General features: G+C 45.1%; 1 protein-coding gene across 4 annotated transcripts; it reads left to right on the forward strand.

Moving 5' to 3' along the window:
* Nucleotides 1-6530: 6530 nt before the first annotated feature.
* On the forward strand, nucleotides 6531-48112 carry KHDRBS1 (KH RNA binding domain containing, signal transduction associated 1). 4 transcript variants are annotated; one of them, XR_015308400.1, is made up of 12 exons: nucleotides 6651-6984; nucleotides 7717-7844; nucleotides 7956-8072; nucleotides 8191-8337; nucleotides 8828-8869; nucleotides 10167-10312; nucleotides 10454-10664; nucleotides 11109-11176; nucleotides 11494-11567; nucleotides 20585-20756; nucleotides 23281-23338; nucleotides 47931-48112. XR_015308400.1 is itself a non-coding variant. In XM_086955656.1 (10 exons), exons 1-10 carry the CDS (start codon nucleotides 6792-6794, stop codon nucleotides 20677-20679), a joined length of 1221 nt encoding a protein of 406 aa, XP_086811782.1. In that variant the 5' UTR covers nucleotides 6651-6791; the 3' UTR covers nucleotides 20680-21902. The 4 variants fall into 4 exon arrangements, 2 of the variants coding, with proteins under 2 accessions (XP_086811783.1, XP_086811782.1); XR_015308401.1 differs by lacking the exon at nucleotides 8828-8869 and having other exon boundaries at nucleotides 6634-6984; XM_086955656.1 differs by lacking the exons at nucleotides 23281-23338; nucleotides 47931-48112 and having other exon boundaries at nucleotides 20585-21902.
* Nucleotides 48113-72089: the final 23977 nt, after the last annotated feature.

Raw genomic sequence — 72089 nt, forward strand, 5'->3', positions numbered from 1 at the left:
AGAACAAGTACAGGAGAGTTAGTGGCAGCGTACGCAGTAACCACTGAAACTGAAGTCAAAGAAACACACCGTATTGACACACTGTCCGCTCAAGCAGCAGAGCTCATCGCTCTGACCCGAGCCTGTATACTAGCCAAGAACAGAAATGTTAACATATACACTGATTCTCGTTATGCTTTCGGAGTTGTACACGACTTCGGAATGTTATGGCAAGAACGAGGTTTCTTGACTTCCCACAGAGCCAAGATTCAACACGGCCTCCTCATTCAAGCATTGTTAGAAGCAATACATCTGCCTTCGGGCATATCCATCATGAAGTGTAAAGCACATACTAAAGTTACAGACTCTGTTTCCCAGGGTAATGACCTGGCAGATCAAACAGCAAAGCATACAGCATTGACTCACACCCAGACAACTGATGTGACAAAGATTATAGTACCGACACATTGTATGGCTGTTAAGGATCCCACACTAGATGTAATCGATATTCAGACACATGCCACTCCAGATGAAATCAAGAAATGGACTGAACTAGGAGGGATCCAGACAGATCAGGGATGGATGACGAAGGGAAAATCTACATGGTTTCTCCCCGACTCTATGGTTCAAGTCATAATAAATACTGCACATAGTCCCGCTCACCTAGGAGAAAAAGCCATGTTAGACAGCTTACAGAATCTCTGGTACAACAAACATTTACGAGCAGCAGCAAAACAGAAAGTGCGTACTTGCATGATCTGTTGTCAGTTCAATCCAGGTAAAAGCGTCCCTGTAGAGCAAGGTGGATTTCATCCTCCCGATCACCCTTTTGAAGTCCTCCAGATGGATTATATCCAGATGGACCGATGTCGAGGATTTAAGTATGTCCTCGTAGTTGTTTGTGCACTTTCCCGTTGGACAGAAGCATATCCAGTCCCAGACTACACTGCTCCGACCACTGCCAGGCAGCTGGTTCGAGAATTCTTCCCACGGTACGGTTTGCCTCGTATCGTGTACTCAGATAACGGGCAGCCTTTCTCGTCCGAGCTCATGAAGCAGGTTTCACTCCTACTAGGATATCAGTGGAAATTCCATTGCGTCCGACATCCTGAGGCAGCTGGCCTTGTAGAAAGGCATAATCAGACATTAAAGACCCGTCTTGCTAAAGTTTGTAAAGAGAAAGGGGTCGACTGGATAGTCGCCCTGCCAGTTGCATTATTCTACATGAGGATGGTTCCTCATTCGAGATCAGGGCTATCCCCGTATGAGGTGGTTTTTGGCAGGCCACCAAATATGTGGGGGACGCCCATGCCTAAGAAAATAACTGATGTTGACTGTAACATGCTGACAGATTACCTTGCCTCCTTGATGTCTGCACTCCAATCATGTTGTTCACAGGTTGCTGCAGCCTTTCCCGACAACACTGATGTAAAGCCACACGATGTCCGTCCAGGGGACACGGTGTTGATCCGCAACTTCGATAGGAGGAGTCCGTTGGAGCCCCGCTGGCAGGAGCCGAAGCTCGTCCTTCTGACCACGAGGACCGCTATCAAGGTTGAAGGCCGCAAGGGGTGGATCCACACGAGTCATATAAAAAAATGCAACGAACTTTTACCCGAAACTGACTCGTCCACCCCCTCAAAGGACTGCCTAGAATCTAGTGACTTTAAAGTACCCAAAAGAGAGAAAACTCTGCAAGAAGAGTACAGAACTAAATTACGATCTAGCAAGTCAGACAGTTTAATTGTTTAAGTCCTCCCCTAGGTGAATCGGTTAAATTAGTTTCTGACATGTATCCCCTAGATCGAGATAGAGAGAGAGAGAGACAATTCAAGAAACGTGCATATTGTAAATCACTCCGTAGTCACTGTATAGTGACATTATTGATTTTGTTTTTTCTGAGCCTTCTGATTATTGCTGCTAGTATACTGCTGCCTGTATATTACCCTATCTTCAAACCTACACAATCTGCTTACAATGTCTCTGCCGAACATTCTTTTAGTGAATTACCATTACATGAGTTATCTTACAGACTCGCGCTGCGCAACAATACATTCATTAGTATGTTACATCACTCCCATCAGACTAACAATGCTACCAACTGTTGGATATGTGGCCGACTCCCTCCCTACCAGAAATACAAGGGAGTTCTGCCTCTTTTTTCCGTACCCGTTCACTCACAATGGCTCCTGTGGTGCATGGTTCAGATTAATTAATTCTTTAGATTCTGACATTGCTATTTTTGAAGGAAATTGGGTTTGGGGAAACCTGAACTTAGTTCTGCTTAACGCCTGCTACCCTGACAATAAGGGACTTCCAACTAGGACAGGAACTGATCTAGAAAATGAAGTATATGGATTAGGTAATTACACAATTAACCTCATGATTCTTACTGTTGAATCCGAAGCTGCCCCAGTTCTCCCAGCTATGTCAGTATTACCAGTCACTGGTGATTTATGTCTCAGAAAGAAGGGTTCAGTACACTTAGGTCATAGTAAATGTACCACTGTGGTCGAATTCAGTGATCAGGGCAGGTCTACATTTAGAGCTACTCGTCATTCCTACTTTGTTTGTGGCCATACCGCATACATACGCTTACCTCTAGATTGGGATGGTACCTGTTACATTGCCTTCCTTCTGCCCCCTGTTTTCCTAGCTCCTCCTGATTATCACAGAAATACAAATCTAGTAAACAGTAGACTCAGAAGAGATCTCCCGATTGTCGACTATACTGAAACGGCATGGGAGCAATATACAGACTTTAATAAAGGTTTCTTCCCCTACTTAGGTGCTGTTTTTAATAGTAAACTGATACGCAAATTAACTAGAACCCTCGAAGCAGTAGTGAATGAAACTACCTCCGCTCTAGGCAACTTAACAGAAGAGCAGTCCGCCATGCGGGTTGTTGTTCTTCAGAATCGTCTCGTTATTGACGTCATCTTGGCAGATAGAGGCGGAGCTTGTAAGGTCATCGGGTCAAGTTGCTGTGTTTTCATTCCAGAAAACGCGCCAACTGTATATAAAGCTATTACACGTCTTCATAAAATTGCAAGTTTGATACATCAGAATCCAGGCACCTGGACTTGGTCCGGTTGGTTCTGGACAACATTGACTGCTTGGGGATGGAAGATCCTATCCTTCCTAGGCATTGCCCTTGTCATAGTATTCAGTTGTTGCTTATGTTTACAATGTGGGCCAGCGATTTGCGGTCTGTGCGCCACGTCATGTATTCCGCATTCCAGTTTTCATGCAAAACGCGAAAAGAAGAAAGAAGAGCAAATGATATTACGTGAACAGACTGATCGGTTCATGAGGATCGATATATCATGAAGGGTCCGTAGGGAACAAGGAGGGAATGAGGAAATATAAATTTTATGGTCAAGAAATGTTCCCTAACGTGTACCCCACCGTTTCCATGTACGAACTTAAAGTGTATGTAACTTCCCTCCTGTGCCAGCTATGAAGACGCAAACACATTTGCGTCCAACGTTAACATGTCCTCTTTCAGACCCACCCTGAACGGGTTGGATAGTCCGTTTCTAAGTATGCCTTGCCAATGTCTTTTGTGGTGTACTTTACACGTTTTCCAGCCCAGGCGAAGTAGGCCCTGAATTCTGCCATCGAGCCTTTTTCTGCCTTCAGATTCTGAAATGCCTCAGCCTGAGCCGGGCTCTGTACCTGTGACCTCTGCCTTACTCCTGCGCGGCTCACGGCGCTCAGCTCAGCCTGTTGCCTGCCAAGACTGTATTCAACCTTCGAATTATCTGTTCCGCTCCTCAAAAATACATTCCTGCCTACTAGTTTAAGTAAACATCCTTCCAGCTGCAGAGCAAAGGGCCCGGCCTCACTGTCTCCGTCCAAGTAATTCATAGTCTCTGTTACCATGGTAGGCCCATGCCCCCTCGCATCTCATGCAGACACTTAGACGCTTATACACGCACTCACAGTCAGTATAGAATAGCTTCTGTCCGAGAGACCTTTTCCTTCTAGATAATATGGTTCCCAAACATCAGATACCAGACATGATATAGGAACGAGTTGATCTGACATGCCAGACTTCTGTCTCTTTCCTCTAGTGTAAATGTCAAGTCCCCTGCACCCTCCAACTTTACGTCAATTTCACGTCATGCAGCTGCGCGCGCATCCTAGCTAACGATTCCTGCTGACTCTGCACTATTCTGTCATAAAGCCACCCACTTCTGACACTTACATGTGACGTTTCTAGAACACACCTCTGTGCACGCCTTAGTTCACGCCTTCTGCTTACGTATTGCCAACACGTGTGTATCTTTATCTTGTCTCTCTCAGCTGTTACGCCTTCTGCATTGACTTCTATTGTGTATATTAAGTATAAAAGTAATGTAATGTCAATAAAGTATGCTCTATCCCTTCCTGCACCCCAGTGGTGGCAGGAACCCGATATCCAGTACCTGACCCATTCCTTTTTAAGGAATAAAACCCCTAAGAACTCTAACACCACGGACTCTGCCTCTTTCTTTCCGATTGAGTTATTTTTGTTTAAGTACTTACCTGCATAGAAATGAAGACGGTAAATCAAATATTTACCACAGACCACTTACCCCAATTATTCACATATACAAAACACAAGCCAGGGCAGGGGTTACACATGGGGGTGAGTTGTGGGGTTACACTCAGCATTCTAAGCTACAGTCCACTGAGAATAAATTTTTGAGACAGGTAGCTGCCCTCCCCCAGAGCACCCCATTACTACCACTTAGATTAGACCTAGGAATTAAACCCATATCAGAAGAGTTAGGACTCAAACCCCTGAAATTTTGGAGGCGTTTGTGGTGCAGCCCAGACCTGGTTACTTATAGAGAGGAACTACAGGAATTTCTGGAACTGCGGAATATAAAGAGGATTCCTTGGCTGACTTATGTCAAGGGAAATCTCGAGGAAATGGGTTTCCCGGAACTATGGACCGATCCTTCTAACTCATGTACCAAGATCCCAAAAAAGGTACTCGCGGGTGCCTACTATGCCATGATGCTCACTAGAGCCTCTAATGACACTCGAGAGGGGTCCCTGACAAGTTTATTCCTGAAAATGAAAGACACCTATTCCCTCGAAAAAACATTAGATGATATTGCCCCTGCACTAACAAGGAAATTGTTTTTACAATGGCGCTATGGATGCCTTCCTCTAGCTTCGTTTACAGCGTCCTGGACATCATGCTCCACCGTACCATCTTGCCCAATGTGTGCACACCCGAAGGAGGACGACATGCACGCGGTCTTCTTCTGCAAGGGCTACGAGCGGAGCAGGAAATATTGGTTAGTTCCGATGCTTAGGAACTTGGGATTTAGATCTTACCAAACCGCATATAGAGTCTTAAAATCAGACCTCTCTCCTCCTGTAGTTTTTGCACTTTCAAAATTTTTAACTTCGCTGTGGTTCACCCGAAGCCGAATGATGAAAAGACTGGTATAATGGACACTTTCAGCGGTTCTTTCCCCTGTTTTACTCAATATTTAAACTAATTTTCTTAAAGTTGGATCACACCGTGTTTAATAACTTTTAATTGTACATATTGTTCTGTATCTTTTATGATCTGTGATCGAAATAAAGATTTTTGAAAATGAAAAAATGAATATCAGGCCAACTTCTCACACTTCCCTCGCTATCTGGCGAATAAACTCAAACTGTCTGGAAGCTCAAGACCTTCTCGGAATAAAAAAAAAAGTTCCTTCTTGAACTCCCCTCCTTCAAAAGAGAAAAATTGTTGGCACAATCTTTCTCAGGTAATGCGGTGAGAACCTGGAACTCGCTTCCTCCTTCGCTCCGTGCCATCACCTCCATCCAGATCTTCAAAGCGGACCTCAAATCTCTTTTATTCCAAAGACACTTTCAGACCTAATTCCCTCCTACACAGACCCCACCAGGAGTTCTTTAGTCATTGTAAATTTGTCACATATGTTTATATTGTTGCTTGTACATCCTGTGCTTGCTGCGTTTGAAATTGTGTCCCTGTTGCCTGTGTTGTTTTGATTCTATGGCCTGTTATTGTGCGCCAGGAAGTTCTTTTGTCACTGTAAAATTTGTCATATTTATTCTTACTTTTGCTTGTACAGTCTGTTCATGCTGAGCTTGAGATTGTGTGCCTTTTGCCTGCGTTGCTTCAACTCTATGGCATGCTATTTTGTTTGTTCTATTCCTGCAACAGTTCTCTCATGTAACGTAACTGGTTCTATTGTACTGTGCTCTGACACCTTCGGGTAAAGTCCGCGCTTTATAAAAATGCATTAAATAAAATAAATACATAATTTGAGAGTTGTGAGTTTGTACTGTTTTTTGGGCTGACACTGGTCCGCATTGGGCTTATATTGGGTTTGTACTTGAGCAGCTTGGGACGGGTCTAAAAATCTGGCCACACTGACAGCAGCCATCTTCATGCATCGCCTGCGACATGCGCGCACCCGCGTTGTTTAGTCGTGCAATTTGCACCGAACAAAGACCTTTCACGTGCGCTGCGGCCTGAGGGGCGCGTCACAAAACGTCATCAGATTTGAGGACAAGACACTCCTCTTTCCATATGCACTTGCGCAGCCAGTAGGTTCTGCCCTGTCTTAAGCGTGCGTCTTTGTCTGCCCGTGGTGCGGTGGGGCGGGGCAAGGGGGCGTTATACCAGCCGTTGGCCGTAACGTCACTTCCTGTTCTCACCCCTGTGTATTAGAAGCGGCGCAGCAGGTTTGCGGTTCTTTCTCGGTCTTCAACCAACGGTGCGCGTTTCGTGACTGCGCAATCCCTGCTGGCCCATTTTCGTCTGCCCTTTCTCTCCACACTCTGCAACTATGCAGGCCCCAAGGAGCATGCTCGGTCGAGGTTCTCGCCGCGGTGGTTTCAAAGGCTCCCGCGGAGGTCGTTCTGAGCCGCCTTCCGCCCCTCCAACCCAAGAGCCCGAAAGCAAGTACCTGCCTCAGCTGTTGGCCGAAAAGGACAGTCTGGATCCGAGCTTTACGCACGCTATGAAACTCCTGAGCACTGGTACGGCATGATTAAATTGCATACATTCGGGAGTGTGGAATTTAGTGTAGGCGATGGTTTGGGTATGTCTGAATTAAGCTTGGCTGAGGTAGGTGGTAGAACGGGTTGCAGCGGCAAAGAGTCGCTGATCTCCAGTGACGCAGAATATAAGGTTAGGAGGATTGCAATTAGCTGTGGGGAACGGACATGTTTTAATTAAATCGTGAGCGGCAGTTAATATCCCCCACTTGCAGGCTGATCGACAATCGCGGGGTTTTGTTCCCATGTGGATTGCGAGCATTTAAAGCTCCAGGTATTGAATATGATGGATTACATATGGGCAAAAGTGTTTCCATTTTCCGGAGTGAAATGGCGTCTTGGTCTGTCTTGTTGCGATATTTCAATTTTGCGACCGACTTTTCTTCTCTGAGCAAGCTTTGCCCCGCCCAACATCAGCAAATCCTTTTTTTTCAAAATGGCCACTGCAAGCGGCTTTGTTTCAAAATGGTGTCCTCGGACTGCATGCGCCTATGCGCAGCAGAAGGGGTACAGTTCAGCTGGCAGCCGTCGCGATGGGGCCTCCTGAGACTGCATGTATTAACCCAGTGACCGTAGTTGTCCAGTTCGTGTATCCGTATACCGTTTTATTCCATCATCTTGTGGGCACTCTCCAGTTTCGTTAATATCGATTAAATTGTATATATTTAGTGTAAAGTCATTTTTGCCTAAACGTTTGTTCTTTTTAAATTAAAGAAATTGAAAAAGTCCAAAAGGGAGATAAAAAGGACGACGATGAGGCGGACACGTACCTTGATTTGTTTTCCCACAAGAACATGAAGCTAAAGGAGCGCATTCTTATTCCAGTTAAACAGTACCCAAAGGTAAATAGCATTGAACTGGCGTATTGCGCGACACCAAATTAAATTACACAGAGAATTTGCGCAGCGCTATGTTCTTTGTCCACTTAACGGCGGCTATTCATTTTTTTTCAGTTTAATTTTGTTGGGAAAATCCTGGGGCCGCAGGGCAATACTATTAAAAGACTACAAGAAGAGACGGGAGCCAAAATTTCCGTACTGGGAAAGGGTTCTATGAGGGACAAAGGAAAGGTAAGATTTATCTCGAGTCAACCAACTCTAGTTTCATTTCCAAAGGAAGCCTTTTTGTTTCATGTGTCGGACGCATGGTTGTAGGTTTAGACAACGTGTCTATTTTTCCTATTTTCAGGAGGAGGACTTGCGAAAAGGCGGCGATCCAAAATATGCCCATCTGAACATGGATCTGCACGTGTTCATCGAGGTCTTCGGACCCCCGTGTGAGGCGTACACGCGCATGTCGCACGCAATGGAAGAGGTTAAGAAGTTCCTAGTGCCGGTATGTATCATTTTAAGCCTACAAACAGCTCGACCTTACTACTTAATTCCGTGCGCACTTTCAAGTTGATTTCTTTTTTTTTTTCATATTGTGACTTCCCTTTTTTTTTTTTTTTTTTTAATCCCTTCTGTTCATGAATGCCATGGGGCTTTTGTAAGTGCTGAATGCTAGTGTACATTTTTAGTTGCAGTTCCTAGAGTAGGCTTCTCGTGATCTGCCTGTGTATTGTATATGTGCCTGAACCCAGGAGTGGGTCGGGGTGATGTGACTGATTGCAGGTAACCTGTGTAATCCAACGTTGTGGAAGTATTTGTATCCTGTTGTAGGGTCGTTCCTAGTGAATGGCAGTATCAGTAGAAGTAGCTATTGGGGCGGTGAATCTGAAAGTACAGTAAAATGGGGTGGAGGGCGGGACGTGGCTCAGGTAGTTATGTTACTGAGCTGGGCTCCTCCAGCAGGAGGGCAATAGTAATATCTCGCCTTGTTCTAGGACGGGATGGTCCAGTGGAGAGGGTTGTCACGGAGCTCCCATGTAAGTATACACAAACACAGACGAAACACTGCCTCTTAATTATCGGCATATTGAGCCTCCGCGTCCATTTTCGTACATAATTTTGGCACGATGGTCCTAGGGCCCTTTTAAAATGACTTGGGTCATTGCTCTCCGTGGGTCCACCCAGCCAAACCTACTTTTCGTGGGAGCTGCTCGTGAGTGGGGGCCCAAGGCCTCGGCATACTGGGAAGCAGTGTCTCATTTGACCGTGTCGCTGTGGGCACCACTCTAAGGCAACACTTGGTGTCGCTGTTGCAAGTGATATCCATTTGAACCCTCATCCGTACTCCATATCACTCCAAATTCGAGCCCTCTCGCTGTGCGCTGCATTGCCCGTGTGGGTTTATGGTCTACCTTGGGACCGAATACAAATAATTCTACGACTCGTCTGGTATGGCAGCCTTTTTTGCCATTTTGCTCCCCCCATAAGCTCCTTATACCCACGTGCTTGAAAATTCGTGGCTCATGTTGGATATGCTAGTCCCCTTGAGCTTGATTAGTGCTTGTATGTCCAACAATCCAACCGTGGGGATAGCACTGGTAGAGTGGCGAGGACATTAGATTAAGTTCGTCAACGGGGGCTCCGCGTTAGCGGGCTTTGCAATACGAAGTTTACTGCTTTTTTAAAGTTGCGTGTGCATCACGGTTTGCACAACTGCATCGTTTGCACTGTTTATATTTAGGTGAAAAGAGGATGTACAATGGCATGATACCCGGCATGTTGTGTTTTAAATATCTAAAGCGCGTTTACTTAGAATTTTGGCGGCTGTTGGTCTACATTTTGATGGATCTGTACCGTAATCTTATGGGAGTGGGTCCAAGATCTTAGAGCAGCCGAACCGATGTAGCATAAGTGAGCAAGAACTGCTGTCAAGATACCTTTTCAATATCTAATGCCAAATTGGAATGTCATGGTTCATATTTTGTGGCCCGAGTACACTCGGCATTAATTTATGGGTGTAAGGACTCTCTTGTAAAAACGGCTCGTTAATAAGTGATAAACCTGACACACAAAATTGCGCACCGTATTGTGCCCCTTAGCACTGCCTCTTTGTACCAGTGCTCGCCCTGGAGCGCGTCGTCGTGCTGCAGGGGTACATTCGAGTTAATATTGCACCATGTTTTGGAGTTAAGATTGTCTTGGGTGGAATGCAGACTTAATTGGGAAGGAGCTTTAAATGTGTCCTTTGTTGGCATGAACTGAGGGGGCTGTGTTGCAGTGACTTATTTTCTAGCTTCTACATGGCTGCTTGAAGGGTTTATTTTTTCTCATCAGGATATGATGGATGACATCTGCCAGGACCAGTTTTTGGAGCTGTCTTACCTGAATGGAGCCCCACCAGAGGCTTCGCGTGGTCGTGGTGGTCCACCTGCCCGTGGAAGAGGAGCCCTCCCTCCCCCACCGCCTGCACCCGTTGCGAGGTAATCTGTCTTTTCTCACTTTAATGTTGGAAGCTCTACAAGTTAGTAGCTTGTGGCTGATGCTATGTTTCGATTTGTGATATAAATAAACAGAGGCTGGTCTTAATGTGTTTTTGTTGTGTTTTTGTTTTTATCTTTTAGGGGCCGCGGTGTTCCACCACCGCGTGGAGCTATGGGACCCCGCGGGGCGCCACCAGGTAGAGGAGGTCCACTCCCAAGAGGTGGTAGCGCTGGTCGGGGTGTCCCCCCTTCACCTTCTGGGAGAGGCATGCCTTCAACCCGTTCCAGACCACCAGGAATCCAGAGGATACCGCTCCCACCACCGCCAGCCGCAGAACCCTACAACGATTATGTGAGTGCTTTGCACGGGCAACTTTTTTTTTGTGTGGCATGCTTATTCAGTGTTTTTATCCCTACAAGTCGTGTCATCACTGTTGCATAGTCTGGATACAATAATTGGAAGGGAATGGGATCAGAGGCGGTTCTGGTTTATTGTGACAATTCATGTTTCCTAAGTAACCTTATAACCGTGGGCAGACTTAAAATAGCTGGTGCAACTTAGTCAGTCTGTATTGTACATTTGTTAATACAAGGCCGTGTTATCTGTATTCTGGGGCACAACGCTCGTCCCGACGTTAGGCAGCTATTGCTCACTGAACCTCCTGGTGCTTATCCTGCAAGTAGGAAGGCCTAGGTCCATTAATGTATTAGTAGAAGTAGAAATGACTTTATCCCTCCAGTGCCCGCACACTTCCTGGCTGTGTTAGCTTGCATCTCACTGTCCTTTCCATTACAGGGCTATGAGGATACCTATGCTGAGCAGAGTTACGAGGGGTACGAAGGCTACTACAGCCAGGGTCAAGGGTGAGTGAACTCGCAGGGCTTGAGTCCCGTACTCCATGCTGTATTCATACCTTCCCTCGCCTCTCGATGAACATGTCCAGGGATTTAGAAAGTCGTACCCGCCACAACCTTGTATACAAGCGCATTTTATAGTTTGCTGCTTGTGCTTCAGTCAGTTTTAAGACTTGAATAAGTTGTACAAAAGTGAACAAGCTTTTATGCCGTAAGTAGGGACACCAGTTAAATGTTGGATGTAAATGTTTGTGTTACTGAATGTGTTTCCCTTTTGCCTTATCTGTGTAAACTAAAATCTGACTAGTCCCCTTTCTTGCTCGTAGAGATACAGCAGAATACTATGACTACGCTCACGGTGAGACACCAGAATCCTACGACAGCTACGGTAGGCCAGAAGGTAGGCATTTGTGGTTGTTTTTCTTGGTTTTTATTTTTTGTGCATTGTTTGGTTTCAACCGGTTATGTATGAGACGAGGTTTTTGTGTCTAGTTGCACATGGCTGGTGGGAATGTGTAACCCTATAGTACAAACATCAAACTAAGGTACAGGTCACGGGGCCACAATCCTTTTTGTAGGCACATGGAGATAAGTTATTTGACCGGCGCCGAGACTAACCCAGTCCACCAATTCCAAAATCAGCCGCTCTGGCCCTTAAGCAGACTCCTGGTGTATACACGTTTTCCATAGGATGTCCAGTGCCAGGATCAGCAGAAAGCGTCCATAGCCGTCCACTTTTTTTTAAAGGTTTGAACTGAACTCACACCTAATCTATACGGCAACTCTCGTGGAGAAAGTGGACACTAATGGTCTAGGCTTCAGCTGTAAGCAAATTCACTCATACCAGAGCCGGCAATTTGTTTAACCAGAATTATGAATTAGCCTAATATGTATCATGTCAGCTATCATATGTCGGCTAAGATATGCCAACAGTAGGTGGATTTTCCGATGGTTGTTTTATTTTGTATGTCACCCGAGTATCGAGCGCCTGGAAGGGCTGCTACCATCCTGCCCTGATCCGCTCACGTCCAAAGGATTTGTTTATCATGGTGTGCGAGTGCTGCTCGGTTTGTATCCTGTTCAAAGTCGCCTCAGTAAGTCTCGCCCCTCCCAGCACCTCCCGTACGTATCGTTCCCAGACTGCTCGATGAATATCCCCTAAATAACATCCATACTTTGAAAATAGAATGCAAGCAGTAACATCAGTTCCATAACAATTAAAGTGGTTAATGTCGACTCTGGGTGTCCCCAGAGATGTAATAATAGGCCAGCATTTGCAATCCAAAAGGTCTTGCATTTATGCAAGTTTGAGCTATTGACCATTCAAATGACTGCCTTTTATTTTTGTTTTCGTTTTTAAAACAAAAGGCCTTGCCATTTGCAATGTCAATAGTACAAACTCCTATAAATGCGAGACCTATTGCATTGCCTGAGTTGACATTAAACACAGTAATTGTTATAGAACTGATGTTACTGTGTGCATTCTATTTCTAAAGTATGGATGGTATTTGGGGGATATTCATCGAGCAGTGGGGCACGATAAGGGGGGTGCTTGGAGGGGGGGGGGCTTCTTAGGCGACTTTAAACAGGATACACTTGCTGAGGCGTCTTTGAACAGGATACAAACCGAGCAGCACTCTCACACCGTGATAAACAAATCCTTTGTACATGAACGGATCAGAGCAGGATGGTAGCAGCCCTTCCAGGCGTTTAGTACTCCGGTGACATACAAAATAAAACGACATTCGTAAAAATTCACCTACCGTTGGCATATCTTTGCAGACATATAATATATATGGGGCTAATTCATAATTCAGGTAATGCAAATTGCTGACTTTGGTATCGGTTAATTTGCTTCTAGCTGAAGCTTGAACCATTAGTTGTCATCTTTGTCCACCTTCTCTAGGAGAGTTTCCATATAGATAAGGCATGGGTTCAGTTCAAACCTTAAAAAGTGGATGACTATGGGCTCTTTCTGCTGATCATGGCACTGGACCATTCCATTGAGTTTCTATGCGTGCTGCTTTATGCAGATGCTGTACTTATTTCTAGGACAGCAAATGGTCTCCAGAAACTTTTAAATTCCTTCTTTAACTTCATGGAGTCCCGTGGCCTAAGCATAAATGACTCTTAAGTCCTATGTCATGAAAACAGGACAGGGTTCTCAGAAAACTAACCTTTTTTGTATAAATGGGGAAAAACTCCCTATCACTAATACTTTTTCATACCTTGGGGTCCTTTTAGATCATAAATTATCCTGGGGCCCGCTGTTATGAAAAAGAAGGGTGAGGTAACACGTGTTAATGCGGCCATACTTCGCTTTGCGAAAAAAATTGGCAATAGCCCGGCGGCCGCTCTGCTTAAATTATATCAGGCAAAAAGTGTTGCTGTCGCCTGTTATGGAAGTGAGCTTTGGGGTTATTGTAAGATGAGGGACCTAGAGGTTACAGAAAATAACCTTTTGAAGAAAATACTGAGGCTGCCAAAGGGAATTGGAACTTTCTCGGTGCACGAGGAGCTGGGTGTTCCCTATCTAAGTGATAGAATAGCAGTGAACCCGGTATTGTGCTGGTTGAACTGCTGGCTTAACAAAGATCTACCCCTCACTCATGACATATTAAAAGAACCCCTAACACTGGATGGAAGGTATAAGGTCCCGTGGCTGAAGTATATCAAGGACTATTTGACTGCAATTGGCCGGATTGATTTATTTTTAACCCCAGATTCTATCACCAAACCCGATGTTACTTTTGTAAAAAATGCCATGTTGACAACCAGGTATACTGACAGGGAGGATGTCGAGTTACAAAAGGACAGTGTTGGGAAACACGTACTACTTTAAACCTGTCTACAAATGGAACCATACTTAGCATGGCCTATGACTGGCTATGAACGCTACTTGCTAACAAGGTTCCGTTTTTACTTATTCCACCTCCTATTGGCGGTACCAAGTGGGGTTCATCGGGGTGAGGTGTTGCCAGCTTGCGGCTGCGACGGGAAGTCTCTGCAAGATCTGGCACACTTTTTTTATTCATTTGTCCTTATTATTTAACACCCCGGAAACTATACTTAAAACCCTGCCTTAAACTGAATTTTACTCAGATAAAACCTGCACTTTATTACCTCCAACTGTTGAAATGCGATTGCACTTTATTTGTTTGTAACTTTCTGAAATTAGCCATCACTTTCAGGAAAAGTATGGAGGGATAATTATGCTGTTAATGCCCTGGGCATTTTTTTTATCTTTCATATTGAAATTATTTATGTATTTATCACATTTTAACATGTTTATGCTGCCCGCTGCTTTTATCTCTCACATTGTATGAAGAATTCTGTAGCTGACAAATGAATTATCCGGATTGCTTTTAACTGTCTATTGATGAATTGTACTTTAATGATTGTAATGTTTACAATCGAATAAAGATATTTGAATCTTGAGTATCTATGGCCTGAATTTAGACGACCATCAGTTTTTCTGAGGTTGGAGATCAGATCGTCAACACTGCCCCTGACACTTTTGTGAGGAAGAGAATTCAATTCCACATTTTAGGTCAAATTAGACAGCATTGGCTCTGGCGCCAGCAGGCACAGCTGAGCATTTGGTAAGTTACAAAGCATTATCAGACAGTTTAAACTATTAGTTATATCGGGCTGCAGACCTGCCAGCTAGAGATGTTCTCGGCAGTTTATGGATTTCCCTCTAGAATCCACTTCTGGTTGGGCTCCTTCCTGAAGTTCTGCTTGCAGCTCCCAAAATATCCAACACACACCAAGGTTCTAGAATCTCCAAGGGGGTCCTTGAAAGTGTGAAACTTAAATTCTGCAATCCACTTGAAACAAATCCACTGGTACTTTAGGCTGAGATTTCTTTGTGGGATTGTCCAGGTTAGCTATCTAACTAGCTTGCAGGGAGTCCAATCTTTAGTCCTTTTGCAGCAAGGTAATCCCAGGGCTGCAGTTTCACTTTGTGCAGTTTTCCAAGGTCAGGCCTTAATCTTTGCACAGCTAAACTTCTCAGCAGGGCACTTCTTGCTTCGATCTGGAGGGCTCTGCCCCTCAAACTTATTCAAAATTCCCTGGATCAAGCAACAGGCCACTTCTGACCAATGAGAGCAGGGTAACTTGTCATAGTTATGACCACATCCAGTAGAGTATTTTGTCCCAGAGTGCATCAAGCCTTCCAAATCCATAATGGCTGACTTTCCAGCAAAGAGGGAAGAGCTGGCTAAACACACCCCCTGGGATGGCTTATTTACTTGGTCTCTTCCCCTACCAACTGCACATACCCTCCCGTAAGCCTAGCCCTGACTCTGGGTCAAGAATGTAAGAGTGAAACAAACCCAGGACTCCCCTCTCTCACCTCTGGCTTTTGAAGAGCATGGTTTACGACTCCACCCCCTGGCATGGTATTCCTATAGACCAGCACACTGCCCTCCCAGCAGAGTTGATACCCCCTGGGGTTCTTTATCACCCCTTTAAAGCAGCCTGGCGAAGCCACTTAACTGACCAATCAGACCACTGGAAGGATGAATTTGGATTTACAAAGTCTTATAACTTGTATGTACACTTTAGGAGAAATTCAACAATATAATGTAGAATTTACTACAGGTCTGGGAAGTCTTTGAATGGTCCGGCTAGTCCTTTCCTATCAATATTTATTTATGACTTGGGCCAGTTTTCTAGCACCATGGCTAATAAAAATTTTGAGGGTATTTTCCTAACTTCTACAGGACTCTCACCCCATGTGCAACTAGGGTAGACTTTAGGGGTTCGGAATCTGCAGTATCCTCCCTACCCAGTGCTCTTAGCATCAAAGTCAATTTAAGCAGCACTTTACCAGAATATGTGGAGTGAAATTTCACTTTACCCAGGCATAATTTTATAAGGGTGTACCATATAGATAACTGACCCCAACCTCCCTGGGATACTTAAGGGAGACCCTGGGGAGTCCCTAATATGACAAAACATTGTAGGTTTTCCATTTTTAAGTGCTCCTACCACCAAAGTAGTTTAGGCACCTTTTTTTAGAAGCAGTCCTGCCACCCAGGGCTATTTAAACTGACCACAATCTTCAGCAGTGCACCCATGCAAGTGCCTAAAAAGCTACTGGCCTTTAAACTGCCATTCTCCAGGGTACTGGGGAACATTGGGTTAGGTCATGCCAATTACAGGGGGTAACCACCATACCATAGTGTACCCTAGTGTTAGGTGTCTAACTATTCTAATGTGTGTTCCTTTCATCTTGGCACTGGCCCTGGTTAGGTAGAGACTAGGGTCAGTCAAAATCAGTTACTACCAGCATCAGTCAGCAAAACGTTGAAGGGTGCCCAGGGCACGTGACTTTGCAACAACTAGTTTGAAGTATTTGGGCGGTTTTCGTTTCTGCAGCACAAAGTTCAACCCCTGCAGTTACACGATACAGGTCAGTCATGTTTGTGCAGCGAACACTATTCAATTGCACGGATGGCTCTCAACTAGCCACTAGATGGTGGAATAATGCACAGCATGTGGATCCATTATGGACCTGCTGCAAAACCAAAGAAACAATGCCGGTGTGTAGATCTTTAAAGTGCCAGAAGTTTAAATAACATTCTGCAGCATGGTGCTTAGTTTTTCCTATTCTCTTCTCGCATTCTGCCACACCCCTCTTAACACTTTCCTGGACCTACTCCCCTTGACCCCGCCACTTCACCTGGTACTGCTCACCGCTCCTCCCAAGTAGCAAGCTTTTAGCAGGTAGGCCAATCAAACTCATTTGGGGTGGGGGGTGTAATCCCAGTCTGGAGTACTATCTATCGACATGCCGTCAATTAGCACACTCCACATCATGCGTTTAAACTTAATTTGTTTAACTGAATCCAAGAAAACCATCTACATTAAATGCATTAAAATACTTGTCGCGCGGCTCCCCAGGCTAGTTTTTCATGCCACGGTTTGAGAACCACTGGTTATCCTGATGCTGCAGTGCTTTGTCCCGTGATTTAGTTTCAGCTGCAAAGGGATGTTCCAGGCAGAGTACTAATACATTAACATTTGCAATGGCTCTTGCATTACCAAGATTAACTTTGCCAATGCTTGTTTGGGAGGGAAAAATTATTGAAGACTTTATTACTTGCCATTCGTTCATATCGTAGTCTTATTTGCCTCTTCACATTGATTGATTTGTTTTATTGATGTATGTTCGTTTGCCTTGCCCCTCCTGCGTACACCCGATTTTCATCAACTTTTTTATATATATATATATATATATAAAATCTGTAACGCGACCTGAGTGCTTTTACGTGAGCACCAACAATACACCTATTATTATTATTATTATTATTATTATTATTATTGCATTTATTGAGCACACAGCTACCCGGAGGTTTCCCGGCGCTTGCCTTGGGAACCCTTCCTGGCTTTTCCCTGTGAGATAGCCCCTACAGGGCATCCCAAAGTGAAAGCCAGGCATCCCGCCGCAGGGGGGCCGTTGTGGAGATTAAGCAAGCTTAATGCCCAGAGTTGCAGAGTGAGAACCCATGATTAGAGCAGGCACCGAAGCGAGAATTATCGAGTCCGTGGGCATTTGAGCTCAAGACCCTGCCGCGTCGGGAATTGAACCCTGGTCCCGGGTCTGACCTCAGCTTCCGGGTCTGCCTGCTCTACACCGTGAGCCACACTTCTCCACCTATCTGCTTTTCCAGTGCACCTACGTTGCTGTTTTGCTTATCACTCCCCCCAACATGGCTTGCAGAGTTAATGCCCCATTATATATATATTTTTTAAATAACTGACGGCAAGTCTGCTGCAATTGTTAAAATGAGTACCATTCTATGACATGCAGGTATTGGAGAAGCCATAAGGTCGGTAACGCCTTGAAGTGGCACGACAGGTGTCTTTCCCGATGCTTGGTTATACCTCGTCATGGTTTCCTATATTTCTCCCCGCCCCTTTTTAGGTCTCAGCCTAGCATACACTGCACAACAATGTTCAAGCAGCCAGAGTCCTTTTCTCTAGGTTTTGAAAATCGACCTATAGAATTACAGCTCTCGTGCTTGCATTTTCTATGGTCCATTTTCATTGGGCTTTGCGTGAATAGTTTTACAGAATACTCAATAGACCATAGGCGGTCACGTAGCTCTGCCCATGGCCTCTTGGTGTCTGTTACGCGCACCAAAGGCCACATTTATTTATTTAAAACATTTATAAAGCGCAGCTGTCACCTTGCAGGTATCCTGGCGCTGAAGACAACTCTGATGAATGCAGTAGGAAACGAGCAGTAAAGTGTTGTCAGTTATCGCGGCCAGACACTGCCACGATAAAGACATACTTCACAGTGGCGCGCTTGTACCACTCGCAGTTTTTTTTTCTTCCCCCAATAGGATTGCTTGTTGGAACTGGTTCTATTGTAAAGCGCTCTGACACTTTCAGGTACAGTTCGCACTTCATAAAAGAGCAAATAAAATAGGCAGTTAAAGGAGCACTGCGTCAGCGACTAAGTCATTTGGTAACCATCACACACTACTACTACCCACCGCCAACGCGGCCCACCACTTCCCCATGCCTGCTCGACTCTGGTTTTAGCCTCCCACACCCTGCTACTGTTCCATGCCACCCAGGTCTTTGTGTTAATCGTTGTCCCATTTTTAAATTGAAACCCTGCTAACCAAGCGTCCATAACCCATACACTTAGTTAAGTAAACAAGGCAAATCTACACTAATAGACCCACATTCACGACACTGACTCGTGAAAATGCCACCTGCTGGTAGCCGTGACCAAATACTTCGTGAACAGTACCCATTTCTAATAAAACAGCAGATTTACATAAGGTGGGGCTTCAGGCTGATTGACAGCGGAAGTATCAGTCTCAGTTGTGACGTTCTTGCATGTGACCTGAAGTTCTGGTGGGGGATCAATCTGAATCGCTGTAATTGGTGCTGCTGGGCAGGTCAGTGCGGGGAGTGTTATGAAGTTGCTGAATGTCAATACATGGCTGCGTTTTAGAAGACGTAAGTGAGATTTTCAAAAATCAGGCGAATATGTTTGCCCAGTGGCAATTTCAGCGGGAGACAGTCAAAATGAAAGTTTTTTTTTTTGTTTTGTTTACTTCAAACTTAGGGAGTCTATTGGCATGTATTGAAACTCCCAACTGCAGGCTTTTCCTGTAGCGATTTGTGTGCACCCCAGTCAAATATTTGGATTTAAACACATTCATTCCATCGTGTGCATGCTTGACCCGAATCATAATTTTATCATACGTGACTTGTGAATAAATTGCTGGTCAGTCGCTCTTCTGCATAAAGATTGTGTGCCAAATTCATCAAATGTTTGTAGGCCTTAAGGAGCTGGCTTTCTGGGTGTACATGATTTGTGTAAACTTAAGACTGTGCGGGACCATAGTTCTGAATCTGTCCTACACCCAAAATAAATGTTAAGTTATAGTTTTTGTTACTTTATCTGATGGCTATTTAAAATCTACCTCTATGACTGGCACACTGTTGGCTAATTCAGATAGGACATGCATTTCTAATAATAAAAATGCATTGGGCATAATGTATTACGATATTAAGAGTAGTGAAGTATTTTATCTGCAACAATAGAACCGCCAAGTAGGATGATTGTTCACGTTAATGATCAAAGTAAAAAATAAAACTCAAGATCTGTAGAAAGACCTATATTAAGCGGCTATAACCAAGCCTAATTGAACGTGCACATTATGATGCACAGCAACAGTGACTTATTGGAAAGGCTGATACCTCTGCCGTGAACTGTTTCTTTCCATATGTGTAACCCCAATTCTCCAGCAGTGAAGGAAGAGCAATACAGCAACGTAATACCTGCAGAATTGTAGATGATAGGCCAAATGTGACCAAAGTATCTAATCACCCCTGAAGCCAAACGAAAGACGGCAGGCAGCTTGCTCATTACTCATCAGACTTGGGTTAGGAAGGGGATTCAAATAAAAAAAATATATTGTTTTAGTTAGTTAAAACCAGAACTGTGCTATAGTTATACTCATTTTAAAACAACCACACAGCAACAGTGCACAATTTCCAAAGGCACACACACCACCAGCCATCAGTGCACACATTAATTGTTAACGCATTCACAATTAACTATTGTAGCTAACGCAGTATGACGCACTTAACTTTTACTTATTCATCTAAAGCGCAGCATGCAACCATTGCTACAAAATAAATACACATTTTTTGTCCTACAATTTATATACTTATTTTGCAGTTGGTGCAATACCAATAGCTTAAACTTAATTAACCCGAGCCCTATTGCATTGTAAATGGTTGTTTTCCTTTCCTTTATGATCGTCGTCTAATGTGGGATATTAAGTCTGCATGCAGGGTGCCAGTGCCTTCCACATAGGCAAATAGTGATGTCTATGCCTTCGTATATTAACCAGTTACATTTTTTTTCTTCCTTAGGGCAAGATGACTGGAACAGCTCGCGTGCATTGAAGGCTCCGCCAGCCCGGCCTGTGAAAGGCTCGTACAGGGATCACCCCTACGGACGCTATTAAACCGTTATTACGACGACATTGTGCACGTTCCCAGATACTGGTTTCCAGACTCATCCTGTTGCTTTTCAGGCAGACAAGTAATTGTCTAACTATTCTTTCGTGCTCTCCTTCATACCAGCTTCTGTACCAAGGAGTATTTTAATGGCGTTAAAATAGTTGTACAAACATCATCTAATTTTATGTGTAGTGTAGCCGAGACGTTCTTTCTAAACGGTGTTCTGCAGTTCTTTTCAAAAGTTCATTTCAAACTAATTACGGCTTGGTTGTGAAGTCAGTTGGTTCAAGAAACCAAAGTATTTATTTTTTTACTTTTTTGTTACAAATCTTAAAAGTTGTAGCTACAGAACCCCAAACATAGGTTACATTTAAAAATATTTTTCCTTTTTTAGTTTTCCGTTCGGCATTAAAAGCAATGCGTAAATTGTTTAAATAAATCTTAGCTGATTGGCAGTCAAAAAGCAGATTGGCAATTAAATCGTGTTCCACTTTTTAATACAAAAAATAGAATGGAGGGAAATATTGGGTAGTAAAATTGGGACGCTGCCCCTCCACCCCTTCCCCACCAATTGCATTCGTAACCAAGTAACTGCATTATTGGTGGGGTAGGTTGGAACGCTATAACTGATCTTGTAGGCTTGGCATTTATTGGCCACCGTCTTGTGTGCCTGCATGCTATCGGAAGCTGGATCCTTCCCGCCCCTTCTGTACTCTAGTTGTATTCTTTTATTCCCCTTACTTTTCTGGGTCGAGACTGGTAGTTCTTGGATCTGATTCCCGATATGTTCAATACGATTTAAGTAGCCTTCTGTGGGAGAGGCATGAACTTGCTGGACAGGCAACCTCCCACTGGATGTGGGAGTGACTTAAGTGCATGGAAATGCAGTGGACCAATCTGGCCTTGTTCAGTAGGGACCACCACCCTTTCCTGCCGAACAGAAATGGCCCTGGGAGTGCTGCTCCACGCTGGGTTCACTGGGTGACTACTCTCATTCTGATATCAACACATTGGTACTTTAAACACTGCTGTTAGGGGAAGGAGCAAACCATGAAAAGCTTCCTTTTTGTACATAGTTATCAATCCTGTGGGTTTGTACACCGTCCTTTCAGTGTGCGCGTAGGATAATTACTTAACGAATGTGTGAAGACTGCCTAAATAGGTAGCTAAACTTATGTCAAAATGTCTGCCAGTTTTGTCAATAAAGTTTAGTCATTTTTTAATCAAAGCAAATGTGGCGAATTGTCTTTTTTGAGTAAAAGAGCTGTGAAATTGTTTGTTAAAATACATTTGTTTTAAAATGGGTGCAGTATTTTAATGTTGTCCCGTATTTATAAGTCTTAAAAAGAAGTCTTAAAATTACTAGCTAAACCGCTAGCAGTTATTACAATTGGCTGTTGGCACATCCATTACCTTTTTCACCCCCTGGAAGTTTCTCTAAACAGAATAAGCTCAATCGATGCAGACAAGTGTCGGGTGTGTAAGTTGGGTATAGTGTTTGCTTTACAAACCCATTCCAGTTCTAAATGCAGCCACCGTTTAATTTGGCTTGGTTGTGGTACTTCATTCGCTGTGCCTGTCCAGAAACTTGTGGGAAGTTTCTTCCTCACAGCATGTTTAATTTGTCTATTAGGATTTAAACGACTAGTACTAGCTTTCTAATTGAAGCAGGTTCTGACTATCAAAAGGAGAATGGTACAAATGTTCCAAAATGGAACAATTTTGTGTAACCTGCTATAAATTAATGCTGCTTGGAAAGTTTAACCGGCAGCTGCAAAGTGTCCTAAGCTATTTTTTTTTTTTTTTTTTTTTGCAAAGCACCCTACCTTACCCGAACACTGAAATACTAAATTATAAAAGGGACTTCTTGTCCCTGTTCTGGCTGCTTTTGGTTTTCTACATTAAGACCAAACTGCTTGGGGGTGAAAAATTGGCATTAAAAAGTGATTTCGTTCAAATGCTTGTAGGAGGATTACGTAAAAAAAACAACTAATAATAAACCTTTGTATTTGTAGTTTGTGACTAACTGAAAATTAACTTATGTTCACCAATGTTGCCAAGATCATTTCTCAGGGTCTGGGGTCCTTGTGTGACTGACACAAAGATCACTCACTGCCCCTCCCCCTTTATAAAGGAAAAATACTGCAGGAGATAAGGATCTGTAAAGCTAACAAGCAACGCAAACCAAGGTAACACAAAATAAGTGTATCATTCTAATGTTCTATATCGTTTTCTTAAAATTGTGACCGCTTTGTAAAACTTGTAATCCAAAAACTTGTCAAACAAAAAGACAAAATGTTACATAGAAAAAGCCGGTTTAAAAGAAATGTAAATTAGTTGTAAGGATAAATGCTTACTCGTTTGTAATTGAGAACGCAAAAAACACCTTGAACTTAGTTACCGTCTTTAGATCAATATTAATGCCCCCAAAACCTAAGGCCCTACTGATATACAAATAAATTCCGGCATTAATGTTTTAATAGCAGTTTGTTTTCTTAAATCCCTCTAGCCCATTATTACTATTTTCCCGATGCTGCATGATTTGCTGTCTTAAAGGGTGGGGGGCAGAGCGAACTGGCTGAGACTAATTCTCTTTTTCTTGTTAGGGTTTTGCCTTCCCATTGTGACTCGATGTGGTGACTCCGTGGAAAAGATCTGCTTCAGGTCTGTAATTTCATTTAAAGCGTTTATAGTTTTAAACCTGCTTGCAAGCAAAGCGCATTGTCTTAAAGCAGTGTAGGTAGGTCGCGGCTTCAGTTTTCAAAACGCATTATGCTTTTTCAACAACTCAAGAGTGACACTAGTAATTGACAGATGTTTGAATCGGCAGATGTTTGAATCGCAACTGAAAGTACAACTTCATGTTGTCAAACTGCACATCAAAGTAAAGCTGAATAAAGTTGTACCAAAAAGAGTTGCAGGTTAACTTGCCTTGTAATGTCGAGCAGATGCCGCGCCTCACTGTTAACGACTATTTGCACCATGGACTAGTTTCCAAAAACACACACCTAGCTATGTTGGGAACCAGATCTAGATTTGAAAGAAATCTAGTACAAGATCCTTTTCCTTAAATTCAAAAGGAAAGTTTTTTTGAAGAAAGCTAGACTGGATGCTTTCTGGGTAATGTTATCCTTTTGAAGGGTGCTACGCAAACAAATGATGGACGGAATGCTGAATAAATCATACATTCACCTCCAGTCAAGAGACCCGGGTTGAATCGTCGTTCTTTGCAAATCAGTCTTGACCCTGTCTCATGGGAACAGTCCAGACCGAACTGCCGAACTCCCTGGACTGGAAAAAAGCATCCTGGGACCGGTTTCAGGGTATTACCCTTCATCTGGCAGGCTAGCTTGAATCCAGTCGCACAGTGAGAATGGGACGTCCTACATTAACTAGATTAATCTTGAGAAATTAAACTAGTTTTTTGCGGAACCAAGCCCTGCCTGGCTTGCATTATATGGTTATTGCAAATTATGGCTTTTATTACCATCTAGAGGAGCTAGGTCATGGATATCTGAATTTAATTGAAATGTTATTTTAACCGTCAGACTGGGTATGTCATTCCATATAAACACCAGCACCCTTCCACAAAGCTTAAATCGCTGGCGTCTTCAATCTTTCATGATAGAGTAATAAGAGTATTGCTGAACACATTATGGTCAAAGCAGAATCTGGTGCTAAAGGAAGCCAAAACCCGTTCAAAGAAATATGCCAAAAGGTTGTCATTGTGCTGTGTTCTTAAATTGTTAGGCCCCTGCCCACAGAACAGTATCTGGAGCATAGGTGTGGTCTCACATCGCTCTTAAAGGGTGGTGTGATTTGAGACTAAATTTGAGTTTTGTGTCAATTAACAGAGCTACCCTAGACCGGGCTAGCCACACGCATGTGCTTAGCACCACGATACACATGCGGATTATATTTTGCTTTGCAAATACAAATCACATAGATAATTGCCAACATGCTAGTGGCAGTCTAAACTTTATAAAAGGGAGTCGTGGTTTTGTACGAACGATGGACCCTCCAGGACTGACCAGTATTCCAGAGCGACAGCCATCCTGTTCGAACGATGCAACCTCAGGCAGGACTGACCAGTATTCCAAAACCTCCATTAGTCGGCTCCTTCACAGAGATTACCCTTCACAGAGATTACCCTTCACAGAGATTACCCTTCACAGAGATTACCCTTCACAACCTAGAATCTAGATTGCACTCTATAACATGCCCCACTCATAAACTAAAATTTATGTAGACTAGGAAACTGGTATTGTATATACTATACCTAGTAAGGTATAGAGTGCACCATTCAGTGGAACACCAGAGGCTAAAGTAGATAAAACGAATTCTTTTTTGTGGTATGGTGGATGAGCAGTTAGGCTTATCAGAGGGCTGTGCTAAGCTTTTATTGTACACACTAAAGCAAGAAAAAATCACACACTGTGAAATCCGCTCTGCACCGCCGGGTGGTCCTGACCGAGGAAACACATCTCGTTCATTTTCCTGCTTACCTTGCTGCCAAAATCATAGCTCGGTCAAGGCATGTGGACATAACCAAGGGCCCTTGAATGCTGTTCCTGATTGTTTCCTCAACACCCTATAGAAGCGCTCCACCAAGCCATTTTCATGAGTATTCTCTAAACTGGTCCTAAAGTGTTTAATTCCATTTTTAAGTACTGTAGCAAATTCTTCTCCCACATAGTAGGCCATTGTCTTGAGATAAACCTGGACATCTGAATAGCTCTTCATAGAATGAGCTCACATTAGCAGTTTTCAATTCCTTCATGAAAACCTCTGGCAATTTTGCAAAAAATAGTCCAATAAAATAGCAAATTGAATCTCAAATCCCAGATAATCTAATGGACCGCAAATGTCCATGGCGATTCTTTCCCACGTTCTGATCGGAAAAGCCACTTATTCAATGGGTGTATAAAATCCTATGCATTTTGTCACTATGCAGGGCTCAAATTCCGCTCGCATAGTAGAGCTAAATTTAACAAGGTCGAGCTGTTAGTTCCTACTCGCCCTTTCTAGCGAGTAGGTAAACAAACCAACTTGTCCTCTTGTCTGTGGAAACTGAGCAAAAAGTGACAAGATTTAAAGGCCTTTTTATTGCTCACAAAGTTAATGAGCAATAAAGATGCCTTTAAATCTTATCTTGTCACTTTTGCTGCGCTTTCAGGGTTGCAGTTAGGTCGAGGACATTTTTTTTAAAGGACTAGTACCAATTTTTGTTTTTTCGAGCCCAGTATGCAACTTTTAAGGGCCTATACACCTTAATGTGTCAATGTTAAAGTTCTTTGACTCTAGCTTTCCTGTAGAACTAGCTAGTCACACCCAACAGTTCCCTTCACCATTGATTTGTTCCACTTCGGGACATACTCAATTCAACTTTTATCCCTTGACTCGTGTTAGTATAGCTCCACAATCAATAATTGTATAGTCTGATCCCTCGATAAGGCTTTTGTCTTCTGCTGCTCCAAAATAGCAGCAGAAATAGCACAAATACACACATTGGTGGTTCCTGCCACCATCTATTCATCTTCCTCATGGATACCATCCACAGGTAGGCAGGACATAGTCTCCATTCGTGTTAATTGGACCCAGTTCATATGTTATACTGTGTGTATTCCTGAAGGTGATATAACCACTTAACTGTGCAGTGTTGCCTTCTCCACTCCTGTGGTGAATATATTCAAGATCTGTAATCCGTGCATAGCACAAATCTATTCCCCCACGTCATTAAACTGCACGCTCCATCAGTGTATGGTTTCTCGATGGTGGAGTTAGTGTTTCTCCTGTTAAGTGTACATGATGCAAATGCCACTAATTTCCCTTCCTTTGTCTACCTGCATCAGGACTGCACCTACACCATATGCAGTGGCTGTCACCACTATAGAGGCATCCTTCAGGTCAAAGGTTTTGAGCACTCCTGCCACAGCATGGGGGTATTTCCTCTGGCTCGCCCATGGACCCTGTCCCACAGAAGATCTGGAACGAGTATGGGGAAGAATTGTTCCCGACTTTGCCTGATCTGTAACCAGTTGCTAGCTAGTGGTATAGTCCCCTCCCATTGTAAGCAAGCTCTGGTATCCCCTTTGTTGAAAGCCATCCCTGGATCCTGAGTGCTCAAAAAACTACAGGCCTATTTCCTTGCTACCTTTTCCTGCCAAAATTTATGAATGCACGGTTAGTATAACCCTCAACATCTGGAACAGCATCAACTGCTGGAGGTTCAACTTGGATTTCGGCCGGCCCATGAGACTGAGACGTCCCTGGTGACTGCTATAGAGGAGCTTCAAGGGCTTTCAGACAGGGGACATGCAGCATTGATCCTGCTTGACCTGTCTGCCTCCTCTGATGCAGTGAACCATGAAATCTTACTGAGAAGATTGAGTGAGGCTGGGGTGAGAGGCTGCACTTTGCCTGCTGTCTATCCTGCAGAAAAGACAGGAAACCAGCACAGTTTCCCTCCCTTTTCAGTCGGCTTTCTCTTATGTGCTGCACTGGGTTCCTCAGGGATCTGCAATTAGCCTGATTTTATTTAATATATACTTGAAACTCCTGATCGCAGTCATTAGATCTTATAAGATCAATACTATAAATTACGCAGATGATACACAGCTGATTCCCTCCTTTGAGGGAGAGGATTCGACACCAGTGGAGGGGTTTTACAACTGTTTGCGGGACATGGCCTGTTGGATACAGAACTCCCTGCAATTTAATGCAGGAAAGACTGAGGTGCTATTCTGTGCAGAGTATAGGATCCCTCTTCACTTTCCTGGTAATTTTTGGCCTCCTGGAACTTCGATTAAAGTTCGGCCAGTGGAAACAGTCCGCAATTTGGGCATCATGCTTGACGATAAGCTTACCATGGAAGCTCAGGTTGCGAAAACGTCAACCTGCTGCTTTGCAATCATCAGGTCCCTTCGGAAGATCTTGCCGTTATTACCCTCCCAGGCGCGTGCTAAAGTGTCAATATGTACGATCCTTAGTAGGCTTGACTATTGCAATGCCCTCTTGCTTGAATCCCCCAACTTTTTGCAGGATAAGCTACAAAGAATTCAATCAGCTGCAGCTAGGTTAGTCTTAGGGCTGCCCAGAAGATAGTCTGCTTCAGCAGCTCTGGCAGAACTCCATTGGCTCCCTCTGAGACAGAGAAAGTCCCTCTGACTCGTTTTTAAAGCTCTTCATGGGATAGAACCCAATCAAAATTTGATTGGTACACTGACTGCTCCGCATCGGCAAGTCATGATAGTACCATGGTTTGGGAAAGCTAGGTCAAGGTGAAGATCGGTCTAACTGGAATAGACTCCCATGGGAGATTAGGCAAATCAGGGAGCTTCTCGGATTCGGGAAGAGTGTAGAAACTTGGCTGTTTCCCAAGTCCTAGTTGTTGACTTACCCTGACAAATCTTCCTACCCCTCATGAGTTGTCAGTGCCATGATACCTGCAAGGCGATAGTGCGCTTTATAAGTTGAATGAATAAATTATCGCTTCCTTCAGCTCTACAAATGTAGTTTAGCAATCAGACTGCTGACGCTTGATTTGATCCCTTGCCTCATCGGGGCATGTAAAATGTGTACCTACTCAGAAATGCTTGATAAAAATGGAATAATAATCCACCAGTCCGAAAACCGATCAATTGTTTGTCCATTGGTGCACGTGCCATCTCAATTGCTTCCATATTCAACTTTGGTTTGACACCATGTGAGGACAGTGTGTGCCCCCAAAGACTCTGCTTCCTGAAGTCTGCACTTGTCAACACCAGTTGTCAATCCAGCTTGTTCCTATTTCAGAAGTACCATATCCAAAATAAAGTAATGTTTCTTGTCCAATTTCTGTTTACCCTTCCAGCTTTCCTTAGCGTCTTGTTAAATAAGTAGAACCTGCTCAGGGTAGAAATTGCTCAGGGTGACTTGGTTTAAGTAATTTACCCAGAGCCCACTGTTCTTTCCAGCTCAATAAGTTTCTAACTTTTTCCACCTCATACACCCTTCTGACTGCCTTTCTACCCTTGTACTTTAATGCATCCACAGTAACTTTGTGGTTCCTAACTTTTTGCATTTAAAGAACCGGACTTGCAGCCGGACATGAACTTTATTCTACTAGACTCTAACTTCAGCATCTAACACTGTTCGAGGTGTGTGTGCGCTGTAGATGCACATGCTTTGCACAAGTCGGGCTCTGATTAAGTTGTTTTTGCAAGTGTCGCTCCAAATACCTTCATACAGTTTGCAATGTATGCCTCTCGCCCAAGCATTGAAGGCACCTGTGAGGCCTGCAAATCCTTTTGGTCGACAAGAGGAAGAAGCTTCAGCAGCACAGCAGTCTTTCCATCTTGGAGTCTGTTTCAGTCCGAAGATGACTACCATTCTTCAGCCAGCACAGAAGCAATGGTGCTCACTGAGATTATGACTGAAGCCATGCCCTCTGGCTTAGCTCCGAAAGTTTGGCCTCCACCTCACTTCCATCCGAGGCCTCCGCACCGTAACAGTTTGAGGCATGTGAGCTGTATATCTAGTGTTGGGTCCAGATGTGTGCACTTTGTTTTTCCTGAAAGAAGGTAGGTAACCACCTTTCAGGGATAGTGCACATGGGCATCAACTCTATTGTTAGATTTTTTTTGTTCTGCCTTCTGGCTCTGATAATTACTGCGCTCCGTTTCAACAACATTCTTTAGGTTTCCCTCAGTGTGCAAGAATTTCTCCCTAGTCTATTGTTTCTGATTGCGTCTCCTACTTTTGCGTATCGTAGTTACTTAATAAAACTTTCGATTGGAAAGGTTGTGGAAGGCTGTCGGGCCTACCTGCGTCAGTCTGATGATGGAACGCCTGTCAAATTCTGCTGTCATGTGAAATACCAGCGCACCGACTCTAGAAGTGTGCAGCTTGTGTTTGTCTCCGGACAAAGAACAGGACTGCGACGCATGCCAGGCTTTCTGGTCCAAGAAAACACTTTGCGGCTGTCGTGTTGATGTCACGACATGTAGAGCCAGTACGCAAGCCCCATTCTGGATATATATGGGCAACAATCGGACGAAGAGGCTGGGGATGCCATGGGAATCTAGGAGGAGCAGGAGCATTGTACTGAGAACAGACCCTCCCTAGTTTCAAGATCCAACTCAAAGAAGGCTCTGGTCCAGCCCTGCGTGCTCGGGCCTCTGGTCTGCACAGGGCCCACGCTTCTGCTGCCCAACATTCTGGCATTGCACCGAAGCCTTCAAAAAAGCATTCCGGCTCAAGCCTCACTCGAACGAGCTCTGAGCCGAAAGCTTCGGGTCGAACCACACACCGGGGTTTGCAGAAATAGAACTGTTTGCAACTAAAGAATGCATAATGCCCCACACCAAGCCAAAAGCAATGCACTATGGATGAACTGATCTGGGATATTTCCTTACGCTTTTCCACCTTTCCACCTTTCCCACTGCTTCCGTTAGTGGTCGGGAAACTCCGACAAACCTCACTCGACATAGCCTTGACCACCATGGTTTTCAACACTACTGGAACAGTCTTTAGTCCCACAGGAGAAGCTTCACCTAAACATGTTCTGAAAGTCTATGAATTGGAATACTTGAATTTGCCTTGTAGTTTTACGAGCCTCTTTAGGAATGCTCATACATTCTTGAGGTAATGTTAAGCAGCAAAATGGAAAATTTGTTCTGCCACAAACAAGACGTCCACCCTCTTAAAGCTAAGGTGCAAGCAATTATTTTATACCTAGTGCATTTACAAACTGTAGGATTGGCATACACTTCTATATGATTACATCTTGCAGCTTTACGGCATATCTGCAATATAGACCATACATCTGTTTAAAATTCCAGTTATCAAAGTCCTTATGGAGGGAGTTAGTAGAATAATTCCTTCTAGACTTCCACCTGCCCTAGCATGGAACTTAAACATTGTCCTAAGAAGATTAATGGGTCCTTCTTTTGCAAATCTGAACTCGTCAGCTGCTGTACCTTTCATGGAAACTTTTTTTTAAGTACTATTAAATCGTCAGTGAAAGGCAGGTGTTGAGACTGGAGCCTTTCTTTTCTACTACATCGTGACACGTTAATGTTTAGAACCAACCCAAAAGTGATTTCAAATCTTCATAATGGATCCATTGGTTTACCTTTTTTCCCCAGGCAACCAAGCAGTTGGACTAGATCAGGGGTCCCAACCTTTTCTGTAGTGAGCTAGTTCTGCTCAAGGAAAGTCCTACTTAGCTACTAGCATATTTTATCACTTTCAAATGCTGATGATATGTATTAAAATTACACTATGACCACCCTAAGCACAATTATCAGTAATAACCACCCAAAAATTCCAGGGTGAAGAAGGCTAGGAAAGCGTTTATTTATATTAAACGCTTGTAATCAAGAAATTCAAATCTTCACATGATGTGTGCCACAAAGGTTATTACTACAGTAATAAGTCTCCCCAACTCAAATTATCATTCAGCTAAGAACTTTAAATGAGTTTTAGAATTGCAATAATTTGTCGTCATTGGCATATTTAGGTTTTGAAAATACACATTTTTCTATCAAAATCCCTTTCCACTTTGAGCAATCATACTCAATTTTCCAGAAGAGAACCTTTTCTGAAAAAGTATTTTTTCCTTTAAAAATCAAATTAAGTTTTCATTGTTAGAATATACAGTTACTACCTTGTAAAAATACCTCTCATGTTATGCTTCCAATACCCAAGTATTGGAATCATAGGCCATGCTTCCTCACCATAACCCTAATAATGCCTCTGTTATGCCAATAATGCCCACAAGTAAACCAGGGCTACCACTGTGCCACAGCTGGATTCCCAACATACATCAGTTATGGGAGAAGCTGTTGCCACTCTGTCAGGAATGGCTAAAAACAGGCCAGTCATGCTTTTATTATGTCAGCTATGCCCAAAATAGTCTGGACGAAAATATTATAGCAATGAGAGAATCTCCTTCTACACCCCCAAAAGAAACATCCGCTGACCAGGCCTTGGCCGAAATCCTCTGGATCCACAGAACCAGAGCAGGCGTCACACCCTTCTCCTACATCATGGCCAAGACCTGGAATGAACCCCCACCCCCCTAAGCATCAGATGAAGGCCCCACACTGAAAGCATTCAGGAAGAGCCTCAAGACTGGCTTTTCAAATGACCTGAGCTGCCCAAATCCCCCCCAAACTCCCCCAGCGCCTTGAGACCCTCACAGGTGAGTAGTGCGCTCTATAAATCCCTGATTGATAAGCCACCACAGTGTGTTTGAGTGTTCTCAACAGGCCCTGCCATTGGTTTGGCTGTCTGTAACTCTTAAGGGTAGTGAAATGAGCAGTGCTGCCTTCTTTAATATACACAATCTCTGAGATGGCTTGGTTTGGCATCACCTCTGAGAGCTACTTGGAGTGGCTCCTGAGCCACTGGTTGGAGACCTCTGGACTAGATCATTTACAATAAACCATTTTTAGTTGCTTTTGCACCTTGTATGGGAAAGGCTCTTTCTAAATCAGGCATTTCAATATGGACAGTTGAATGCCCACAAACCTGCTGTGCAAAAGCTAAACTACTTCTACCTGGTCTCCCCCACCCCAAAGGACCACTCTACTAGAAATATTGGGTCATCCATGGCTTTCTTTGGGGACGTTGCTATTGCTGATATTTGTGAAGCGGCAACATGGTCTACTCCACACTTTTTCACAGCGTGTGGATGCATTTGCACAAGCTAATGTTGATCGGGCAGTACTTGAGGCTTTTTCAAACCACTGCAACACCGACAAGTTTACCACTACCTAGGGAAAGGGACTTCTTTGCAGTCTATGCTAAGCATGTGTATCTATAGCACACATGCCTCTAACAGATTGTTACTTGCTCTGTAAGCATCTGTTCTTGGCATGTGGTGCTATAGATTAACATGCCCCAACCCCAAAATATTGTTTGTTACATTCCATACAGTTAATTTCATAGTGCATGGCCAGCTCATTACTTGCGTATACATCATTCTTACATTCAAGCTTACCTATGGCAAAAGAATCTAAAGATGGTGTCTGACCGTGAGCAGTCTTAGGAGAGGAGTGACTCCCAAGAAAACGTTTTGGGACAAAAACAACTTGTAGTAATCTGCAAACACTAAATAGTGGGTGTACGCAAAGCATGTGAATCTACAGCGACGCATGCCAAGAACAGATGCTTTGTATGCCCTTGCAAATGCAGTTTCTTTCTTACCAAATGGCCACTGCTCACTTATTTTCTTTGTGAAGTAAATACACTTATTTTTTAATTCTCTTCACTTTGTGTGCCTGGAAATACTTAGATTAAAAGGAAACCATGTCCAGTCATTTGACTTTCCAGTAAAATTCACTGCCCTCATGGCTCAGCAGGGAATTAAGAGTGGTTTCACACTGCAGCCAGTTGGAAGTGCTTTCAAGAAACCCTTCCATCCTGATGCTGCAACCAATGAGGGGTTCAGTCCACAGCCCTAAATAGAATACTTTGGCTCTTTCCCAGCTCTCCCTCCCTATCCATATCTGGCATGTGCTCCTGCCCGAAAAACCCTTTGGGTGTCTTCTTCAATACTTTCTGCAATAAGCAGGCACACTAGCAGCAACTGCTGTGGATAGCTGTCCTTTCAGGCAGCCCTACATTGCTTGCTCCTGCATCCTCATTGAGCACTGGTACGCTTTGATGATTGCGCCACATCTACAAAGGCGGATGCCGCTGCTTGCTAATAGATGTTGCTCGGCAGTGGGTTTGTGAGCTGCAATTACAGCTTTTGCTGCACATGGGTACCAACGGCCACTGACTACCGTATGGCCTTAACCAAGTCCCACACTTGAATAAGAACTCTCCTTGCACACCAGGCAGCACCCGCCACAAGTTTCCCTGTTGGTGGCCTCCAATTGCCTGCCCATAACACTAACTTTTTCGCAGAACAACCAGATGGGGTTGCAACATTAATGGCTTCTCGATCAGGCCCTCTTGCCTGTATCGCAGCATCCCATCCTAGTCACCACAATGTAGTGTTAAGCCTCAATATTTTCTTCGGAGTCTTTGCTAGTCCTGAGGTAAGGTGACTCCTCATTTCGGTGATGGTGGAAAAATACTAACAATTCAGTTGATGCCCATGCGTGCTATCAGGTTCGGGCATGTATTGCTGCACTCCTGTTCTCGACGCCTAATTTTGTCTGTCCTCCACGGTATGGTTTTGTGCACGTTCTCTGTATTTTTAACATCGGAATAAACTTTTCAAAGCTTCGTGGGCGGCCTTTGGGCCTAACTGTCTGTTCAGCTGCCGATGGACGTAGGAGGCCAGCCACAGTTTTCTAAAAAGGCCTAGGGGACATTTACATCATACACATGTGATTCTAGAGAATATATACATGTTAATTCTCCTAGTAGCATCAAGAGTCATTTTGTTAGCAGAGTTGGCTTATAAAGATCGCCTTCCAAAGCTTCAGAAATAGCTGCACAAGAAGCGAGAACAGATAGTAGGCACACTTCACAATATTTGTTATATTTGACTTGTGGACTCGGCTCTAGGGATTGGAACATGTTAAACAAGCACCAGTGACTTTAAACCAGGTCAAATTCATTTTTTGTAAGTCACTGGTAAATTAAGTAATTTTACCCAGGATCAAACTATGTTGAACTGAACCCAGGACTCGAACCTGGGTCCCCAGAACCAAAGGCAGCAACTATGGCTTCTGATGGATACATCTGCCGTGTGGATTCCTCACCTTGTGAATATCCCCCTGCGTCAGCAACATTCGGAAATTCTTTTGTAGCTTTGCGCCGACCCGGACGTCATAGAGGCACGGCATCGCTCGCGACTGCTGATGTCACCGACCCCTATAATAGGCCCACGCCGGCATGATGACATCAGTTCCCTTTTTTCCGCGTCATCGACGCTAACGGTTTTCTGGGATCGTCTGTAGCCTTGGCTGTAACTTTGTTACTTGCTATTGGTTTCTAGTCTCTTCGTCTTCACTTTCTTTCGACATGTCTTCGAAGGAGACCGGGTTTAAGGCCTGCGGAGAATGTAATAAGGTGTTGTCCATTACAGATCTGCATGAATGCTGTTTGTGTCTAGGACTGCCAATCCTGCAGGAAGATGACACCAAAGGCCCTCCGGGAAAGGGAAGCAAAACTTCTGGTTGCCAAGTTTAAAGAAGGGGAAGAAATCAAGATCGCGGACTCGACGCTCTAAGTCAAGGTCTTGCTCAAGGTCGTGATCGAATTTGTCCTCAGCCCATGCTTCAAGGTCTTCGAGAAAGAAGCATAAAAAGAGAACCCATGAATCCCGACATCGATCGAGCAAGGAGTCTGGTTCCAAGCCGAAGTCGCAGGTGAAGCTGGTCGAGAAGGTGGTAGTTTCTTCGGCTGAACAGGATGCCGAGGCTGAGGCGTCTCATGCGAATTCACCGAGTTCGCCGAAGCAGAAAGCTGTTCCATCTCCGGACCCATCCCATCCTTCAGGTCGGGAGGATGAAGGTGAGGAGGAGGTGGTTGGAGAGGGAGAGGCTCCGTTGCCCAAGTCATATTGGTCGCCCTGGATTGGCCAAGAAGGGTGTGGTACTCAGACCTTCTCCACCTCTCCTCTCACCCGCTGTTCGTCTCCCTCACAGGGCAGATCTCCTCTCCCAGATGGAGGGGCAGGTTTTACACCCCCACCTCCAGACCATACACCTTCATGCCTGGAGATTGAACGGGGCAACCTGAGTTCTTTTTTTCTCTCCCGCCTGACGTGGTAAATGTCATCTTGTCAGCCAGGCGTGACTCCACTAAGTCCATTTATTCATATAGGTGGTCTAAATTTGTCACTTTGTGTGGAGAGAAGTCTTTAGATCCTTTGAGAGCCCATTTATCTGATGTTCTTCAGTTTGCTCTTTCTCTGGCGCAACAGGGGCTTGCTGTTGCCACTGTGAAGGGCTATCTTTCTGCGCTGTCGGCATTTCTCTGCATGCCTGACCAGCTGTCTCTTTTTAAGTCTCCTGTTAGGTTTTTGAAGGGCCTCACAAATAAGTTCCCTCCTTCTCCTTTCATTGTGCCTCAGTGGGACATAAATCTTGTTTTGACCTTTTTGATGGGTGCTCCCTTTGAGCCTCTCCACAAATGTCCTATGAGGCTTTTGACCCTTAAGACCGTTCTCCTCGTTGCAATAACATCGGCAAGGAGGGTTAGTGAGCTTCAGGCTCTTAGTTCCGAGTCCCCATTCCTGTCCATTCATGCTGATCGAATGGTTCTTAGGACCAGGGCTGCTTTTCTGCCAAAGGTGGTAACTCCTTTCCACCTTGGTCAATGTGTTACCCTCCCATCCTTTTATCCTCCCCCACACCCTTCCAAAGAGGAGGAGAGGTTGCACCGTCTGGACCCCAAGAGGGCGGTGTCCTTTTACTTGGACAGATCTAAAGACTGTCGGTTGGATGACCAGCTCTTCATTGGCTTTGCTCGCTGCAAGAAAGGAAGAGCGGTCCATAAAAGAACTTTATAAAGATGGATTGTCCTCTGTATAAAGATCCGCTACTCTTTGGCCGGTAAGGAACCTCCAGAGGGTATAAGGGCTCATTCTACAAGAGCTAAGTCGTCAACCTCTGCATTGGCTAGAGGTGTTCCTGTAGAGGATATTTGTAGGGCGGCGACTTGGTCTTCCCTCCACACTTTCGCGAAGCATTACTGCTTGGATTCTGAGGTGAGGAGGGACGGCCACTTTGCGCGCTCTGTCCTTCAGGATTTTCTGGTTTAGAAGAGTGGACACCCTCCTCCAGAAGTGGGGACTGCTGTGGGACTCTATTCACAAGGTGAGGAATCCACACGGCAGATGTATCTATCAGAAGAACAAGTTACTTTCCTTCGGTAATGCTTTTTCTGGTAGATACAATATCTGCCTGTGTATTCCTCACTGACCCACCCCCCCTCCCCGTTGTCCACTCTTCTATGCCAGTGTTTCTATTATGTATTTATTGATTTGTCAAATGTTAAATTGCATTTACTTCACACTGTGTTACCTTGATATTGGTACTGTGTATACTGTGTTTATGTCTACTGTCATTGGTCTGTCTGTGTGCCTCGAAGGCGCGGAAAAAAGGGCGGAACTGATGTCATCATGCCGGCGTGGGCCTATTCTAGGTGTCGGTGACGTCAGTGGAGTCTCGAGCGATGCCGTGCCTCTATGACGTCCGGGTCCACGTCGGCGCAAAGCTACAAAAGAATTTCCGAATGTTTTTGACGCAGGGGGATATTCACAAGGTGAGGAATCCACAGGCAGATATTGTATCTACCAGAAAAAGCGTTACCGAAGGTAAGTAACATGTTCATTAATGCCAAATCCACTCCTCCTCCTTGAAATATCCAATGTTCCCACTAGTATTGGGACGAAGGGGTGAAGGAGCGAGGCTTAAAAAAAATATACAAAAAGCTCTTCACTCTTACTTGCCAGAGAATGGAATCTATAGTAAGGATGTAACCGTTGTAAACTCCTTGCAGTGAAACTTACTTCCGACGTGGGAAGCAACATGGAGCACAACTAGACAGAACTATAGGGTGGGGGACTAAGATTCCCAGCCAGGGCTGGCTCTAACACTGATTGCACATGTGAGAGGGACAGGTGAGTAAAGTGTCTCATGAGCAGGGTGAGTAGTGTGCTCGTGTGACTGCAGGGAGAACTCGTGTGGCTGCAGGGTGAGGACCAGGGTAAAGAGTGCAGAGTGATCTCTGTGCAGAGTGCGGTGTGCTCATGTGACCGCAGGTAAGTGGAGGGAGAACGGTGTAAGTTCATGGTGAGTTGCATAAGTGCAGGGTGGGTTCAGTACATAGTGATCAGTGTGAGTACATTGTGATCCCAGTGAGTGTGAAAGTGAAGGACGAGAATGGGGAGTGAGTTCTCTGAATACAGGGTGCATCCCCAGACACAGTTGAAGTTACTCCGTATGTTATTGAGGCTTAGCATAGGGTTTCAGATAGAAGTTAAACTATTGCTTTTATGGCAAGGTCCAGGGATCGAGGGTGGGGGAAATAAATATTGTGCTCATCCTGCAATAAACTTCCAGTCTTGCGATTAGGGTTGCCACCTTATTATATTGATGTCCCAGAAGGTACAAAAGTAAGCAGTCCCCTAAAGCCTATTTTCAGCACTGATCCGTGCACACTTGGAACTGCAAAAATACATAGAAAGCCTTTTTAATTGTGTTCTAAGGCTGCTTGAATGATCTATGACTTCTAGTTAAAGGGAACAAAGATTGAAACGTCACATTACAAAGGAATATATACTATTTTATTTATAACCCTATCTAGTGTCAAGACCAGGCCTTTACATGCTCTTTAACCCCTTCGCTGCTCATGACGAGCTCAGCTCGTCCAGTACACTGGTCGTGTGCTCATGATGAGCTGAGCTCGTCATGAACAATAGGAAAAATGTAAAATCAGCACATGAGGAAAATCTCCCTAGCAGCGATGGTGTTAAACAGCACATGGCTGGCATTTTTATTTTGGTAACCCTTTATTCCTTTTCTTGAAATGCATTCTCACGTTAAGGCAGTAAAATGTAAGGAATAGGCAGAGCTGGGGGCACAGAAATTACTGGAACCAGACAACAAACAGCCTCTTTAACCCCTTCACTGCGGTGGCTATTCTGCCGCAATGCTAAGGGGGCGGGGCGGCTGCATGCTGCCTTTACCCCCCCCCCCCCCACCACCACCCCCCATCGTTTCCCTCCGAGGTCGACCTCTTTGCCTAAGCTTCCGACGCCTCCGAAGGGTACGCCTAAACCTAAGGCTCCATCAAAACCTAAATCGCCTCTTCCTGTGGACCCGGTTGACCGTCCTCGGAGGTCCCGTTCATGCTCCGGACGGAGAGGAAGATCAAGGAGTCGCCATAGGGCCTCCACCAAATCAAGGCGTCGCCATAGGAGGAGGGGGTCCAGGTCCCGCACGGACTCTTACAGGACCCATACTTCCTACTCGCCAACCTTATCGGACTCTCCTGAGACCAGGATTTCTCCAGTGGACGACATTGCCACGTTCCAGGAGGTTCTCCTGAGGGGGGCTGCGAAGTTAGGTATCACGGTGACTGCTCCAACACCTACTACACTATGTCTGTGATATTCGAGACGCTTCACAAGAAGCACTTGTCTCGCCCTCTGGTGCCTGGACTGGAGGAACTTGCGGAGGAGCTGTTCCTCACGCCAGCGGTGGTGAAGGCCGCTCCGTCCTGGCTTCTGAAGAAGTACAGGGCCCCGGATTCGGACCCTGCATTCCTGAGAATGGATCCGGTACCGGATTCGGTGATTGTGACGGCGGCCAGAAAATTACACTCTACCTCCCCGTCATCCACTGTGCCACCAGATAAGGAGAGTCGGTGGATCGAGTCAGCAGGAAGGAAAGCGTGTGGGACCGCTTCCGCAGCCATGAAAGCTGCCAGCGATACAGCTCTGCTAGGCCGTTACGACCGGGCGCTGTGGGACTCCCTTCAACAGTTTGTGGAACTGCTTCTGAGAGACAAGAGGGAGGACTTCCAGGAGATACTCAAGGCAGGGATGCTGGTTTCAAACCAGGTGATCAGTGCAGCGGCGGACACCTCCCTGTTGGCCGTACATGGTTACTGGCATGGAATAAACCAGCGGCGGCACGCCTGGCTTCGGCTCACGTCACTCAAGCCGGAGGCCCAGCAGCGGGTGGCCAATCTGCCCTTTTCCGGAGAGACCCTTTTCGGTTAACAAGCAGACGATGAGAAGGCCTGGATGAAGGCGGAGGCAGAGACCCTAGCGGCTGTGGGCTAGGAGAAGCCCAAAGAGAACTCCTTCAGGCCTTTCCAGAGGCGCTACGGCGCACAGGGAAGAGGACGAGGGCAGTCTTCGGGACAGCAGCAGCAACAGCAGCAGTTCCGGAGACCCTTCCAGAAACGTCAGATGGGTAGAGAGGGACAACAGTCCTCTACTGCGAACAAGGGCCTGGCTGGGTCTCGACCCTGAGCGGTTACTTCCCCATCATCCGATAACCGCTCCGGTGGGGGGGAAGCGTTCAATATTTTCTGGCAGAGTGGAGAAAAATTACTCGAAACAAGTGGGTGCTGAATATTGTTTGCAATGGATACAGTCTTCGGTTCATCAGCCCTCCTCCAGCGATTCCCTCCGGTCAGCTCGCAGTATCAACTGCGCAAGCTCCAGGCGGAGGCCGATATCATGTTGAGGAAAAGGGAGATAGAAGACGTACCTCTGTCTCAAAGAGGACGAGGTCTACTCTCTTTCTGGTTCGCAAGAAGGACAAGAACGAGTTCAGGCCCATTCTGGACTTGCGGCAGGCAAACAAGTGGATTCGCAGAGAAAAGTTTTGCATGCTGTCGTTGCATCAGATTTATCCTCAGTTGCAACAGGGGGACTGGCTCTGTGCCATAGACCTACAGGATTCGTACTTCCACGTGCCCATCGCGTACAAACACAGGAAGTTTCTGCAATTTCAAGTCGGCATCAACCATTACCAATACACAGTGCTGCCTTTTGGGCTGAAATCTGCGCCCTTGACATTCTCCAAGTGCATGGCAGTGGTAGCGGCACACCTCAGGAAGAACAAGGTGTTTGTCTACCCGTACCTGGACGATTGGTTGATCAAGGCCTCCTCATTCTCGGAAGCTCAAGCAGACTTCCAGAAGACGTGTGTTCTCTTAAACAAGTTGGGGTTGCACATCAACATGCCCAAGTCTGCCCCGATCCCGGTCCAATGCATTCAATACTTGGGAGCCACCATCAATACGCTGTCAGCAAGCGTGTCTCCTTCGGAGGAGCGACGGTTATCACTCCTTCAGAAGGCTCAGGCTCTAATGACCACTCCATCTACAACAGTGAGGACGGTGTCTTCTCTACTGGGGTCGATGGCCTCTTGTATCTTCCTCACTCCTCATGCACGACTACACATGAGACCTCTGCAGGAGTGCTTGGAGGACCAATGGGATCTTGGGACGACAGGATACGACTGTCTCTGCATGCTCTTCAGTCTCTGAAGTGGTGGTTTTCAGCTGAGAATCTCCTCAGAGGGGTTCCCTTCCACAAGGACATTCCTACTCAGACTGTCGTGACGGATGCTTCTCTCCAGGGCTGGGGAGCGCATTCGGGAGACTTACAGATCCAAGGCACGTGGTCTCAGACAGAGTCCACGTATCACATCAGGGCTGTTCACTTGGCACTGAAGGCCTTTCATCCATCCGGACCAGCTCTCTGCTTGTACAGACGGACAATACGACCAAGATGTATTACCCCAACAAGCGGGGGGGTCGAGATCGCGCACCCTGTCTCGGGAGGCGCAGACGATCTGGCGCTGGCTTCTGGCCAGGGTATTGACGATAATGGCTACCCATCTGCCAGGTGTGCAGAATGCTCAGGCGGACGCACTAAGCAGACTGATTCAGGAAAACCACGAATGGGTCATAAACAACTACGTACTAGGAGAAGTCTTCGAAAGGTGGGGGACTCCAGATGTAGATCTGTTCGCCACTGCCGAAAACAGCAAATGCAGAGACTTCACCTCCAGGTACTACCAGCAAGATACGCTGGGGAATGCACTCTGGATCAACTGGTCGAACAGCTTTGTTTACGCTTTTCCGCCCATTCCCCTGATTCCAGCGGTGCTCATCAAGCTGTCCTGGATCAGGGAATGGATGATCCTGATTGCCCCGGAATGGCCCAGACAGTGGTGGTTCACGGACCTTCTACACCGGTCCCTCCTTCCACACATACGGTTGCCGTGCAGGCCGGACCTTCTCACGAAGTTCGGTGGGCAGATGTTGCACCCCAACCTCTCGTCCTTGAGTTTGGCGGCATGGCTCCTGAGAGAGTGCAATATGGCCATTTAAATCTGCCCGAAGATTGCATGGACATACTGAAGGAGTCTAAGAGACCTTCCACTCGGACGTCCTACGCTTACAAGTGGAAGAGGTTTTGTATCTGGTGTGTGTCCAGAAACTTTGACCCGATGACGGGCAAGGAAGATGTCATCCTGCCTTACCTTCTGCATTTGGCGCGGTCTGGCCTTAATGTTCATTCCATTAAGGTTCATCTCGCTGCATTGACTGCCTACAGGAAAAGCCCTTCACAGACTTCCTTCTTCCAGATCCCTGTGATCAAAGACTTTTTGGAAGGCTTGAAGAAAGTGTTCCCTCCTGTCAGGCTTCCTTCGCCTTCATGGGAATTGAATGTGGTTCTGTCCAGTTTGATGAAGGAGCCTTTTGAACCCATTCATAAGGCTTTGTTGCAGCACCTGTCCTGGAAGGCGGCGTTCCTCGTGGCCATTACATCGGCCCGCAGGGTGAGTGAAATTCAGGCATTGTGTTGCCAAGAACTTTATACTGTATTTCATGCTGCTAAGGTTGTTATGCGTACTCACCCTAAATTTCTTCCCAAGGTTATTTCTGACTTTCATGTCAACCAAACTATAACTTTGCCTACGTTTTTTCAGAAACCTTCATCTCCAGCGGAAAGGTCTTTACATTCCCTGGATGTTAGGAGGGTGTTTAAATTTATCTGGATAAGACCAAAGATATTCGTAGGTCAGACCAATTGTTCATCAATTATGGATCAGTCAGGACGGGTCTTGCTACCTCTAAGCAGTCCGTCTCTAGGTGGATTGTGTCCTGCATACAACTATGTTACCAGAAAGCTAATAAGACCATAGGAGGTAAGCCTAAGGCTCATTCCACCACGGGCAAAGCTGCCACGACAGCCTTTCTCCGTAATGTGCCGACTGCAGAAATTTGCAAGGCCGCCACTTGGAAGTCGGTTCATACCTTTGCTAAGCATTTCTGTCTGGACACTGATGCCAGGGCGGATGCTCAGGTTGGACAGGCTTCGCTGCGGAATTTGTTCGCACAATAGTGGTGTCTGTTTCTTTTCTCCACCGCTGCTTTGGTGTGGGGATGGGCTTGTCATTCTATTCACTAGATTATGACTATACACAGAGATATCCCCTACTACAGAAGGAGTAGTTTCTTTTCTGTAACTCCAGTTCTGTAGTAGGGGGTATCTGTTATAGTCATAAGCGCCTGCCCTCCTCCCTGGTGGAGACAGATATTCATGTAAGGAATGCTACTGGTCTGGCGTGTTACGCCTTCAAAAAGAACTGAAAGTAAGAAGGACCTGCAGGGCATTCTGGGATACCGTGAAGTTCTGGAAAGTTCTCTTAAAGGCACAGTATCCTATTCTGAGCCACATAATGGCAGCCTATGGGGCTTGTCTGTCTATGTCTTCCTCTCTATCATCAGGGGGGTTTTTGCTGAAGGCAAGGGAAATCTGGACAGGCTTTGCTGTTTTGTGGAATTTCTAGCTGAAGTACTGGACAGTGTAGCCTGTTATAGGCTGCATTATATGTCTTTAAATTCTCTCTTAAGTGTCTGTGCTGTTCTGCATTTTTTTTCGACACTTTAAGAGTATTTTTTTTTATTGCTCCGGGGTCCACGCACATGGGCGGGACTATTCACTAGATTATGACTATAACAGAGATACCCCTACTACAGAACTGGAGTTACAGAAAAGAAACTACTCCTTCGAAGTAGCCAGACCTGTCCTAACTGACCCATAGTTGACAATTGGTCTGACCTGCGAATGTCTTTGGTCTTATCCAAATGAATTTTCAACACCCATCTAACATCCAGGGAATGAAGAGACCTTTCTGCTGGAATGTAAGGATTTTGGAAAAAAGTTGGTAAAGTTGTCGTCTGATTAACATGAAAATCAGAAATCACCTTGGGAATGAACTTAGGGTGAGTACGCATAACAACCGTAGCAGCATGAAACACAGTATAAGGTTCTTGGCAAGATAAGGACTGAATCTCACTCACCCTGCAGGCCGATGTAATGGCCACGAGGAACGCCGCCTTCCTAGACAGGTGCTGCAGTGAAGCCTTGTGAATAGGCTTGAAAGGCTCCCTCATCAGCCTGGACAGCATCACATTCAGTTTCCCATGCCGGCGAAGGAAGTCCTTCAATCCTGCCAAAAAATCCTTAATCACAGGGATCTGGAAGGACGTTTGCGAAGAGCATTTTCTGTAAGAAGTCAATGCAGCTATATGAACCTTAATGGAATGGAAATTAAGGCCAGACTGAGCCAGATACAGAAGGTATGGAAGATGACCTCCTCCTTGCAGGTCGTAGGATCATATTTCTTAGACATGCACCAGATGCAGAATCTCTTCCATTTGTAAGCATAAGAGGTCCTAGTAGACTGCCTCTTAGCCTCCTTCAATATGTCCATGCAATCCTCAGGAAGATTTACGTGGCCATATTGCACTCTCAGGAGCCATGCTGCCAAATTCAATGACAAGAGGTTGGGGTGTACCATCTGCCCCCGAACTTTGTGCGAAGGTCCGGCTGACACGGCGGCCGCTGATGGCAGGATTGAGTGATATAAGCAGGTCCGTGAACCTCCAGGGCCATTCTGCAGCAATGGGTAATGGGCCAGCTTGACCACTGGAATGGGTGGAAAAGCGTACAGGAAGCTGTTCGACCAGTTGATCCATAACTCGTTCCCCAGAGTCCCTCAGAAGAGTTAGTGAACTCCAGGCATTAACCATACAAGAACCATTTTTGCTAATGCATCGTAGTTAAAGTGGTTCTTGGACCTAACCCAAAATTTCTAACAAAGGTAGTTACTGCCTTCCACCCTAAATCGTCTGAACGCCCAGTTTAAAAGAGCGTTACTATACTGTGTAAAAAGAACTAAACCTTTTAGATAGACTAAACAAATCTTTCTATGTTTATGCCCACCTCACAAGGGCAATCTCATTTCAGAAACAGAAATTGCAAGATAGATTGAGTGCATCCAAATATGCTAAATGCATGCCAACCATTCCCCCTAGAGCTCATTCTACACACAAACTAGGGGCTTGTATGGCTTTCTTAGGGAACATTCGCCTGGGTGAAATCTGCAAAGCAGCAACTTAGGCTACACCACACACTTTCACATAACTTAATTGTGTAGATGTGCAAGCAAAGCAACAAGCGAGTGTGGGCCAGGCAGTATGGAGATCACTTTTTCAAACCACTGCAACGGATACAGGTTGTCACTGCTAAGGCGGAAAACTGCTGTATTGTCTATGCTAAAGTATACAATCTAAATCTTATTGCCTCGAACGGAAAATGCTACTTACCAGTATGCATCTGTTCTTGGCATGTAAAACTGTAGAGTTGTATACACCTCCCAGGGTATCTTATCTGTTGCAGTATTATCTTACTTTGATACATTGCACATCCTTTTCTACTTTCCTACTAACTCTATCATTACCCTTCATGGCGAAGAACAATCTGGGGGTTGAGTCGCTGCCCATGCGCACTGTCAGCATAACGGGGGAGTTTTTTTATCTCGTGACTAACAAATTGCAAACATATAAGCCCAACACCAGATGGCGATCTATGCAGAAGTATACAACTCTACATGCAAAGAACAGTTGCATACTGGTAAGTAGCATTTTTCATATGATGCTACTTTATACATTGCAATAATCCATTCATCATGTGTAGGTCATTGTGGTGTTCTCCAATGTTTTAATGTACAATTTTTTTTCCTTCAGTGAGCAATAGCTTTCAATCATCTTGTATGATTTGGGAGATTAGTAACATCATGTATAAGGCTGTTACTGATTTTTGCAAATAAATACAGATAAACACTTATTTTCCTGTATTTTTAAATATGGCTTAAAACGGAAATTGAGTTTTTGAGTGATCATAAATGCTGTCAATCATGACTGCCAGGCCAATAACTGGATCTACAGGCAAGGGGATTTAAAAAATCTAGGGATTTTAGTGATGACCCATAAACATCAGATTTGCACAACCTTTATACTCTTATTATATATTTTCATACAGGTTTATATTTTACCACCGGAGTGGGTACATATCATTAAAACCTGTCGAGCGTTCAGGCTTAAGTGCACATTAACTAGTTAAATTTAGAAATAAACACATTTCAGCTTCATTTTTTCACAAAACCTAAAATAAATATAGATCCATATACAAGTAAAATTTGCAGAATTTGATTTTGGATTAATACAGACAATACCATAAAACCGGGAGCCCTAATCATGTAATGCAACAATTTTTTCCGTTAAAGGACACTTGTATAGCGGCCGTTATGGAAGACTTATATTCCTTCAAAATTGGGCATTGTAATAAAATGTGTAGTATATTGCAGTCCTCCTGTTTCCACCTCAAACGGGTAGATTGGAGTAGTAAACCTGCTGGCTTGAGTTTTTGTGGTGACCGGTACCAGTTTTGAAGAGTAAATTTCATTCTAGCCTCTCTGATTCTCTTATCCATGTTCATAACCTCCTCCCATTCTTCATTTGAATAAGCTACAGTAAATAAACCCTTGCCATTTGACATGCGTTGTGCTAGTAATGGGTAGGAGTGTAATATATGCACTATAAATTTAAAGGTGCAGTCTCTGGGTTTTATAATCTCCAAGTGTGTAACTTGTGCTCGTCTCCAGAGCACAAAGAAGGCTGTGACGCTTGCAGATCGTTTTGGTCGCTGAAAGCTGCATTAGTCTGGCTCAACGTGAAGATGCAGCATCGAAGACACTAGACCTCTTCAGTTGAGTCTGGTCAAGAAGATTGCACTGAGCCGGAAGGCTCAACTGGGTGTTTCAAACCAATCCTAGTCTGAACCAAAGTCCTCTGGTTCCAAACAAAAATCTGAGTCTGAGCCGAAATCATCCATGCCAAAAGGCCAGCCCATGCTAGTACTGAAAACGTCAGTGCAAAAACCAAAAGATGTCCCTTCGGATCAGAATTTAGGCATAGTTCCACTGAAAACTATTCCCAAACAAGGCTATTAACTCTGAAACGGGTCATACTCCTACTAAACTACCTCAAACACAAGCTTCCTGGTGAGGACGCTCCTAAGATTCCTTTAAAAAGGAAAACTGTTGCTACCGGTCCTTTTCAACCACCACCAACCCCCCCCTCCACCTTAAAATCCTTTGAAAATCACACCAAGATTCTCCAGTCTCACCATAACTATGATATTGATTGGGTACACATTTACCAGTAGATCTAAGGATGGAATTGCATAAATAACCCTCAAGCTGACCACGATCCAGACCTTTACCCTGCTGAGCCATCTCTTCCTGGCGGCTGCACAATATCCTGGGGTGGCACTGCACAAAGAATCGTTAAAGGACAACTTTATTGTTAGACATTGGGATCGTAGGTCATCCCAAACACTTCCTATACTTGAAGGCATGATGAGACACGCTGACAATATTTAAAGACCCCCTGTGTGTGCACTCATCTTGACTCCTAGAGTTTAAGCCCTACCCAACAGATCGAGTGAATCTAGTAACAACTGGCCTTTCATAACTGGTAGTGTCCAATGCTTGTATGTAGACTAATTCCCAAACATCAGGGGATGCTCCTCCCCAGATACCTCATAGTCCAAGCGATTGGACGCTTCTGGCATGCGCATAACTGCCAATCACTGGCGCATTGCAAATACGCAGGATTTTTTAGCCAGGTATGACCGGGCCCACTGGGATGAAGTTAAGTAATTGCTTCAATTTCTCCCATACGAGCATAAAACAAAAGCGCAAGATTTGGTAAATGAGGGGAAACTAATTTCCAATTCTTCCATAAGGTGCTCCAGATGCTGTTGTTTTATACTGCATTTCGAGAGGTCAACACTAGCATTTTGCGTAGGTGACATGCTTGGCTAAGGATCTCCGGGTTTAAGCCTGATGTCCAATAACTGATTTTAAACACACTTTTTGATAAACATCTCTTTAGTCCGGAGGCCGATCAGGCATTAGAAAGAAAAAAGGACATTTTGAAGGAAACTGGAAGGCTCCCATGGATTAACGCACTTCAGACCGAGGCTGCTTTCGTTGTTCCTTTTACTGAGCGGGGTCCAAAACCACGTCCTTACACCAGAATATTACAAGGGTAATACCTGTCCCCTCTAACCTCAAAAAAGCATCCTGGGAGAGAACAACTTTAAAGGTGGGGTTAAGGGCAACCCCCCTCTAACTCTCCTTCCCCCTGATAAGCAGCGACTTACCCATGCTCACCCCCACACGAATAGGGGGAAAACAATTCCTGTTTTAGTTGTAATTTGTCCTGTTGGCAACAGCTTTACAATGTCACAAACTAATAACTTGTTACAGTTGAGCAGCTGCTCATCTCTTTATTGTAGTCTGTATACTGCATTACTTTTAAACACATTCGACCCACTGTCATGCATGGAATCCTTGTATAATACATTTATTAGCTTTCTGGCATTACAAACTGTCTGTTAATGCTGCTTGTTAATTTATTCTAGGTTGCTTGCCGTTCGGCTGCCATAGTGATTTATGCCTCGATGTTGAAGCGTATTGAAGATTCTTCATGAAATGGCATCTGTAAAATACCTCTTCCAGGAAACTGGTGCTAAAGATCCTGCTTGTCCATGCTGTTCAAATTAATTTCATACTTTTGTAAATATTAAATTGGTTTTATACAATGCATTGTATTCGTGTGTTGAGCAGTTACGTGCGTTGGTTGGTCCGCAATCACTCGTCGACCCGGACAAAGAGGCAGAGCCGAGAGAGCAATAAGGCACCGAAAGTCGTCGAACCAAAAAAAGGTTATTGACATGGAGGCAATAGTTGATCCAAAAAAGTCTACGCCAAGGAAGTCAGACACAGCATGTGGAAGAAGAACTCTTCCATTCAGAGGATCAGGCAAAAATATATATCTAAACCCTGAGACTGGTAAAGTCACAATCCTACACAGGAAGAAGAGGCCATTGGACATGGACTCTCAATCCCCTATTCCTCTTAAGAAAAAGGACTTTAGGACTTCTCCCTCTAGACCAGGGGTCTACAAACTGTGGGGCCCGACGAATTATAGAAAGTGGGTCCCACCTTCCAGGTCACACTTCTGCTGTTATTATTATTATTTCCAACAAGGCGTCCTGGGGCAATAACCATCTGCTAACTGAAATGGCAAATAAGAAACACAGAGGGGAAAGGAGAACCAGCCAAAGGGGGTAACCCACTGGATATAGGGCCAGGTTTTTATAGCTTCCTAAAAGATAACGGATCGATGGTGTGAAGCAAAGGTGGGTGAAAGTTCCACAACTGTGCGGCCAGCACCAAAACAGTGAGGCCGACTTCATATTTTTTGCTGTAGGGAACAATAAGAAGATTGGCACAGGCCGAGAGGAGCATACGGGTATGCCCAGTGAGGTGAGATGAAAGGGTGAGAGTAGATGGGATGAGAGAGGACAGCATGGGAGTTAGAGAATTAGATTGAAGAGGTCAGGGATGATGAGAAATGTGAAGTGCAGAAATGCAAGAGAAGTGTGTGAGCGAAAGGTGAGGGCACAGAGGAGGGATACTGTTAAACGGTTAGAGAAGATAGCGGAGTGATCTGTGACATAAAAAGAATTTGGTATGATGTGGGTGAGGGACAACCGTGATGAGGGAAGAGGGAGTACAGAGGTGGGTGAGGGACATTGGTTCAAAAAGGTGTTTAAGTACAAAGGGGAGATGTAAAAGATGAATGGTGGACTGGAGAGGTGTAAGATACAAATAGACAGAAATTTGAAGAGACGAGGTGAATAAGGTGCTGAGGGGAGAGAGGTGAGTGTCCAGAGAGGCCATTAGATAAATTCGAGAGAGGCGGGCATTGAAAAGACAGAATGGCAAGAGTTGATTAAACATGAAGTGAGATGTTGAATGGGGAGAGTTCAGAAGTTGTTAAAAGGGGTGAAAGAAAATGGCTTGGAAAGTAAGAGAGTGATCCAGGGTTGGAAGAGGAGAGAGGGATGGAAGGGAGGGGGTGAGAGGAAAGTGGCATGGGTAAACTGCTTAACTCTGCATAAGGCTGCCAGGTTTTTAAGAGACCCTTGCTGCTCCCGCCCAGTGCCAGGTGAGCATCTAATGTGGCAGCACTTATTCCTGCAGAGTGGAAGGCCCTTCACAAAGGTTAACTAGACATCTTTCTGTTTATTGCTGTATTTTCATTATAAACTTGTACTGATGAGATGAAATCTTTTCATCAGTGTTAACTGTGTGTAAAAATGTCAACCTAATGAAGCAATACTATCCCAAAATATGCGGCATAGTATTATTTATTTTTTCTTACCATACAATTTAGTCGAGCCTGCTGCATAATTTTGTCCTCACCTGCCTCATAATTCCAGTAGCTCTGCCTATAGGTTTAGAATTGTTTGTCAGGAGGGGGTCCTTACGCCTGAAAATTGTGACTAGGGGGGGGGGTCTCGGCAACCAAAAGTTTAAAGACCTCTGCTCATGACCCTTCATTCCTTTCTATCCCACTATGCCCACTACACCTTTTGCTCCACTCTCCTACGCACTCTGGGGACAATCAGGGTGACACGGAAGATCCTCAACATGATTATCCCAACCCTCAAGACGAACGATGAGGTGAACTGACTGATCCATATGACACTCATCCCATCCCTGACACCTCTTCATACCCAACAAAGCCGCCACCTACTGACGACACCATTGTCTTCAACCAGCTGATAGATAGGGCAGCGCAGTACCACAACGTAGACATGCACAATGACCCTGTAGACGACTTTTTATTTGACACATTCCCTACTTCAGAGAAAAATGTCAGAACACTTCCTATGTTGAAAGGGGTATTAAAACACGCACCAGATATATTTAAAGATACAGCCAGGGCAAGCGATATCAATCCCAGGGTTGAAAAGAAATATGGAGCGGCCCCTAAAGATCGGAGGTCCGTTCCCATTAGACTCAATAGTAGTGGCCAATGCACGCTAAAGGGCCAACTCACAGACAACAGGAGAAGCGCCACCTCCTGAGTCCAAAATACTAGAGGCCTCTGGTGAAAGGGTAGCATCCAAGGCTTCTAAGTCATGGAAAATTGCAAATGCACAAGCTCTACTAGCTCGTTACGGCAGCACACTATGACCAGCTTGAAAGTTTAATGCAACACCTGCCTGAGCCTTTCAAAGCCCAAGCTAATGACCTCATACAAGAGGGAAAATTTATTACAAACTCCTCCATAAAATGTGCTTGACGCAGCTGACACTGCAGACTGGTCCATTAACACTAGCGTCTTACTACAAAGACATGCGTCTTACTACAAAGACATGCATGGCTACGTATTTTGGGCTTTAAGATCGAGGTGCAATCCACCATTCTTAACCAACCAATCAAGACTTCCTTTTCGGCCCTGCAGTCGACACAATTTTAGACAAAATGAAGGATACAGAAACTGCACAATCAATGGGTGCATTACAGTTTCAACAACATAGGTTCCTTTTGACGCTCCTCATACAGAGCAGCTACACGGGGTACTACTTCACAAACCTCGTCTACATACTAAAGCAACACCCAAGGTTCCTTTAACAAAAACTCCAACAGAGGAGGTGATAGGGGCAACATAATAAGGGAAGAGGACGTGGAGGCAATAACACCAGAGCCTCCACTGCCACAAAACAGTGACTTCATCACATTACCTCCGGACCATTAAACACCGGTCGGAGGCAGAATCCAACAATTCCTACCAGTCGAACACAATTACCACAGACAGGTGGGTGAGAATACACTCATTGGAACTAAGCCGGCTGGATTTCAGTAATGCCCTTCGGCTAAAGTTTACGCATTACAAACCTTACAGGTGGTTCAGAATACAGCAGCATGCTTAGTTACCAACTCCCCGAGTCGCACTCCCTCGCTCCCCCTTCACAAATTGCACTGGCTCCATGTCCGTAAACGTATCCATTTCAAAATCTGCTGCTTAGTCTTCGAAGGTCTCCATCAGATGGGCCCACCATATTTATCAAACAAGCTGACTATATACACTCCCTTGCGCAAGCTCCGTTCAGAAGGCAAAGGTCTACTAGTCATCCCCGCTTTAAGAAAAGCAAATGGGGGAGGTAAAGCAGTCTTCTACCTTGCGCCTAAAATGTGGAACCAGCTACCTGAAACACTTCATCTAACCCACAATTACTTCAGTTTCAGGAAGAAACTTAAGACATTTCTGTTTTAAGGGACATGACCTCACCTCTATAGTCCTTAGCGCGGAGACACCCCATGTGGAGCGATTCATGCGCTCTATAAATCTAAATTAAAATAAATTACCTAGAACTCACTTCTACTCCACCCAACATACTACCCAGACACTGTCCTATGTCCAAAGAATATATCACCCTGCTACAACAAGAGGTGAAATGCATGCTGGAAAAGGGGGCCATAGAGCCAGTCCCTTTCCAACACCAGTGAATATACTCGCTATACTTATTCCCAAGAAGGACTGTTCCCTCAGACCAATATTGGACCTCAAACACCCCAAAATCAATGCATACTGTCGGAGCACTTCCATATGATCACACTACAGCAAGCTCCTGTTGCTCCAGCAAGGAGACTTCCTAGCAACATTGGACCTCAAGGATGCATATTTTCACATATCCATCCAGCTCACAGAAAATATCTCCGGTTCACAATAAACTACCCAAAATCCCACCTACAACCATCCCACACACAATAATATCTGGGAGCTACGATAGATACCTCAGTGGCAAAGGCATATCAAAACTCTGCGAGGATAACCAGAATGCAAATGCTCATTTGCAAATTTCTGCCACAATACACTGTCAGCTCGAGTCTTCATGCAGCTCCTAGACCTGATGGCCTCTTGCATATTCATTGTCTCCCATGCCCGACTTTAAATGTGCCGACTGCAAGAGTGCCTTGCAAGACAGTGGAACCAAGCTCACGGGCTACTAAAAGTCCTAGTGTTGGTAGACAGTCGCGCTTACAACGCTGCAGTGGTGGAACCCACAAAACCTTTCCAAGGGGTGACCTGTTCCAAGAGCAAGTTCCACAACTAGTACTAACTCATCACTGACAGGTTGGGGAGCCCGCCTAATTCAATGCACTGTACAAGGGCTCTGGACAATCAAACACAAGAGACTGCATATCAATCAACTAGTTGCTAGTGATATTTCTAGCCCTAAAAGCATTTCGGAAATACTTGTACAAGACTGTTGATCCCGATGGACAACATGACAGCCATGTACTATATCTAGAAACCGGGAGGAACACTCTCCACAGCTGTCCCACTTGACACAGAGGATATGGAAGTGGGCAATTCCAAAAAACATCTTTCTCCAGGATGAACACCTCCCAGGAAAAGACAATCAAATAGCGGATCTGCTCAGCATACACAGCCAACAACTACACAAATGGGAGATTCACCCCCAGGCTCTCCAGCCATTCTTCAAAAAGTGGGGTCACCCAGCGATAGACCTGTTTGCCACAAAAGAAAACTCAAAATGCCAGTACCTTGCGGCCAGGTTCCCACATCCGTTGTCACAGGACAATGCGATATGGATGAACTGGTCAGGCAGATTTGCGTACACTTTCCCCCCAGCACCACTGATTCTGCTGGTGGTACGCAAACTACGGCAACAGTCACTCACAATGATCCTAGTTGCTCCCACATGGGCGAGACAGCCGTGGTACCCAACGTTCCTGGAGCTTTCAGTAGTTCATCAAAGGCTACGCCTCGCACCCCATCTCCTAACTCAGAACCATGGAAAAATCAGACACCCAGATCCAAATCAGATGAACCTAGCGATCTGGCTCCTGAAGTCTTAGAATTCGGATACCTTAACTTGCCTCCAGACAGCATGAATATCATTAAGGAGGCAAGAAGACCGACTACTAGAGCATGCTATGCAGCTAAATGGAAGAGATTTGGTATTTACTGCAACAATAACCATATCAACCCATTAGATGCTTCCATACAGAACATTATATGTTACCTACTGCATCTTCAAAGATGCAACCTAGCATACTCTTCTGTAAGACTACACCTCGCTGCTATAGCAGCATATCTCTAAAACAGACCACACCTTTCACTGTTTCGGGTACCAGCAATCAAGGCTTTTATGGAGGGTCTCAAAAGGGTGATTCCTCCAAAACGCCCACCTTCACCAGTCTGGAACCTAAATTTAGTACTCACCAGACTCCTGGGACCTCCTTTCGAACCTCTACACTCATGCGAATTGCAATTCTTAACATGGAAGGTGGCATTTCGTGATTGCCATTACTTCACTCAGGCGAGTTAGCGAACTACAAGCACTAACAATTCAAGAACCCTTCATGCAGATACATGCTAACAGGGTAGTACTTAAAACAAACTCTAGGTTCATGCCAAAGGTCATATCCACTTTCCATATTAATCAATCAATAGAACTGCCAGTGTTCTTCCAAAATCCAGTCGGTAGCTGAAAGAGCCCTACACACACTAGATGTAAAGAGAGCTCTGCTTTATTATGTGGACAGAACTAAATCATTCAGAAAAACAAAGCAATTATTTGTTGCTTTTTCACCACAACAGAAAGGAAATCCCATATCAAAGTCTGGAATAGCCAGATTGATAGTTAAATGCATTCAAATATGTTATCAAAAAGCTAAACGCACATTAACTGTCCCACCAAGAGCACACTCTACGTGCAAAATGGCATCAGTGTCTTTCCTAGGGAATATTCCTCTTGAAGACATATGTAGAGCAGCCATATGGTCTACTATACACACTTTCACAAAACACTACTGTGTAGACGTACAAGCAAAGCAGCAAGCTGCTATAGGCCAGGCTGTCCTCAAAACTCTTTCAAACTGCTGCAGCTGGCACAGGTAACCACCGCTAGAGGAGATACTGCTATACAGTCTATGCATAGATATGAATTCAGCAGCCCTCATGCCTCGAACGGAATATGCTACTTACCAGTATGCTGGGTAGGAGTCGCCTATCTCGTGATACTTCGAAGACTCTTTCAGGACAACTGGGTGCAATCATCCGGACCCAACACTAGGTGGCGATCTATGCACAGATATGAATGTCAGCAGCCCTACATGCCAAGAACAGATGCATACTGGTAAGTAGCATATTCCTTTATTTTTTATGGACATGAAATATGAGGGCAGAGCGCAACTTGATTACTGCCCCAGATACATCTAAAACAGGCAGGCGAATGAAGGCCATACCCCCTTTTTTCTTTTTTTCTTCAGAGCAGTTACATGGGATTGTAAAGATCATAAAAGGGCCTTGTTGAGCACCAAGACCTCATAAATCGGTGTTTATCTCTAGGAAGCGTGTTCCTTTCCTGCCCTCAAAGCTGGGACAGGAAGGCAGGATTACGGTTCCAGCAAAAGAAAATATTGCGTAAAAGCGCCCCACATGAGCTATGTCTTTAAAGTGTAAAAAAAAAAGCTTTTTTTGAGCAGCTGCTAAAAGGGAAAATGTCAGCTCTATGATTTAAATAAGCGCAGCGGCTAAAGTGAAAGCGGACCATGCCGTAAATTAAACGATCGAAATACAAAAAAATACATAAAAGGTGGCAGCATGCAGTGATGTCGTGGGTTGAATATCATTACAGAAAATAGTGCTCACTGACTAGATAAAGCAGACAGTGAAATGCAAAGTCCTGTCGTTGAGGGAGGTTTTGCAGCATGAATCCTTTTCTGGATTCCCCTGCTGTGCATTATTCTGCAATCTAGTGGTTATCCAGACGTCTACTTTCTCCAAGGGGGTTCTGAGAGGAGCTGTACCATGAAGAAGTTCACTATGGACAGAGAAGACGATGGACCAGGTAAGAAACCCTCCCTCTTCTGAGACCAAGGGCCCCTAAAAAGGCAGCCCAGGTGTCAAAGAAAACCACGACTGAGGCTCATCTATGACTAAAAGAAACCCAAAGATCGCATCCAGGAATACTGGCGAGGGAAGATAGTCAATCGATGAAGGTAAGTGCCGAAAGAGAGGACCTGTAGGGAAAGACTGCACCCAAGAAGAGGATCTTTACAGCCTCAGATGCCGAAAGGGCCCTCGAGGTGGAGAAGAGATGCCTAGAAGTGATACAAGCATTTTGCTATGCAATAGGTATGACTGAAGGTTTGAGCTACTGGTGTTGCAAGTAATAATGCAACACTAATAGCTCAAACTCACAAATATGAGACCTATAGCATGGCAAATGCTCATTTTGTTACTGTGTTGTAGACCACCCTTTGTGGAAATCAACAATCGTGCCAGCCAGTCATACAGGCATGCACAGATATACAAACCCACATTACGTTTTTTTTTATTGAGGTATTTGAATGCCCTGTTTTTTTTTTTAGCACAGTGAGGGGGGGTGGGTTGATAGTTTTACATTGGTAAAGGAAGCCTGCCAGTTCCTAAGTGTTCCCTCCACCGCCTTGTACCTCAAACTGTTGGCTCATGCAGCTAACCTCCACCTACCTGACTGAAGGACTCTGGCAGAGCCATGACCGGACCAAGCCATGGAATGGCTTTCTGAAATTGAGAAAGCCAGCAAAAGATGACCCAAACAGGCGAGCCAACAGACAACCATAATCACATTTCAGACAATAAATAATTTGCAAACTTGTATTAAATTGTGAGGATGCAGGAAGAGTGTATGGCCAGACGTTGCTTAAATATGAAGACAAAGGAGGTCCACAATAGTGTTAAAAACAAGCATTTGCAATGCAATTGGTATTGCATTTGCGAGAGTTTGAGCTATTGGCATTGTAAATGACTTATTTTGAAACCGCTGTGTCCTCGCCCAACTTATTTTTCATCTTATGTGGTTGATATGGCTGTTCGAGGCATATGAGCTGCAGATTACACACTATGCATAGATGGCCACCTAGTGTTGGGCCCGGATGTTTGCAGTTTGTTTTGTTGTAGAAAAGTCTTTGGATGTCACGGGTTAGGTGACTCCTCCTTTGGATGACACTGCGCATGGGCATCTGCTCCATCCCCAAATTGTTTTTTTCCGCAACCGGTCTCTGATGTGTTTCCAGTGCTCTGTGTTGGAACTGACTTGCTTTGGCGCGCAATCCTCACCAACTTAAAAAATTACGTTTCGAACGCTTTTCCAATCGACGCTACTCTTCAACAACGAAGACTTCAATTCCTGTCGACTGCCTTTGGGCCCAACTATTCAGAAAAGGGGGTGGTGATGGACAGAGTATCTGAATTAAACAGAACACTCATACCCAGTCAACAGATCAGGGCTTGATCCATCACCGTTTTTTAGCTCACTGCACCATCCCAGCTCAGAACCTGGCTACATGCAAATTAGTCTGTCCCTGGCCCAGTGCATCATGAGAACAGGGCAGACCAAACTACCAAGCCAATTCTTATACTGGGAAGGAAACAAGCTTCCGGGGACCGGTTTCTGGCATTACAGCCGTCTTCGGCCCGGCTTGCTTGAATCCTGATGGTGCAATGAGCAAGGGACTCACATCTGAGTATACCCTTCCACGCTTATAGTGGACAAAACGATTCAGAAAAGGGGGTGGTGATGGACAGAGTATCTGAATTAAACAGAACACTCATACCAAGTCAACAGATCAGGGCTTGATCCATCACCGTTTTTTTAGCTCACTGCACCATCCCAGCTCAGAACCTGGCTACATGCAAATTAGTCTGTCCCTGGCCCAGTGCATCATGGGAACAGGGCAGACCAAACTACCAAGCCAATTCTTATACTGGGAAGGAAACTAGCTTCCGGGGACCGGTTTCTGGCATTACAGCCGTCTTCAGCCCGGCTTGCTTGAATCCTGATGGTGCAATGAGCAAGGGACTCACATCTGAGTATACCCTTCCACGCTTATGGTGGACAAAACGATTCAGAAAAGGGGGTGGTGATGGACAGAGTATCTGAATTAAACAGAACACTCATACCCAGTCAACAGATCAGGGCTTGATCCATCACCGTTTTTTAGCTCACTGCACCATCCCAGCTCAGAACCTGGCTACATGCAAATGATGCACTGGGCCGGGGACAGACTGATTTGCATATAGCCAGGTTCTGAGCTGGGATGGTGCAGTGAGATAAATAACGGTTATGGATCAAGCCCTGATCTTTGGACTGGGTAAGAGTGGTCTGCATAATTCAGACACTCTGTTCATCACCACCCCCTTTTCTGAATCGTTTTTGGCCACTATAGGTGTGGCAGGGTATACTCAGACATGAGTCCCTTTCTCACTGCACCATCAGGATTCAAGCAAGCCGGGCCGAATACGGCTGAAATGCCAGAAACCGGTCCCCGGTAGCTTGTCTCCTTTCTGGTGAAGAATTGGCTTGGTAGTTTAGTCTGCCCTGTTCCCATGATGCACTGGGCCAGGGACAGACTGATTTGCATATAGCCAGGTTCTGAGCTGGGATGGTGCAGTGAGATAAATAACGGTGATGGATCAAGCCCTGATCTTTGGACTGGGTAAGAGTGGCCTGCTTAATTCAGACACTCTGTTCATCACCACCCCCTTTTCTGAATCGTTTGGGCCCAACTAGGCCTCGACTCCAGCTCATGGAAAAGACGCCATTTAAGTGTCCTCAATGTGGGTTGAAGTTTCCCCACACCGACCTTCATGAAGTGTGTAACTTTTGCCTCTCCCCGGAGCATTCAAGAACCTTTTCTGCAAATGCATCATAACAAAGTGGTTCTTCGTACTAATCCTAATTTCCTTCCTAAAGTCATTTCACCATTCCATCTAAATCAATCAGTTGAGCTGCCCGTATTTTTCTCGAAGCTTCAAACATTCGCAGAAAGAGCTCTACACACCTTGGTTGTCAAAAGAACATTACTGTACTATATTGAAAGGACACAAACTTTTCGTAAAACAAAACAACTTTTTGTGTCTTTTTCACCGCCACATAAAGGCAACCCCATATCAAAATCAGGGATCGCTAGGTGAATTGTTAAATGCATACAAATATGTTACCACAAAGCCAAACGTACATTAACAATTCCTCCAAAAGCCCATTCTACAAGGAAAATAGGGGCTTCAATGGCATTCTTAGGGAACATTCCCCTAGAGGATATATGCAAAGCAGCTACATGGCTTAAGCCGCACACATTCACAAAGCATTACTGTGTAGATGTGCAAACGAAACAACAAGCCACTGTGGGCCAGGCTGTACTAAAAACACAGTTTAAAACAACTGCAACAGATACAGATGGTCGCCGCTAGGTGTGGGTACTGCTATACAATCTGTAGCTCATATGCCTCGAACAGAAAATGCTACTTACCAGTATGCATCTGTTATTGGCATGTAGAGCTGCAGAGTTATACACGCCCACCCGGCTACCTTCATCTGTTCCAGTATTATCTTAATTAGATACAAATGGCGAAAAACAATCTGGGGATGGAGCCGATGCCCATGCGCAGTATCCTCCAAAGGAGGAGTCACCTATCCCGTGACTTCCAAAGACTTTTCTACAACAAAACAAACTGCAAACATCCGGGCCCAACACTAGGTGGCCGTCTATGCATAGTGTGTAACTCTGCAGCTCTACATGCCAAGAACAGATGCATACTGGTAAGTAGCATTTTCCTTTAACCTCCATAAGTGTGTGCCCCCCCTAAACAGGGGTGGGGGGGCTCTTAAATTCCTAATGTACACGGACAATTCGGTAATTTCTGATTAAACAAAAATTAGCTTTCGGGGAGGGGGGGGGTGACTAATTCTTCCAGCGATAGAGTGGAGATGCAAGGGTTCAAGTAGGGATGAAAAACATCAAAGCCTTTTTAGCAAGTAAATGGAGACTTTAAAGACCTGTGAAGTGCTCAGGAAGCTGTCTCAGCCCGGGCTGCCACACACGACGGATGAGCTGAAGCCCTTTCAGCCCAATGGTCATTGTGCGCCTGGTAGGACCATTTCCGTCGTGATCAGTTCACCTTCAACGACCCGAATATAAATGAAGTGCCAAGGAGGAATCTGAATTGAGCCCTTTGGTCTGATCTTCTACTGCACCAAATGCCCTGCTTACGAAACCAGGGCTGAGCGAGCCCCACCCAGGATGCCTTTGGTCAAAGGACAGAGTTCAGTGCAGGCGACCTGTTCCCTTCCTTGGATGAACATGTTGTTTGTTCTGAGGTAACCCTGAACGCTCCGCCCTTCGCATGCACTTCAAAATGTAATGCTTTGAAGGCGAGATAATATTCCAATCTCCGGGAATGTGTATCAGAAAAGGTTTCTGCTTTCAACCCAGCCTTGGGCTGTGCAGATAAATAAAACTCTTTTAAACAATTCCATCCTGTAGATAACTAGAAGAAAAACAAGCTATTGACACGTTGGACGGCTCCGGTGGCGCCTGAGGGAGATGGTGACAGGAGGACGCAGTGCCGCTTGGGGTCCATAAACAAGCTGTTGCCATTGTAACAAAAATATAGGGCGTCCTGACTAATAAAGGAGACTGTGTAACGCCGCAAGTAAAAAATCCAGTCCGGATGGGCCGTCCGAGAAGGAGACGGGCGGTAACGAAAAAGCATCATTCTCAATACAGCCTTTTCCAGCCTTTAACATAAACTAAGATGCCAGCCAATAAGATTGATGGGTGGGGCTTCAAGTCCTCTACTGAAATCTTATCAATGACAATAAGCCTTGCAGAGCGAGGAGCACATGTGTGCTCCAGCGCTAGGTCTCCAAGGCCTAAAAAGGCCAAAGAAATGTAACGCCCATCTTTAACTTGTGAGGGTCTGAGCGTGGTGAGGTAGACTGTCTGCTTTCTTTCACTGTTCTGCCAAGGTTTTAGGAAATGTAAGACTTATCAAAATCAGCAAGTGGTGGATGATCTGTGCTGGCTGCAAAATAGTCAAGTTACCCCTAAATGGATAGTAGGGAGCAATGTAGGAGTCTGGGAGAAAGTGGAAAGTGGTGGTGTAAGGACGAAAGTTTGCAGCTCTTCTTTTAGGATGTTCCTTTCCACCATTTTTTCCCAATAAATGTCCCTGTGTTTCTGATTTTGTAGCTTGGGCCCAAAACGTAACCCTGGCTCCTGCATAAAGTAAATCTACTGGTCCCTGGGGGCAATGCTAGTGTGTTTTCGAAGATTTGGGAGACTAAACTGGTCTTCCAAACTCTTTCGCATTAAGGGGTAGTGGCTCTCAATTTGCCCCCACCCATACTGCCAGTGTCTGGTTGCTGACATTGTCTAGGGTAGTATGTCTGCAGGCCAGGTAAGATGGTTACTGTCCAGCTTGTGAAATTCAGAGACACGCTCCCTCAAACTCAGTAATTCCTGAACACCTGCTCTTGATAGTGGCTATTTCCTCAATGCTAGCACTGAACATTGAAGTTGTCCACATCGCCTGCTGCTGAGTCTGTGCATTGTGCTTGCAGGTTGGTGCACCAGGAAATAGTAATGTGCATTAATTTTGCTACGAGGTCCCAGCTTGCTAAAAGCACTGTGAATATGCAAATATTTTTTTTAATATTCTATTACACACAGTATTAGATAGGTTGCCACAAAATGTGTGAAGAGATTTTTGGCCGGAGGTACAAAGCCATTTAGCACTGTCAACTTATACTTAAAAGGAGAACAAAAAGGAAGTAAAGCAAAAGTGCAAGCGAGTCCCTGGGAACCTATGCATGCTACCCCCTCCAACAAGTTTGTTTTCTTTATGCGAACACCCCTAACTAGCCCAATCCTCAGCCCGAACTTCACCCGAAGGTATTAAAGTGTTTTACATAAGCACCAGTTACATTACACCAGGACATGTTCATTTTTGGTAGGCACAGGAAGATTAAGTGATTTGCTCAGAATCACGGGATGTTGAGCCAACACCGAGATTCCAACCCGGTTTCACATCTCCAAAGTCAGCAGCTCTGGCCTTTACGCCACATTGCTGCTGTGATGAGAAAGCAGTCCTATCACCACAACCACAAAGGTGGCTTGAGTGCTAGAATTGGCGTCACTGGGACTCAATTGCTGGTCATTCACATGGGCACTGGTCCCCTTACTTGTTTTTTTGTCCCGAGGGTTCACACCTAAAATTACCAGAGTTTAAAAATGGCAATCGGGGACACATTTACTTTTTAGTGTTAAATAAAGTGGTACAGCCTTGTGGCACAATGTCAACTGTGCTGAGTTTTAACACAACCCTTAGGGTCATGTTTTAAAATTACCACAATTACGTGCGCTCATTTTGTATTCTGTCAAATTACACAAGGTAAATGTTGGCTCAGTGTGTGTGGTATTTACCAGATGAGGTATTACTCCATCAGATTGAATTTGGCACCACTCCATGTTAGATAAACAGCAATATCGTGAGTTTCCCCCCGCCCGGGGAACAAAAGCATAAATAACGCATTTTTACCCTGGCTATGGTATTCTAGATTTACAAATTGCTATATCCATCTCAACTGAGACACCATATTGCAGACCTTGTATCAACAACCTAGTGCCTTCTGGGAGCTTTAGTCCTGATCCACCTCAATTAATAAAACAACTGCACCGAAGTTCGACGTTACAATTGTTTGTAAGTGGAAACCCCAAGGGCGGTCCAGGTTGGATGGAGTCGGCTGGTATCCGTGTGTTTATATTAGGTGACCGTGTGAGGCCATGTGTTTAAAGAATGTCCAACTAAGTCAGTTTTTAGGTCTCGCCTAGGGACGCAGGCCATGCGCTGCCCGCCTTGGCGAGATACATTGTCGATTTTTGTTTGGCAGGGGGATAGGAGATGTGCACGCGCCCGGACAGGCAATGTGCACGTGTAGAGCTCGCGGCGTTTGAGCACCACGCGTGCATGGTGCACTTTCACTTTCACTGCCCCGTCTGCTCCAGAACATCTCGGCTGGCTCCGCCTCCTTCCTGGCGGTGACTCGCAGTGGCCGTGAAGTGGGAGAGCTTTGTGGAACTTTGCATGTGCGCTGGGAGGCGAGGTTAAACTCGACACAAAACTTCTCCTTGCCGGCATCATGGCAGCTACTGGACGTTAAAACGCGTGTTGTGAGTCCTCTCGCGCACTTGTACTCAGAGCACAATGTTATGTGAACTCTCTCCTGCATGCCCCCGCACAGAGCCATGGCACTCGTGGATTAATCTCTTAGAAAACATCGAACCCAGACTGCTCCAGATTTCTTCACGTCGTGTCAACTAAGCAAGTATTTTTTTGTCCTATCATTTTCACTAATCTTGCTAAAGAACTCAATGTGCAGTAAATTTACAAGCAGAGCGCGCTGCTCATTTCAACAAGTATAATGTTCTAGGATTCATTTTTGGTATTCAAGAAGAATAACTTTGTGCAACGGAAGGAAAAGGAAAGAATAACGTTCGTTATTTTGCTTCAACAAAAACTCTTTATGAACGATGGAAAATTCGTGGATTTTGTGCGTAGACTTTGTTCTTGTTATCTTCGGTGGTTTATAGGCATAATTATTCAGCATAAAGAATTCTTACTGGCTGTTGTTAATTGGCGTTCTTTGATTCTGGTGGACATTCTATGATTGCTTGCTACTCATGTTCCGACTCGCGTTCCCACTTCCCTTCTGTGGATCGTTTGTTCAACAGAACACAGCATGAGCGCGATGACATACTTGCGCTAAGGACAAACGTGGTGGCCATTTTATGAAGCGTTTCCTAGCAACCAACGAACGCTTTATTTTTAACGCTGAAATTGCCGGATAAACGCTAAAAGTGCCGATTAACTTACACATCTACTCATATCACTATAATAGGAAACATATTTAGATTATTGGAATCGGAACGCATCAAACTTGTCTGGTATATATTTTTCTTATTAAAAAAACATTTCTAAAGGCAAACATTTAGTATTTATAAACATGGCATCACAATCCACAGGGTTAGTTGCACCTGTACCTTTCCTTCCTCGACCTGGTGAGCCTGCTATTAAATGGATTGACTGGAAGGAATATTTTCTAAATTACGTTGCTGCTTTGAAAGAAGAAAATGATGAGGTGTTTCTCCATCTAAGAAGAAAAAGATGCTATTGCATAATTTAGGTCCTGAAGGCATAAGGATTTACTTACAAATGGAAAAGAAAACAAGTTCTGAAGTCAATTCTAATGTATTTTTAGACACTTTTGCCGACTTAGATAGGTATTATCAACCTACTGTATGTGTAGGAATAAGTTGTTATGAATTTTTCCAGAGGAAACAAAAGAAATCAGAATCTGTTGAAGATTATGTGTCTTCTTTAAAAAAACTATCAATTAATTGTCAATTTGAAAATCTTCATGACAGCTTTATCAGAGATCAACTAGTGATGCACTGCAATAATTCATCAATTCAGGAGAAATTATGGGTTTGTGGGGATTCACCTTCGAATGAGATAATTGCTATTATCAAAAAAGCTGAAATGTTCAAGAGATGTACACAGGTTGCTTTAAAAAAAGATGATGACAACAATGTGGTCGCTAATGTCCAAGTGAAAAAGAAATTTGATAGTAAAAAGTCCAACTTTCGTATTATTAAAAAGGAAGTTATAAGGTAAAGAACGGTACAGATAATAAAAATGTATGTTACATATGTGGTTATTCAGGTCACAATGCTTTTGAAAAGGTATGTCCTGCCATTAATTCAAAGTGCACTTATTGTGGTGTTCCTGGTCATTATGCAAAAGTATGTTGAAGACGTGTTAACAAAAATAAAAAAAAAACACCTAAGTTATGTCAATGAGAAAGAGGAAAATGACAGTAACAATGAATTGAGTTCCGATGATGAAGAAATACTTAGCATTTTCGATTTTGATGATATTGATGATGTTGTCTTAAATGTCAATACGACTGGCAAAAAGAAACCTGTGTGTGATATTAACATAGGTGGAGTGATCATTCAAATAGTTGCGGACTCTGGATCCCCTTATACTATTGTACAAAGAGCTGTATGGGAAAAAGAGTTTGCGCATGTCATCAGTACGGAATTAAAACACTCAGATATTCATCCAGTGACGTACACTGGAGAGAGAATTCCCATGGTGGCTTATGTTGAATAACTTTTTAAGTTCAAAGACAGGTCTACCATGGGAAAACTTTATGTTGCTGAAAAAGGTCCATCTGTCCTTTGATGGATAGATCAGGGTGAGCTGGGGATTATTTTAAATCCCAAGGCAACTGATCAGGGCATGCTCATTGATGACATGTATAAAGAATTTATTGGGAATATAACTAAGGAATTTCCTAAAGTATTTACTGGTGATGTTGGGAAACTCAAAGGATTTTCCCACAAGATTATATTGAAGAAAGACAACAAGCCCATATGTCATAAGGCGAGAAACATCCCTATGAGTATTAGAAATGATGTATTGAAAGAGTTAGACATACTAGAAAAAAAAGGGATCATTGAACCAGTGGAAAGTGCCGAAAGGTTGGCTCTATTGGTTATTGCGTGCAAACCTGACAATCGTCTTCGTTTCTGCATAGATTTGAGAGATCTTAATAAAAACATTGTTATGCATAAATTTCCCCTCCCAAAAATTGCTGAACTTCTCTCTCAAACAAAAGGCGTGAAATGGTTCTCGACATTAGATCTGACATCCGCTTACCATCAGGTGGAATTACATGGGAGCAGCAGAAGTTTGACGGCTTTTATTACACCTTTCGGGTGTTTCAGATTTATACGTATGCCTTTCGGTCTTGCTTCTGCTGCTGCCGTGTTCCAACGGTTGATGCATAAGCTATTTAAGGGGATTAATGGCATTACCGATTTTCAGGATGACATATTAATAATGGGGCATGATCTAAAAGAACATGATGAGAGATTGAGATTGATTCTGGAGAAATTAATGGAAAGAGATCTGACTGCAGAATTAAAAAAATGTAAATTTAGAATGATTTCAGTAACTTATCTTGGAAATCAAGTCAGCAATAAGGGCATTTCACCTAAGAAGGTTTTGATGGAAGCAATCGAGAGGGCACCCTCTCCTACTTCAAAGGATGATGTGAGATCCTTCTTGGGATTGACTGAGTTTTATTCGAAGTTCATTAAAAATTTTGCAACTAAAACCTTCAACTTAAGGCAACTCTTAAAGGTTAAGAATGAATTTATGTGGAATGAAGAATTAGAACATGATTTTAAAAATATAAAAACAGAGCTTGCTAATGCTTTTCCGCTTCAAGCTTTTGACAATTTAGCTCCAATCATCATCACAACTGATGCAAATGACAAAGGGTTAGAGGCTATACTTTCACAAATCAATGAACATGGCAAAGAGGTCACTATAGCTTTCGCTTCACGATCATTATCTACATCGGAGGTCAAATACTCTGTCATTGAAAAAGAAATGCTGGCCACGGTGTGGGCTATGGCAAAATTCAGGCAATTTATTTGGGGAACTAAATTCCTTCTACGAACTGATCACAAGCCCTTATTAAAAGTCTTAACTTCTGATGGAATGGTCAAAGCGACCCCAAGTATAGCGAAAATGAGTTTAACGTTACTTGACTTTAACTATGAGGTTGAGTATCTTTATGGGAAGAATAATCAGGTAGCTGATTATTTAAGTAGATCACCCATTCAACAGGATTTTAATCTTAGTGAAGAAGCTGAAAATTTCAGTGTGGCTGTGATCTTTGACGAAACAGAAGCCATATCTAAACAAGAGTGGGACAATGGGTTGTTACAAGATACTGATTTATCTAAAGCTAAAGGTTTTATTACAAAAGGATGGCCCAGCAAAAATTATCTGTGTGGTGACTTAAAAGCTATGTGGGAATTACAAGACGAGCTGTCCATTGATGAAAATGGTTATATCTGCAGATGCAAGAGAGTTGTTGTTCCGTCGGCTCTAAGGAGGAAGGTTTTGAAAATTAATCATGAAGGCCATTTGGGTATATCCAAATTAAAATCAAGAATCAAGTTACTTTATTGCTGGCCTGGTGTAGACAAGGATGCAGAGAACTTTGCCAGGGATTGTTCCGTTTACTGTGACTCAGACAAGTCATTGAGAACTTTAAGACCCACTCTTGGATTTAAATCTCTTCTGTAGTAGGGGATCTCTGTGTATAGTCATAATCTAGTGAATAGTCCCGCCCATGTGAGTGGACCCCGGAGTAATCAAAAATAATCTCTTAAGGTGTCGAAAAAATGCAGAACTGCACAGACAGAGAGAATTTAAAGACAGATAATGCAGCCTATATAACGGGCTACACTGTCCACTACTTCAACTAGAAATTCCACCAAAATTCCACAAACCGCAAAGCCTGTCCAGATTTCCCTTGCTTCAGCAGCAAAAAGACCCCTCTGGAATGATAGAGAGGAAGACATGGACAGACAAGCCCCATAGCCTGCCATTATGTGGCTCAAAACAGAATACTGTGCCTTTAAGAGAACTTTCCAGAACTTCACAGTATCCCAGAATGCACTGCAGGTCCCTTTTACTTTCAGTTCTTTTTTCTGGCTCCTGCAAGCAGGACCCTGGAGCATTGAGCTCTCCCTTTCAAGGGTTTATTGGTGATTTTTTCACTTTTGGTTCAAGTGAGTGCTTTCTAAAGTACTTAAGAGCTTTTCTTCTTGGTTTTTGCACCCTTTTGATGTCAAATATGCCTGCATTATTTGACAAATGTCCGGAGTGCTCTAGGAAGAAGGCCAGGTCAGATCCACATGAGGTCTGTATCCTCTGCCTTCCCTCTTCCCACGTCCCAGAGGAGTATGTGATTTGTCAGGGCTTCTCTGGCAAGACCCTGAAGGATAGAAAGAAGATCAGGCTTCAGGGGCTTGAGGAAAGAAGGCTGAAGGTGCAAGGTGGGTCTGGAGGGGCTTCCTCTGCGCGTACTGAGGCCTCTGGGGGGCTTCCCAGGGGCAGGAAGACCAGCAAGCATCCCCATTCTACGTCTGGGTTGATAGCACCGACTACGGCGTCGAGAGGGATGACTACGGTCTGTTCCCCGTCGTCGGGGGCGAAACGACGTCGACGCTCGGCGTCGAAGGACCTGAACAGGCCACCGTCAAAGTCTCCTGTGACGATTTCATTGTCGTCATCGTCGAGGTCAACGTCAAGTGATCGACGTCGAAAGGTCCGGCGTCGGCACTCGCCGTCGAGGCGACACCGCCGTTAGCCGTCGGTGAAAAGGAGTAGATCGCCGTCGAGGCGCAGATCGCCGCCGAGACGCAGATCGCCGTCGAGACGCAGATCGCCATCGAGGCACAGAAGGTCGCTGTCGAGGCACAGGAGGTCGCCGTCGAGGCGTAGATGATCGCCGTCGAGGCACAGGAGGTCGCTGTCGAGGCGCAAGAGGTTGACGTCGAAGCGGACGAGGTCGCCGTCGAGGCGAAGGCACTCGCCGTCTAGGGATAGACGGTCGACGCCGAGAAAAAGACGCTCGACGTCGAGGGACTGACGCTCGCCGTCTGGTCGCCGTTCTTCGATGCCGAAGAGGCGTGGAAAGAGGCCTGACGCCATGGGAGGGTCGCCAACATCCCAGGCTGGAGAAGGCGGATCACCGGGCTCGGTGTACTCCGTGGTGTATACCCCGTCACAAAGGCCGGTTACAACCCCTCCTCCATTGCCGAGGGGTCTCCCTCCGAGGGCCCCTACTCCTCCTCCGTTACCACCGCTTCCGCAACCCGTACCTAGACCTCAGTTGCCAGAAAAGCCACCTTCGGTTCCTTCGAGGTCGGTCTCGCTGCCCAGACTTCCTACCTCTCCAAAGGGGACTCCTAAGCCGAAGGCCCCTGCCAAACCTAGGGCGCCCGTGCCGGTGGAACCGGCGGATCGGCCGAAGCTGAGGAAGTTGCGATCACGCTCCAGACGGAGAGGGAGATCGAGGAGGCTATGCAGATCCTCCACCAGATCAAGACGTCGCCAGAGGAGGCGGAGATCTAGGTCCCGCACGGACTCCTCCAGGTCCAGGACCAGGACCTACTCACTGACCTTATCGGAATCCCCGGGGATGAGGGTGTCTCCGGTGGACGATATAAGCTCGTTTTAAGAGGTTCTCCTGACGGGGGCTGCAAAGTTGGATATCACAGTGACGGCTCCAACACCTACGACGTCTGTGATATTCGAAACGCTTCACAAGAAGCATTTGGCTCGCCCTCTACTGCCACTAATGCCTGGTTTGAAAGAACCTGCGGAGGAGCTGTTCCTCACGCCAGCGGTGGTGAAAGCCGCTCCCTCCAGACTGTTGAAGAAATACAGGGCCCCGGATTCAGATCCGGCTTTTCTGCGGATAGATCCGGTGCCTGACTTGGTGATTGTGACGGCGGCCAGGAAGTTACATTCTACATCCCCGTCCTCAACAGTACCACCAGATAAGGAGAGCCGATGGATCGACTCGACTGGGAGGAAAGCGTTGTGGCACTGCTTCCACGACAATGAAGGCGTCCAGCGATGCGGCGCTGCTAGAACGATATGACCGTGCTCTCTGGGACTCCCTACAATAGTTCACGGAGCTTCTGCCAAGAGACAAGAGGGAGGACTTCCAAGAGATCCTCACAGAAGGGATGCTGGTGTCAAACCAGGTCATCAGCGCGGCTGCGGATGTCTCCCTTTTGGCTGCCCATGGATATTGTCATGGCATTAACCAGCGACGCCATGCTTGGCTAAGGCTTACGTCACTCAAGCCAGAGGCCCAACAACGAGTGGCCAATCTGCCCTTTTCCGGGGAAACCTTGTTCAGAAAGCATGCAGATGATGAGATGGCCCGCATGAAGGCGGACGCAGAGACCCTGACGGCTGTGGGCTTGGAGAAGCCCAAAGAAAAGAAAACCTACCGCCCGTTCCAGAGACGGTTCGGCACACAGGGAAAAGGACGAGGTCAGTCTTCGGGACAGCAGCAGCAACAACAGCAGCAGTTCCGGAGACCCTTCCAGAAGCGCCAGAAGGGTAGAGGGGGACAGCAGTCCTCCACAGCGAACAAGGGCCCGGCCTGGTCTCAACCCTGTGCGGTTACTTTCCCTACATCCGTTACCCACTCCGGTGGGGGGAAGAGTTCAATTTTTTCTGGCAGAGTGGAGAAAAATTACTCAGGACAAGTGGGTGCTGAATATTGTTTGCAATGGATACAGTCTTCGGTTCACCGGCCCGCCTATATCAATTCCTCTGGTCAGCTCGCGGTTTCAACTGCTCGAGCTCCAGGCGGAGGCCGATATCCTGTTAAGGAAAAGGGCGATAGAAGACGTCCCTCTGTCTCAAAGAGGAAGAGGTCTGTACTCCCGGTTCTTCCTGGTTCCAGGCCCATTCTGGACTTGCGACAGGCAAACAAGTGGATTTGCAGAGAAAATTTTTGCATGCTGTCGTTGCATCAGATCTATCCTCAGTTGCAACAGGGAGACTGGCTATGTGCTATAGACCTACAGGATGCTTACTTCCATGTGCCCATTGGACACAAACACAGGAAGTTCCTGCGATTTCAAGTCGGCACCAATCATTATCAGTACACAGTACTACCATTCGGACTGAAGTCTGCGCCCATAATGTTCTCGAAGTGCATGGCAGTGGTAGCTGCACACCTAAGGAAGAACAAGGTGTTTGTCTACCCGTACCTGGACGATTGGTTGATCAAGGCCTCCTCCTTCAGGCACACTTCCAGAAGACGTGCGTTCTCTTGACCAAGCTGGGGTTGCACATCAACATGTCCAAGTCTGTCCCGACTCCGGTCCAGTGCATTCAGTACTTGGGAGCCACCATCAATACGCTGTCAGCAAGTGTGTCTCCTTCGGAGGAGCGACGGTTATCACTCCTTCGGAAGGCTCAGGCTCTAATGACCACTCCATCTACAACAGTGAGGACGGTGTCTTCTCTACTGGGATCGATGGCCTCTTGTATCTTCCTAACGCCACACGCACGGCTGCACATGAGGCCGTTGCAGGAGTGCTTGGAGGATCAGTGGGATCAGAGGAGAGGGTCTTGGGACTACAAGATACGACTGACTCTGCATGCTATTCAGTCTCAGAAGTGGTGGTGTTCAGCGAGGAATCTCCTCAGAGGGGTCCCCTTCCACAAGGACATTCCCACTCAGTCTATCGTGACGGATGCTTTTCTCCACGGTTGGTGGGCGCATTCCGGAGACTTACAAATTCAAGGAACGTGGTCCCCGATAGAGTCCACGTATCACATCAATTTCCTGGAACTCAGAGCTGTTCACTTGGCACTGAAGGCCTTTCATCCATCCTTTCAGACCAACTCTCTGCTTGTACAGACTGACAATACGACCACGATGTATTACCTCAACAAGCAGGGGGGCTTGAGATCACGCACTCTGTCGCAGGAGGCGCAGGCGATCTGGCACTGGCTTCTGGCCAGAGGACTGACGATAATGGCTACCCATCTGCCAGGTGTGCAGAATGTCCAGGCGGACGCACTGGGCAGACTTATTCAGGAAAACCACGAATGGGTCATAAACAACGAAGTACTAGGAGAAGTCTTCGCAAGGTGGGGAACTCCAGACATAGATCTGTTCGCCACAGCCGAAAACAGCAAATGCCGAGACTTCGCCTTCAGGTACTACCAGCAAGGGACGCTGGGGAATGCGCTATGGATCAACTGGTCGAACAGCTTTCGGTACGCTTTTCCACCCATTCCCCTGATTCCAGCGGTGCTCATCAAGCTGTCCCGGTTCAGGGTGCGAATGATACTGATCGGCCCGGAGTGACCCAGACAGTGGTGGTTCACGGACCTGCTTCACCGGTCTCTCCTTCCTCACATACGGCTGCCATGCAGGCCGGACCTTCTCACGAAGTTCGGGGGGCAGATGTTGCACCCCAACCTCTCGTCTTTGAGTTTGGCGGCATAGCTCCTGAGATAGTGCAATATGGCCATTTGAATCTTCCCGGAGATTGCATGGACATACTGAAGGAAGCTAAGCGACCTTCCACTCGGACTTCCTATGCCTACAAGTGGAAGAGGTTTTGTGTCTGGTGCGAGTCCAAGAACTATGACCCTACGACGTGCAAGGAAGATGTCATCCTTCCCTACCTTCTACATTTGGCGCGGTCTGGCCTTAATGTTCATTCCATTAAGGTTCATCTCGCTGCATTGACTGCCTACAGGAAATGTCCTTCACAGACTTCCTTCTTCCAGATCCCTGTGATCAAAGATTTTTGGGAAGGCTTGAAGAAAGTATTCCCTCCAGTCCGGCTTCATTCGCCTTCATGGGAATTGAATGTGGTGCTGTCCAGATTGATGAAGGAGCCTTTTGAACCTATTCATAAGGCTTCGTTGCAGCACCTTTCCTGGAAGGCGGCGTTCCTCATGGCCATCACATCGGCCCGCAGGGTGAGTGAAATTCAGGCGTTGTGTTGCCAAGAACCTTATACTGTATTTCATGCTGCTAAGGTTGTTATGCGTACTCACCCTAAATTTCTTCCAAAGGTTATTTCTGATTTTCATGTCAACCAGACTATAACTTTGCCTACGTTTTTTCAGAATCCTTCATCTCCAGCGGAAAGGTCTTTACATTCCCTGGATGTTAGGAGGGTGTTTAAATTTTATCTGGATAAGACCAAAGATATTCGTAGGTCAGACCAATTGTTCATCAATTATGGATCAGTCAGGACGGGTCTTGCTTACCTCTAAGCAGTCCCTTTTCAAGGGTTTATTGGTGATTTTTTTCACTTTTGGTTCAAGTGAGTGCTTTGTAAAGTACTTAAGAGCTTTCCTTCTTGGTTTTTGCACCCTTTTGATGTCAAATATGCCTGCATTATTTGACAAATGTCCGGAGTGCTCCAGGAAGAAGGCCAGGTCA

This window comes from Lissotriton vulgaris, chromosome 2_1 (assembly GCF_964263255.1).
Source record: "Lissotriton vulgaris chromosome 2_1, aLisVul1.2, whole genome shotgun sequence".
In the NCBI taxonomy this organism is placed as follows: domain Eukaryota; kingdom Metazoa; phylum Chordata; class Amphibia; order Caudata; family Salamandridae; genus Lissotriton; species Lissotriton vulgaris.

Bases quoted from the DNA above. Each gene is read 5' to 3' on its own strand.
- KHDRBS1 (XM_086955656.1), top strand. From the start codon at position 6,792: ATGCAGGCCCCAAGGAGCATGCTCGGTCGAGGTTCTCGCCGCGGTGGT. The intron at 6,985-7,716 runs GTACGGCATGAT...TTTAAATTAAAG, and splicing joins TATGAAACTCCTGAGCACTG to AAATTGAAAAAGTCCAAAAG. The intron at 8,073-8,190 runs GTAAGATTTATC...TCCTATTTTCAG, and splicing joins CTATGAGGGACAAAGGAAAG to GAGGAGGACTTGCGAAAAGG.